Source organism: Enhydra lutris, unplaced genomic scaffold (genome assembly GCF_002288905.1).
Source record: "Enhydra lutris kenyoni isolate GAN:26980312 unplaced genomic scaffold, ASM228890v2 scaffoldscaffold68, whole genome shotgun sequence".
NCBI lineage: Eukaryota > Metazoa > Chordata > Mammalia > Carnivora > Mustelidae > Enhydra > Enhydra lutris.
Window position 1 is genome coordinate 14,203,405 of NW_019154152.1, and position 54,202 is coordinate 14,257,606.

The 54,202-nt window shown below is 48.7% G+C and overlaps 1 protein-coding gene across 1 annotated transcript; it reads left to right on the forward strand.

Moving 5' to 3' along the window:
- The first annotated feature begins 17,995 nt into the window (after positions 1–17,995).
- LOC111159631 (monoacylglycerol O-acyltransferase 2) lies at positions 17,996–32,467 on the forward strand. Its single transcript, XM_022522173.1, has 6 exons — positions 17,996–18,086; positions 22,091–22,269; positions 29,338–29,542; positions 29,868–30,042; positions 30,673–30,872; positions 32,313–32,467. The coding sequence occupies exons 1-6, from the start codon at positions 17,996–17,998 to the stop codon at positions 32,465–32,467; spliced, it is 1,005 nt and encodes a 334-aa protein (XP_022377881.1).
- Positions 32,468–54,202: the final 21,735 nt, after the last annotated feature.

Sequence of the window (54,202 nt, forward strand, 5' to 3'; positions counted from 1 at the left end):
TGATGGTGGTGGTGGTAGAAGTGGTGTTGGTGATGGTGGTGATGGTGGTGGTGGTAGAAGTGGTGTTGGTGATGGTGGTGATGGTGGTGGTGTTGATGATGTTAGTGGTGATGGTGTTGGGGATGGTTGTAGTAGTGGTGATGGTGTTGGGGATGGTGGTGTTGATGATGGGGTGGTGGTGATAGGGTTGAAAGTAGTGATGGTGGTGGTGGTCGTGATGATGATGATGGTGAAAGTAACTGGAAGACAGTTTAGAAAACTTACTTCTTGCTTCTTGAGCAGTATTTGACCTAAATTTCTTGAAACATTGCCCCTGGAATTGAGAAAGCCACATGAAGTTTTGGTGGAGAGTGGAAGGGTGGGCCAAGTTTGTGTTGCCATCTTTTACAGTTTTGATGGAAGCTGGATACCAGCCATCTGCTTTCTGCAAGGAAAATGCATTAGGCACAATCCATTATATTGGTTTGCTGACTCAGAATCTTTCATGATGACTGCTTAAATTAAGTAATTACATTTTTTTTTCTATTTTAAAAGATATGCCTTCATGCTGGCCTTAAATATTAGGGTCAAGTGCAATGGTTAGGGGAAGCAGTGTTTAGTTAGAATCAACATTCTCTTGATGAATATGGGGGACTGTGGCTTGAAACTTGACCAAGAGGAGCCACATTCTGCCTTCTACCTCTCTGCAGAGTGGTGGAGCACTGGGGAAACTGAAAGTGGAGAAGGGGAGCCAGCCTGTCAGGAAAAGATAAAGATTTCTGTCAGGTAGGCCTTAAATAGTGTCACCTGCTTAAAGCACCCAGCACTGTGCCCAACACACATCAACTTTGTGGTAAATAGACCTCTCACCCATTTTTCCCCACCAGATTGGTAACCTGGTGCCCTGGTGTCAAGGACCACCTGAAAAAGGAAGGAAGCCAGGGCACAGGTGGCCAAACTCAGTGCCTGGTCAGATTGTGGGCTCAGAAATGGCTGGAGAGGGGCGCCTGGGTCGCTTAGTCCATTAAGTGTCTGCCTTTGGCTCAGGGTCCTGGGATGGAGACCCACATTGGGTTTCCTGCTCAGCAGGGAGCCTTCTTCTCCCTCTCTCCTTCTGCCTGCTGCTCCCTCTTCTTGTACTCTTTCTCTCTGTCAAATAAATAAAAATCTCTGCCCCTCCCCACTGTTCATGTGTACATGCTCTCTCTCAAATAAATAAATAAAATCTTCAAAAAAAAAAAAAAGAGAGAGAGCGAGAGAAAGAGCTAGATCTGAAACAGAACTCATGGAGTGGGGGCAGGGTAGACAGGAGGTGTAAGATGGAGGCAGCAGATGCTCAGAATTTTCCAGATTTCCTCCCCACCCAAAGCCTCTTTCCCCCTTGTTCTCACTGCTCGGTGCACAACAGGAGTGGCCCTGATGCCTGTATGTGCGTATGTACGTGTGTGTGTGTGTGTGTGTGTGTGTGTGAGCTGCTGGGAGCCCCTGACCCCAGCCACCCAGCTCAGCTGCATGCTCAGCCCTAAGCTCTTTGGAGACCGAGGCCTCTTTGCAGAGATCCAGGGATATTTTAATGGTCTCATGACTTCGTGGCTTAGGGCCCCTGAACCTTTCAAGAGCTTACGCCAATATTTAAGCCTTGGGAAGAAAACTACATTGACTCCAAAATGTGAGCAGAAAAACAGCAACATCAAAATTAACAAATGTTGAATTAAAATGTCTACAAAGGCAGTATTATGCCAACTAGGCATGGGCAACCCAAACCAATTCTTACGTACTTATAATAATTATAGTTAAATTACAAAACAAAATGAATAATTTGCTCTTCACAAAACTCAAAATTACAAAAATTCTTTTCAAAACGTCTACTACAGTACATGGTATTTGATGCAGCAGAAGTTTATAATGCTTGTCATGATGAGGATGGGACTTGAGTCTAGGAACGCCTGAGAAGGACTCGGCTGGCCTCGCAGTGCGGGGTCCCTTCGGGTCACAGAGGTGGCTACAGAGGAAGGAAGCTGCAGCCCATCTCTTGGTAGAACTGGGGAGCACCATTCAGTAGGCGGGGACCTGCGGGGGAGGGAGGTGGTGGGCATCTGCCAAAAGCTGTGGTCTGTCCTTTGCTCTGCCTGGAACAGGATAGTAACACGCTTCCATGCAGCTTCTCACAGCGCCCCCTGGTGGCTACTTGTGGAAAAGGCGCTGGCTCGGGCTTTCCTGGAGGCAAAAAGACGAGGGACGAGGCTGGAACAGGGTCCAGTGAGGAGATGTTGGGGGTCTCTGGGTGTACCAGGGGCAGTGGAGACAGAGGAAGAAGATGGATTTGAGAGATGTGCCTAAAGTCGATATGACAAGACTTTCTAAATAACTGGATGTGGAAAGTAGAAGGAAGAGTTCTGGGTAGCATTAGTGTTGTGGAGGGGAGGTTGGTGGTGCCAGTGGTGGCCGGGGAATGTGGGAGGAGCACCTGCTCAGGAGATGCTGATGTCATTTCACGGCATGCAAACACACTGGGCTTGAAGGGCTCGTGGGATGTCCCGAGGAAACCATCCAGGATGCAGAGTGACATGCTGGCTTCACGAGGGGGGTCCTAGGTGAAGGCACAGATGAGGGCACCTAGCCGGGTCAGACAGAGCATGTTTGTTTCACCAGAGGACCATAAAGCGGTGCCCTTTCACCTGGGGCTTTCCCCTGCTACACCACCGGCTCATTCCATGCACAAGACCTCTGCTGATGTTCAGTCTGGTGGAGAATGAGACATGGATGAGGGGAGCTGTGCTGCGAGGTGGAAGGGCTCCCCATCTCAGGTGATGTGGGTCTCTGCTTCTGCCTGGTGAGTGTGGGGGGTACACAGCAAGCCTCATGGTAGAGGTGGCTTTTGAATTGAGTCTGGAAAGCTGGGTGGGGTACATATGGGAGAGAGTCTTCTAGTACAGACAGGAACAGGCTGGCTCATGGAACCCAGATTATATTTTTTTTAGAGAGAGGAGAAGGGGCAGAGGGAGAAGGAGAAAGAGAATCTTAAGCAGGCTCCATACCCAGAGTGGAGCCAGACCTGAGGCTCGGTCTCACGACCCCAAGATGATGATCTGAGGCAAAATCAAGAGTCAGACACTTAAACTGAGTCACTCAGGTGCCCCTGGAGCCCGGATTATTAGCTAAGTGTTTTGCTATGGCTGTTGGGCACAGCAAGAGAAAAGAAAAAGTTCAGAACCAAGACTTACTGAACCCTGGCAAGGGGCTGTGTTAGTTTCCTATCTCTACTGAAAAAAATTGCCGCAAATTTGGTGGTTTAAAATGACACAAGTGTATTCTCTTCCAGTTCTACACATCAGAGGTCTGAAATCAGTCTCACTAGGCTAAAATCAGGGCATCAATTGGCAAGATGTGTTCCTTCTAGAGGCTCCGAGGCAGGGGGGATCTGCTATCTTTGCTTTTTCAGCTCCTCGTGGCTATCCATGTTCCTTGGCTTGTGGACCTTCCTCTGTGTTCCAAGTTCACTCCAGCCTGCATCTCCATCATTACCTCTCCTTCTCCTGGGACACTCACTCCTGCCTCCCTCCTACAAGGACCTTTGTGGTCATATTGGGTCCACGTGGATAATACAGAATAATCCAGGATAATCAGAAACTCCTTCATAATCACACCTGTACAGTCCTTTAGCCTCATGCACGGTATCTGGGGGTGACATTGTGGTCATCTTTGGGGGCCATTAATCATCCAGTAGTGCCCAGCATGTGTGTCATCACCAGGACATGGGGAACCACACTCAGACCCTGGGAGCCTGTCTGGTCTAAGGCCCCGGTTTTCAGTTCCTATTCCTGGCTGACTGCTGCCTTTCCTGTGCAGATTCTGGCCACTGCCCCTGAGCTCAGAGACTACTTACTTTCTAATTAAATTGTCTTCCATACAATTAGGCAGACAAGGTTGGGGACAGTAGGGATGAACAGACCTAAATGGGCTCTTTACAGCAGGACTTCTCACAGCCTTCACCATGCAGTGTAATCTGACTCTCTAAATTCAATTCATCATGAAACTTTTCTGAGATAGTAATGTTCCGCAGAATACAGTTTGGGCAGGGACACCTGGGTGGCTCAGTGGGTTAAACCTCTGCCTCCGGCTCAGGTCATGATCTCAGGGCCCTGGATCGAGTCCCACAATGGGCTCTCTGCTCGGCGGGGATCCCCTATCTCTCTGCCCATCTCTCTGCCTACTTGTGATCTCTCTCTCTGTCAAATAAATAAATAAATAAAAATCTTAAAAAAAAAAAACAAAACAGAGTTTGGACAATGCTGCATAGACCAGGCCAATTCCTGGGGTGTTCGGCCTGAAGAAAAGAAGCTTCAGGGGTGTAGGTCCTCCTTCAGTTCTCTAAAAACCCAAGGGGGGAGGAGAAAGCCTTAGTTCCATGTTCCTTTATTCAATAAATGTGCCTTGTAAGGGCGAGGTGCTGGGATAGATTGGTGAATTATATAACCATGTTTCCTGCCTGAAGGGAGCTTACCACTATGTAATAGATAGACATAAAAGATTATTGTTTGGGGTTTATTTGTTTTTAATTTTTTTTAAAATTTATTTGACAGAGATCACAAGTAGGCAGAGAGGCAGGCAGAGAGAGAGGAAGGGAAGCAGGCTCCTTGCCAAGTAGAGAGCCGGATGCGGGGCTCGATCCCAGGACTCTGGGATCATGACCTGAGCCGAAAGCAGAGGCTTTAACTCACTGAGCCACCCAAGCGCCCCGGTTTATTTGTTTTTAAAACGTAAAAGATTACTGATCTCAGTACTACCCCTTGAGATCAGGGCTGTGGAGGAAACATCCAGAATGCAAGGAGAGGGAGGAATGTGTGGTGTCATTTAACCAAGACCTGAAGGCGGAGAACACAGGAATACAGAGGCTGGGGAGAGAGCACTCCAGGCCAAGGGACAGCATGAGTAGAGCCCCCAGGTGGCAGGGGATGGCACAGTTAAGGGAGTGAAAGGATGAAAGGAGAGCAGTGTGGCTAAACCATAGGAACCCAGATGGAGAAGAGAAGTTTGGCCGCAGAAGCTTCTGGAGAGACCAGATCATGTAGATACTTGGGGGCCAAGGTGGAGAGTTTGAAAGGCACCTGTAGTTGCTAAGCGGGGAATCTGCATAAGAACAACAACAACATTGAAGATTTGCCTAAGTCCTGCTACTACCTTGTTCCCAGTGATCAGAGGAGTGCCTGGTAAATAGCACAAGCCTACCCAACAACCATGTGCCCAGGGAGGAAACCAAGAAGAGGAGGAGGAACATCAGTCCAGAGGCTGGTGCCGCCGTGCCTGCAGTTGACGGTCTGGGAGATGGAGAACGGAGATGGGACACGGAAGCGGGAGGTGTTTTGGAACGAGACGTGACAAGAGTTGCTGATGGGTGAAGCTGAGTGGCCAGCTAAGGGAGGAATCTAGAATGTATCCTGGGTCTCTGCCTCCAACAACGGGCAGATGATGTGCCGGTTTCTGCCCAGGGGAAGACTGGCAGAGGCGAAGGAGTGCAGCATGGGGACGGGGTGGGCAAGAGAACCGGGAGTCCACACCCGAACGCGCCAGCTGTGAGAGGCCTTCGGGATGCGTGAGTGCAGATGACAGGCAGCCGTCTGAAGCCCAGAGGAGAGGGGAAGGTGGAAGGAGCAACCACGTCCCGAGCTAGGTCAGCCAGAGAGAGTGTGAATGAAGGGAGAAGAGGGCCAGGACCTACGTGCGGCCCAAAAGGTCTGAAAACCCACAAAACCCAAACCAAACCAACCAATTAATCAAGGTCATGTTCGTGTGATGAGCTGGAGAAACCTGTCTAGGCCCTCCGAGTCTGCTTCCTCCCCTGTAAAATGAACTACTAAATCTTCCTCACAGAACAAGACCCCAAAGCCCCAGATACACAAGTAGGGGCTCAACAGATGACAACAACCCTAGGAGGGCTCTGAATTCTCCATCCCGACAAGGCCAGGAAAGGGTTCTCCAGCCCAAGCCAGCAGAAATAGATCCCTCAGCCGTCTCAGTGAGTCAGTCCCCCTCACAGCTCTGCCTGTTCTCCAGGCTTCTCCAGGGCACCGGCAGGCCCTGACCTGGGAGAGAAGCCCACGCTGCATGCTGCTGCTCAGAATGACCACCAGAGGAAGCACCTCTCTTTCTCTTCCTCTTTGCCCCACTCCCCAACTTCCCTTTTCCCTCTTTTCTTTTACCTGTACCTCTAGCCCCATTCTATTGTGTAGATGTAGAAAGTGAGGCCCAGGGAGGTCTCTCCTTCCTTAAAGTCACCTAGGGAATGAGGAGAGAGCAGGGACCACTCCACATCTTTCTTCTGTGCCCAGCATACAGCCCACGGCACAGACAGAAATCCTGGGCTCTGACCAAACTGTCAAAAAAGGTTCCTTCATCATCTGCTAAAGTCAAGAGGCCATTAGAGTAACAGAACAGGCAGGGCCTTGTCCACATGGGTGGGACTCAGCAGCCAGCATCCACAGCATTCTTTTTTTTTTTTTTTTAAAGATTTTATTTATTTATTTGACAGAAATCACAAGTAGGCAGAGAAGTAGGCAGAGAGAGGTGGAAGCAGGGTCCCTGCTGAGCAGAGAGCCCGATGCGGGGCTTGATCCCAGGACCCTGGGATTATGACCTGGACCAAAGGCAGAGGCTTTAACCCACTGAGCCACCCAGGCACCCCCACATCCACAGCATTCTGTAGTCCACCCATAGCACTTAGCTTTGGTCCCAGGTCAGTTCAGTTCTTTCTAGTTAGGCAATTCAGCCTGCTGGGTGAGAGCCCTGGGGCATTCAAGGCCTTTTACCAAATGGTCCTAATTCAACTCCTAATTCCATGCTTGTTCCCCTCCAGTCCCCCAACACTTTATGTTTCATTCATTCAATAAATATATGAATGTCTACTGTGTGCCAAACCAAGGGGATCTTGCCCCTCACAGGCACTACAGAACAAGAGGAGGGAGCTCTCACTAGAGCCTGGGGGAATGGGTATAAGGAGTGGGCTATCTGACAGGAGCTAAGTGGAGGGATGCCACCAACCCATGGAGACCCAGCAGGGAGAGAATGGAAGAAGCACCTTTGTTGATGAGGAACATAGGGGACCAAGAGAGTGTGTGGCTCAAAGATAGGCAGGTTGCTGTGCTGAGATCTTAGTGTTAAAATTAAGAAAGAGGAGGAAACAATAAGAAAAGAGTCAAATGGAAACACTAGGACTCAAAAACAGAGATGAAGAACCTTACTGAGTTCATCAGAAGACTCAACACATCCAAAGAAAGGACCAATGAACTTGAAGATAGGTCAATAAAAGTTACCCAAACTGAAACACAAAGGGAAAAAGGAGTAAAAACAAACAAACAAGAATGAGCTTTCAAGAGCTGTACAGTATCAGTCCAATATCCATGTAATCAAAATCCCAGGAGAAGAAATAACAGAGCAGAACAAATATTTGAATATATACGTTGAACATTTTCCAAAAATAATGAAAGATATGAAACCATAAACTCAAGAACGTAGAGTGAAAAATCTAGACACTTTATATTAAAACTGCTAAAAAACAAAGGTAAAGTGAAAATCTTGGAGGCAGCCAAAGAAAGAGAGACATTATAGACAGAGGAACAAAGATAAGAATTACATCTTTAAAGAGCTGAAAGGGAAAAATTATCAACCCCAAATTCTATTACCAGTGAAAACAGCTTTCAAAATTAAAAAATAAATGCAGATTTTAGCCAAACAAAAGCCAAGGGAATTAATTCCAGCGGACTTGTGTTATAAAAAACATTAAAGGAAGTTCTTCAGGCAGAAAGAATATGATACCAAGTAAAGCTTGGGTTTATACAAAGAAATGAGGAACTCCAGAGGCAGTAAAAATAAAGACAAATACAAAATACTCTCAGGGCTTTCCAGGTACACAATCCTATCATTGGCAAGAGATAGACTTTCTCTATTTCTTCCTAATTTTTGTGCTCTTATTGATTTCTCTTCTCTACTTGCTTTGTCTCCTGCCTCTAGTACAATGCTGACTAGTAGAGGTCCTCTTCAATTTATTGCTGATCTTAGCGGAAATGTCTCTAGTATTTCTCTGTTAAGTAAAATCCTAGCTTTAGGAACGAAGTATATATTTTGTTATACTAAAAAGACACATCACTTTCATTCTATGCCGTGTTTTGTTAAGAGCTTTTTCAGCATCTATGGATATAATCATGTACATTTTCTTTTAAATCTATTAGTGTCAGGAGTCCAAGATGGCAAGGAGTAGGAGACCTAAATTTCGTCTAGTCCCAGGAATTCAGCTAGACAGTTATCAAACCATTCTGAACACTTGCAAACTCAACTGGAGATCGAAGAAAAGAATAGCAGCGACTCTATCCACAGAAAAGCATAGGGATAGAGGAACATACCTCAATATCATAAAAGCCATATATGAAAATCCCATAGGGAATGTCCTTCTCAATGGGGAAAAACTGAGAGCTTTTCTCTTAAAGTCATGAACATGGCAGGGACGTCCACTATCACCGCTGCTTTTCAGCACAATACCAGAGTCCTAGCCTTAGCAATCAGACAACAAAAAGAAATAAAAGGCATCTGAATCAGCAAAGAAGTCATCAAACTCTCACTTTTGCTGATGATATAATACTCTATGTGGAAAACCCAAAAGACACTACCCCAAAACTGCTAGAACTCATACAGGAATTCAGCAAAGTGGCAGGATATAAAATCAGCACACAGCAAGCAGTTGTATTCCTGGACACCAACAATGAGACAGAATAAAGAGAAATTAGGGAGTCAATCCCATTTACATTTGTACCCCAAATGAATATTATTCCCCATAGGAGTAAACCTAATTAAAGAGGCAAAGAATCTGTACTCAGAAAACTATTGAACACTCATGAAAGAAATTGAGGAAGACACAAAGAGATGGAAAAACGCTCCATGCTCATGGATTGAAAGAACAAATATTAAAATGTCTATGCTACCTAGAGCAATCTACACATTCAATAGAATTCCTATCAAAACATCATCAACTTTTTTTTCACAGAAATGGAACAAATAATCCTAAAATTTGTATGGAACCAGAAAAGACCCCAAATAGTCAAAGGAATGTTGAAAAAGAAAACCCAAACTGATGGTATCACAAGGCTGGACTTCAAGCTCTATTACAAAGCTGTAAAAATCAAGACAGCACGGTACTGGCACAAAAGCAGACACATAGATCAATGGAACAGACTAGAGAACCCAGATATGGGCCCTCAACTATATGGTCAACTAATCTTTGACAAAGCAGGAAGGAATATCCAATGGGAAAAAAGTCTCTTCAACAAATGGTGTTGAGAAAATCGGACAGCCACATGCAGAAGAATGAAACTGGACCATTTCCTTACAACATACGCAAAAATAGACTTAAATGGATGAAAGACCTAAATGTGGGATATCTATCAAAATCTATCAAAATCCTATAGGAGAACACAGGCAGCAAACTCTTCAACCTCAGCAACAGCAACTTCTTGCTAGATACGTCTCCAAAGGCAAGGGAAACAAAGGCAGAAAGGAACTATTGGGACTTCATCAAGATCAAAAGCTTCTGCACAGCAAAGGAAACAGTTGACAAAACCAAGAGACAACTGACAGAATGGGAGAAGATACTTGCAAATGACACATCAGATAAAGGGCTAGTATCTAAAATCTATAAAGAACTTATCAAACTCAACACCCAAAGTACAAATAATCCAATGAAGCAACAGGCAGAAGACATGAACAGATATTTCTCCAAAGAAGACATATAAATGGCCAACAGACACATGAAAACATGCTCACCATCACTCAGCATCAGGGAAATACAAATCAAAACCATAGTGAGATACCACCTCACACCAGTCAGAATAGCTAAAGTTAACAAGTCAGGAAACAAAAGATGTTGGCAAGGATATAGAGAGAGGAGAACCCTCTTACACAGTTGGTGGGAATGCAAGCTGGTGCAGCCAGTCTGGAAAACAGCATGGAGGTTCCTCAAAAAGTTAAAAATAGAGCTACCCTACAACCCAGCAATTGCACTACTGGGTATTTACCCCAAAGATACAAATGTAGTGATCTGAAGGGATACCTACATCCCAATGTTTACAGCAGCAAGGTCCACAATAGCCAAACTATGGAAAGAACTTAGATGTCCATCAACAGATGAGTGGATAAAGAAGATGTGGTGTGTATATACATATAGGAATATTATGCAGCCATCAAAAATGAAATCTTGCCATTTGCAATGACATGGATGGAACTAGAGGGTATATGCTAAGCGAAATAAGTCAATCAAGAAAGACAATTATCATATGATCTCACTGATACATGGAATTTAAGAAACAAAACAGAGGATCATAGGGGAAGAGAGTTAAAAAAAAAACAAGATGAAACCAGAGAGGGAGAAAAACCATGAGACTCTTAACCATAAGAAACAGGGTTGCTGGAGGAGAGGCAGGAGGGAGAGAAGGGGTAACTGGGTGATGGTCATTAAGGAGGGCATGTGATGTAATGAGCACTGATTATTATGTAAGACTGATGAATCACAGTCATGTACCTCTGAAACCAATAATACATTATATGTTAATTAATTGAATTAAGTTTTTAAAAATCTATTAATCTCATGTATTATATTAATGACTTCCCTAATCCCACCTGTTCATGATATATGTGATGGAATGTTTTCAAGTATTTTCTAATATAATATTTCTAGTATTTTATTTAAATACTTTGTATTAATATTCATAAGCAATTCAGTAAGTTTATAGTCTCTTTTTCATTTGCTGCTTTCTAAAAAAATTACCTAAATATCCATGTTGTACTTGCTGTATAAGAAAGAATTTGAAAATTTTTGTTCATTTCAAAAGGCTCGAAACAAATTACGGAGCATTGGAGCTATCTAGCCTTTAAAGATTTGGTAAATGTGGAGTGTTTTCTGAGGAAATTCCTTGAGATAATTTTCTCTGTTTCTTCTATGAAAATTAATCTGTTTAAGTTTTCTATCTTTAACTGAGTCATTTTGGTAAATTATATTTTCTAGGAAACTGTCCATTTCATCCAAGCATGCAGATCTATTTGCATTGAAGTTTGCAACATCATTTCTTTTGAATTTTAAAATTTCTTCTGCTTCAATGATTTCTCCACTATCCTTTCTCATTTTGTGTTTGTGTGATGTGCCCCTTTTCTTCTTGATTCATCAGCTGGTAATTTGTTTATTTCATTGATTTCTTTAGAAAATACATTTTTTTAAATTTAATTTTTCTGTGTGTGTTCCAAAATTCGTTGTTTATGCACCACACCCAATGCTCCATGTGCCCTCCTTAATACCCACCACCAGGCTCACCCAACTGTCGCCCCCCCAAACCCTCAGTTTGTTTCTCAGAGTCCACAGTCTCTCATGGTCTGTCTCCCACTCCAATCTCCCCCATCTCACTTCTCTCCATCTCCTGATGTCCTCCGTGTTATTCCTTATGCTCCACAGTAAGTGCAACCATATGATAATTGACTCTCTCTGCTTGACTTATTTCACTCAGCATAATCTCCTCCAGTTCCATCCATGTTGATTCAAAAGTTGGGTATTCATCCTTTCTGATGGAGGCATAATACTCCATTGTATATATGGACCATATCCTTTTTTTTTAAAGATTTTATTTATTTATTTGACAGAGAGATCACAAGTAGACAGAGAGGCAGGCAGAGAGAGGGGAAGAAGCAGGCTCCCCACTGAGCAGAAAGCCTGATGTGGGGCTCGATCCCCGGACCCTGAGATCATGACCTGAGCCGAAGACAGAGGCTTAACCCACTGAGCCACCCAGGTGCCCCTATGGATCATATCTTCTTTATCCATTTGTCTGTTGAAGGGCATCTTGGTTCTTTCCACAGTTTGGTGACTGTGGCTTTTGCTGCTACGAACATCGGGGTACATATGGCCCTTCTTTTCACTACATCTGTATCTTTGGGGTAAATTCCCAGTAGTGCAATTGCAGGGTCATAGGGAAGCTCTATTTTCAATTTCTTAAGGAATCTCCACACTGTAGAAAACAAAATTTTTAATGTATTTATTAGATCTAGTCTTTTTCTAATCTCTATTTCATTAATTTCTGCTTTTACCTTTATTTTCCTCCTTGTGTTTTCTTTTGGGTGTCTCTATTGTTCTTTTGCTCGATGCTATGATCCATGAATTTAACTCATTTTTGCTTTCTTTCATTTTTATTTGTTTGTTTTTTAAAGATTTTATTTATTTATTTGACAGACAGAGATCACAAGTAGGCAGAGAGGCAGGCAGAGAGAGAGGAGGAAGCAGGCCCCCCGCTGAGCAGAGACCCGGATGTGGGGCTCTATCCCAGGACCCTGGAATCATGACCTGAGTGAAGGCAGAGGATTTAACCCACTGAGCCACTCAGGTACCCGTTTCATTTTTATTCGTATATGTGTCTGCTCTAAATGAACTGTGGATTCAACACTTTATGAACTGCAATGTTTTAGGAGAGTTTGGGGGGGAATTTGTTAAGATGATTCAAAAATGATGGTATAATAAAGGGGTGATGTCAGCCTGGACACTTACAGGTTAGAAGAGCAAGGAGAAGGCTTGTGGTCCCAGAGAGGAGAACGAAACAATTAGGATGGTGTGGCACTGGCGGAGGTAGAGAAATTGGCCAATGGAAGAGAAGAAAAGCCCAGAGTCAGACCCGCTACATATGGGATACTGTCGGGTGATGGAAGCGGTACTTTACACCCTTGAGGCGGGGTGGCCGGGGGGTGCTGTTCAACAAATGGAATTGCAAAAGATGGTCATCTGCTTTAAAGGACAAAAGTGGAACCTGACTCATACTTTATAAAATACTCTATTCTTATACTCATATCTATAAAAATCCAGATGAATCAAGAATTTATATATGGTGAGTGCTGTGAAGTGTGTAGCCTGGCGATTCACAGACCTGTACCCCTGGGGCAAATAATACATTATATGTTAATTTAAGAAATTTTAAAGGAGCACCTGGGTGGCTCAGTGGGTTAAAGCCTCTGCCTTCAGCTTAGGTCTTGATCTCGGGGTCATGGGATCCAGCCCCGAGTAGGCTGGCTCTCTGCTCGGAGGGGAGCCTGCTTCCCCCCACCCCTGCCACCACCTGCTTGTGATCTCTGTCTGTCAAATAAATAAATAAAATCTTTTTAAAAATTAAAAAAAAAAAGAATTTATATATGAAAAACAAAACTTGAAATTCTTAATGGAAAATACAGAGGGGAAGAGGCTTCTTAAATCAGACCAAGCAATGTCTATTGACTAAAAGACTTTATAAGCATGATTACTTTATAATTAAGAATGTTTGCTCATCAAATGACACCTGAAAAGACAAACTAAATATTAGGAGATGAGAGTCACAATATATGCAACCAACCAAGAACAAGTAGCATAAGTGCATAGAAAAGCTTCTTTAAATTCAGGCAAAACCCACAAACAACACTGGTAGAAATGGTAAAAATTAAGCATGAGCTTTTCACAGCAAAGGAAATGCCTACAAATAAAGACATGTTTACCATTGATGATCAGGAAATGCAAATCAGGACCACAATGAGATAGTACTTCACACCCTAGCAAAACAATAAGAAGTCTGAGCATACCTCAGGTCAGAGAGGGTAGGCATCTATGGGATTGCTCACATATTCCCCGTCAGAATGTAAACTCATGCCACCATTTTGGAAAACAGTTTGGCACTATTCCCAAGCTTGAGCATTCACACACTCTTTGACCCAGCTGTCCCTCTGACTGTGCTGAGACTGTGGGGGGACCAAGAGGCATTAGCGACAGAAGGACCAATAGAAAAGCTGGTGTCAAGCGGGTCAAAGGGGCTGGATGTGGGGATGGAAAGCAGCTTTCCGAAGCAAGAGTTATTTAAATCAACAAAAGACCAGAACAAGAACTTCAGAGAAAATGAAATCCACCTCAGTTGGCATTAGGAAAATCCTAGAACCACAATGAAGCCCTTCCGCACACTCACTAAAATGTTTAAATTGTCGAGGAGGATATGAAGCAGGCAGAACTCCCATGTTGGGCTGTGGGCGTGTAAATGTGCACCAGCTGCTTTGGAAAACTATATGGCTTTATCCCAGGGACACCAGCATTCTATTCCCAGGCACACATTAGACAGAAATATACACCAATTTGCACCAAAAGACACGGACAAAAATATCCACGCTGCTTTAGGATACATAGCAAAGTCATTAAGAGAGTAGCTCCTAAGAGTTTTCATCACAAACACAAATTCTTTTCCTTTCTTTTCATTGTATCTGCATGAGATGATGGTTCAAAACTAATCCTACTGTGGCAATCCTTTCACAAAACATGTCAATCAAAGCATCGTGCCGTGTACCTGAAACTTATATCATGATGCATGGCAAGTATTTTGCAATAAAATGGGGGGGGGCATCCATAGCAGTGCAGTTCATAATAGCCAGAAACGTGCCAACTTGAATGCCTCGCAGCAATGCAATGGATAAATTGTGACACACTCACACAGTAAATCTCATATGGCCATGAGAACAAATGTACTACAAATACAACTTAGACTGATGTGGGAAACAAAGGCAAAGAATAAAAAACATTCAATTTCCTTACTGCTTACAGCCCGTTGACAAGTCCTTAACATAGAGTGACATTCCTCCAGGAACTCAGCTACCTTCACGTTAAACTTCCCTAAGGGCAAAAGGCAATCTTAGCTTAACATTATCCTGACCCCCAGGATCCTATAAGTCTACCTTATCTTGTAAAAATTCTTTGACAAACTTCCTTTATCTCTACTCCCATATATATATATGGGAGTATATACATATATATATATATATATATATGTATATATTGTATATATGTATATATGTATATATATGTATATATTCCTATATATATATATATATATTTTTTTTTTTTAAGATTTTATTTACTTATTTGACAGCGAGAGAGATAGAACACCAGTGAGGAGTGGAGCAGAGGGAGAGGGACAACCAGACTCCTTGCTGAGCACGGAACCTGATGTGAGGCTCAATCCCAAGATCCTGAGATCATGAGCTGAGCCTAAGTCAAGGGTAGGCTGCCCAACTGACTGAGCTCCCCGAGTGCCCCTCCCCAAGATATATGGTAACAATCATTCTCATCCTCGAAGCATATGGCCCATTGATATACATCTGAAGAGTCTCATGACTATGGTTTTATTAGATAGTAATAAATGACCTTTTCCTAACAATAGCTAGCCCCCTTGAGGTCCTGGAGACCTTGCTTCCAAAATTCCTTAGAGACTTATGTTGGGTTGGTGGCTCCAGGAATGCAGGAGGAACAATAGAAATGACCGCTGGGGCCACCATCTTCCAGGCCCCCCCCCTTCCTTAACCCTTGACTCCCCCGCCAAAAGGATGTATGCCCAGGTCACATCTCCATAGGTAACCCAATACCTAGCAGGAAACAGGAGTATCAGGACCCCCCCCCCCCCATACCCCCCAATCACCAAATACCTTACCATGTATGGATATGAGCCCATGCCCTGCCTTGGCCGGATAAAAGACCCCGCCCACTCCCTCCCAGCGCGACTTCCTCAACTCCCCCTTCCTGAGTTGCAGAACCTCCCCGGACAATGCCAAACTCCTCCCGCCTCTACTTTCCTGGCTCCCCTTCTCCTGAGCCCTGAAACTTCGCTGGAGAGCGCCTTTAATAAATCTTGCCTTGTGCCTACCTCGCCTGGTGTTGTGTTTACCTTGCATGTAAAACTTTACAATTTACGCTGTCCCTAACCCCTCTCACTTGAAAGTATATAATCAATCACAACCTCAGTGCAGCTCTTCCGGCCCAAAGGTCCTATTCCTGTGCTTTAATAAAACCACCTTTTTGCACTAAAGATGTCTCAAGAATTCTTTCTTGGCTGTTGGCTCTGAACTCCACTATTTCCTACATCACAGATGGTTCTCAAAAATACAATCTTGAGCCAAAGTAGCCAGTCCCCAAAGAGTATATCCTGTAAGATTCACTTTTCATGAAGTTCAAAAGCACAGGTAAGGACGGTGATGGCCTACGGGGAGGAGGAGAGTGGCTGACCAGGACATGGGGTGCTGTTCATTTTCTATTCGTTGATCAGGGTGGTAGTTCCATGAGTGTGTTCACTTTGTGAAGGTGTATTCATCTGTACATTCAGGATTTGTGTATTTTACTATATGTTGAACACACTTTAATTCAAGGTTGTAAGGACCTATTTAGCCAGAGTGCTTCCATCCGGTTAAACAATAACTTTGGTGTTTAACCCTTAAAACTGTCACTACTTAAAAACAAGTCCCGGAAACCAGTCCCAGGTAACACAGCCCAAATGCAAGGGTGGGTCAAGCCAAGTGGAGACATCCAATCAGTGGGGGGGTGCATACTGTCTCCCTAGTTACCAAGGATGGTATGGGCCCCGCCCTTTGGGAGCCTTTTGGGCGCCAATTCTCACTAAGGTGATAGGCTAATTCAAATATCTACTAGGGTAAATTGTAATTCAACTGGTCACTTATGTGTGACCTAATATAACTGTACAACTTTCTCTGTGTATTACAATTTCATTGGCCACCTGTATGTGGCCAGGCCCAACCACATGGCCTTTGCCCTTGAAAGCTAGTCTGTGAAGCAGAGAGAGGTATCCCTCTCTGTAAGAGGCACGGCCCCGAATGTTCGTTTTGATTCTTGATGCTTGGCGTGAAGTAAAACTTTGCTTGACCTTCGCTTTGTATCACTCGCTCCTTTAATCACGGACCCATTATTGGGGGACCTTTCAAAGGTGTATTTGTAAAAGGAGAGATTTAGGAGAATCAACCAATAGATGTGGATGAAGGGAGACAGAGTCTAGTGTGACTCTATGGCTTTGGCCAGAGGAGTCAAGTTCATGGAGTTACCCTTCACTGAGATGGCAAAGAGCAGAGGGAAGGTTGGCATGGGCAGGTGAGGGGAAATCAAGTTTGATCTCAGACATTCTATGATGGAGGTGACCATCAGGCTTTCAAGTGAAGATGTCAAGTAGCCACCTAGATATTCAAGCCTGGAGCCCCAGGGGATGTCAGAGCTGGAGATGGAGATTTGAAAATCTTCACTGTGTAGATAGACTACAAGGCCATGAGTGTGGATGAGATCTCTGAGGGAGGGAGTGTGAAGAGAAGAGAGAAGCCCCAAGGCCTGAGGGGGCAGGAGAGTGCTCAAACATTTAATCTGATAAAGGACAGGAGCCACAAAGGAGACCAAGGAGCTGCCAGAGAGATAGGAAGGAAACCAGGAGAGCATGCCGTCCATTGGCCAGGTGGTTTCAAGGTCACGCTGATAGGGTAAGATGAGATCTGAGAACTGATCCTGGATTTAGCAACATGGAGGCTGTTGGTGAACTGGCCAAGGGTAGTTCCATGGACAAGTGGCATCTGAAGTATGGAGTAGGGGAGGACAGAAAGGAAGGTGAAGGCAGGGGTTATAGACAGCTCTTCCAAGCATGTTGCCATGCAGGCACGCTGAGAAATGGCGCAGGAGATGGAGGAGATGCTGGGGCCCAGGAATTTTTAGGTGTGAACTATTACTGCACATTCGTGGAAGGAGGAGCAGTCCACAGGATAGGAGAGACAGGAAATAATTATTGGAGCCAGGTCATTGGACAGATGAAGACAGCATTATATTAATCTACTTGGGGCTTCACCTTCCAAGTGAAGGGCAAGATTCAAGCAAACAGAGAAAGGTCATTGGCAGATAAGACATTGCTTAATACACTTCCTTTCCTCCCTCCTTCCTCCTACGACCAGCGTAAGTGGATTCAAAGGTTTCTCCTAGGAAGCCCATCCCAGCCACCTTAGGGCCAGAGGCCTTGAAGCTGGGTGGGGCTGGGTGGGGCTGGGTGGGGCATGCTCCTCCTCCATTCTCCCCACAAACTCTTATGCAACTTCCAATATCAACAAAAATCAGTTGGTGTTGCGCACCACAGACACACTCGGATAAGCCGCTGGAGCCATTAGAGGAGCCAGCATGGTGAAGTTTGCACCGCTGTTCATGCCATGGGAACGCAGGCTGCAGACCTTCATGGTCCTGCAGTGGGTCTTCTCCTTCCTGGCCCTGGGTAAGGCGAGCTGGGCTGGGGGCTGGGAGATCATGGACACCTGCCACTCCAGGTACACAAGTGTATTGATGGTGGAAAGACATTCGCCATAATGGGGACTTTGCTGCTTTCAGAGCTCTCAGAGCATGGGGATAGCCGGGTGTGGTAGAAGCCATTGTGTGTGGCTTTGGACAGGTTACTGAGTTTCTAGCTTAGTATGAGGACAGAGACCCTGCCTCAGGCTGCCTGGTGGTGGTGTGTGGAAGGACCTAGGTGATTATGGAAAAGTTCCAGGTTCTGTAGGGCTTCTCAGAAGGAACGGATTTCCTGCCTTCCTTTCAGAGAGGAGGAAACAGACTGGTGGGTAGGGAGAGAGAAGGGAACAGGGAAAGAATAGGAGTGTGAGGGAAGGTAGAGACTGCCAGGGGACTGGGGCATGAGGGAGGGTCCGAGGCGAGCCTGGCTCAGAGTCTGGCTGGGCAACTGAGCCCCTGACCTCTGCAAGTCTCTAATTCTAATCCGCTGCAGAGTGGCAATATCACTGCCCAGCTGGTAGAGCTGTTGTGGGATGAAGTGAGGAATGTGCTTGCTTTGCCCAGGGCACACTGAGCTGGACCCCTGGGCGGGGGTCCCATGGGAAGTATGCTTAGGTCCCCCTGCTCACCCCATCCCCACCACAAGCACACTGATGCTGGTCAGGGAGACCACCCTGGCCCAGACTCCACTCTGCTGAAGGGAACTCTTTTTTTTTTTTAATATTTTATTTATTTATTTCAGAGAGAGAGAGAGAGAGATCACAGCAGGCAGGCAGAGAGAGAGGGGAAAGCAGGCTCCCTGCTGAGCAGAGAGCCCGATGCGGGACCCGATCCCAGGACTCTGAGATCATGACCTGAGCCCAAGGCAGAGGCTTAACCCACTGAGCCACCCAGGCACCCTGAAGGGAACTCTTTTGAGGAGGGCGGGGGACAGAGCAGGGGGAGAGAGTGACGGGGGAGGGGTGGGGGGACCGGGGGGCGGGGGTTGGTGTGTGTGTGGGATTCCTTAGTTCCTACACCAGCACCAGACAGTGTAGGTAGGCTGTGCTTCCCTGGGGGCTGGTCTTCAGCCTGTGCACGAATGCCACTATCCAGGTGTTAACAGTCCGGGGATCCTCTGTACCGGCTGGTCACCAGCATCACACACACACACACACACACACACACACACACCCAGGTGCTCCCTCAGAACCCCCTCGTAGTTCTGCCACTGAAGGATTCACTCCCAGCAAAGCGGGCCCCCAGCATCCTGTTTCCCTTACGATTCACCTGTGTCTCTCTCCCAAGGGTTCTTAAACATTTTAAACACCCCTGGCAGAGAAACAACTTAACTGCCCAAGGTTGTAGGTCTGGAGTCCTGGGCTCCTTCTACAGCCAAAGGAAGAAAGGGAAGGAGGGGCAGAGAGAGGAGAAGGGCAGATGGTGTGGGAGATGGTGTGCGTAAGAGGCTAAGAGACTGGTGGAGACAGCCTGGGAAGGAGGCCTAACAGGGTTGACTTCGAGTCTGCAGGCTCCTGGACAAAGGTCGCTTGGGGGCCTAGAGGTAGGCTGTGGCCTGGGGATCCCAGGGGGTAAGGTTCGTCAGGCCCAGCATGCCTTCTGTGATCTTGGGGCCCCGGAGTGTGTTTGAACATCCTGTCCCTGCACCCCACCCGGCCTCGGCCCCCCAGCCCTGCGAGCCTGGGCCATAGGAGCCTGGGATTGTCAGAAGCGGCCCAAAGAGGTCTAGTAGCTCCGGGCCTGGAGGACTAGAAGGAGGAAGGCTGGGAAAAGGGATATGGGCCCCCTGGTCCTGGGAGTAGGAGGTTTTACCCTATCCCTCATCCTGGGAGCAAAGGGAAGCCTCAGAAGGGCTTAAGATAGGGGAGTGACGAGGTCCACTCTGGGTGCTGAAGTTTCCTGTGGCTGCAGGGGTGGTACGTACTGTGTTTTGAGTGTGGGGGGATGGGCTGATGGCAGGGAGCCGTCCCAGTCCCCATCAGAGGCCACCACACTATGGCACATGGCCGAATCCTGCCCACTGACTGCTTTTGTATTTGTACAGTTTATGAGCTAAGTTTACATTTTTTCAAGGGGTTGTATTTTAAATGGTTAGGGACCTATGTAATATTATCCACGTTGGGTCTTGAGCCGCAAAGTCTAAAATATTGACCATCTGGTCCTTTAGGAAAAAGACTGCCAAGTCTGGTCTAGTGAGGCTGGCAGAGGGTGGGGAGATGTGGCCCCATTTGGGAGCTGTTTAGGAGATAGGGGCCACGGGGCAGATTGAAAGGCCCTTGGTCCATTGACAGAGGACTGGACGAACACCACGTGGTCGGCACACACGAGAGAGTAGCGTTCAGCTCCAAAAGGGAAGGGAATTCTGACACATGGGGCAGCACGGATGGCATGAGCGGGCCACTGTGGCATCATGTGAAGTGACACAAGTGAGTCACCAAAAGACCAACACTTGATTCTATGAGCTTCCTAGAACAGTCCCTTTTGTAGAGCCGGAAAAGCAAATGGTGGCCAACAGGGGCTGGGGGAGGGGGCTCGGGGAGTCAGAGGTTCAAATTTGGGAGGGGGAGGGAAGGTAGAGGGGGAGGTGTCCCGGAGATGGTGGTAGTGATGGCTACACAGGGAATGGACTTACTGCCTCTGAACTGTGCTTAAAAATGGTTAAGGTGATAAATTTTATGTTAATGTGCCTTTTATCGCAGTAACAATTTAAAACACAAAGTGCCCCAAACGGGGACCCTCAAACGTTAGCTTTCTGAGGGCAGGACTCTGTGTCTGTCCTTCAAGGCCGCCCACTAGCACCTGCCCCGTCAGAGCTGCTCTGTGTAAAGTGAACACCCGTGAGCTATGTCGTCTGCCTTATGAACTCTACCACTGTTTGGACTGGATCAAGGTCCCCTCCACCAGAAAACCTGCCAGGAATGACACGCCCAACTACCGTCCTTTCCAGTAGAATATACAACTGAAAGCTGACCTTCTTTAAGAGAATGAGTGCAAGGTGTTGAGTGGAGGAAAGAGCCATATTCTCTAGCAGTGTTCTTTCCATCAGCATCAGATTAGAGACGGCCTACAGACCCACTGACCCTGAAATGAAGCTGGGATTACCCTATGGCAAGGGATTCAGACCTGCAGGTCAGAGGGAGAGCTCCTCACTGGGCCTTGTCCTAGCCCAGCCCTGCTACACCCCTGAGCATCGGCCAGCCAGGGGTTTGGCCTCTTTCCCCTTCCCTCCTTCACTGGGAAAGGGCACTGTGGGAAGGAGGAATCAGCATGAGCAAAAGCTAAGGGACTAAAGGAGTTCAGGGAGCTATAAGAACAGCAGTTAGTGTGGCCAGAGCACTGGGGGTGCAAGTGGGCGAGGAGAGGCTGGAGCAGGAGGTGGGTAGGGCCAGCCAGCTCCTCCCAGAGTTACAGGAAAGCCAGGGCAGGGCTTTAAAGAGAGGAAGACCTGACCAGATTGATCCGTGAAAAGATGGGGCAGAGGGTGGGCAGAAAGAGTATCCCCGTTTTCTCTGAGGTCCCCAAAAATCGAAACCAGAAACAGATAATCCAGTCAGTCCTGAAGCAGGCATTTACTGAGCACCTGGGGAGTGCAGACTACAGAGAGAGGGAGGTGGGACAGCGGGGGGGGGGGGGGGGGGGGGGGGGGGGGGGGGGGGGCGGGGGGGGGGGGGGCAATGTCGGGGGGGAGGGGGGGGGGGGGGGTATAGGGGGAAGTGGGAGGTTGGGGAGGGAGGAGGCCAGAGCGAACAAGGGAGACAGGACAGTGGGAACTATGAATTTTGAAGTTGGACCTACCTAGGTTCCAGTCTCCTCCAAGCAAGACACTGGCGGGTGCATTTCCTCCTTGAAGGCGTGGGAAGCTGAGCTCTTCCTCCCGGGGCCGCAGGCTGGAAGGGATGGTGCTGCTAGTGCGGGGCATACGGGCGACTCAGTGTGGACGTCTCACCTCCTTCCTCTCAGACCCCTGATAGCTCTTGCTTCCCTCCCCAGCCCAGATCTGCATTGTGGTCTTCATAGGCCTCCTGTTCACAAGATTCTGGTTAGTCAGTGTCCTGTATGCGATCTGGTGGTACCTGGACTGGGACAAGCCATTGCAAGGGGGCAGGCCCATCCAAGCCGTAAGGCGCTGCTTCCTGTGGAAGTACATGAGGGACTATTTCCCCATCTCGGTGAGTACTGGCACTGGCGGGGATGGGGTTGCGGGGGAAGTGCCACCCAGGCTGCGGGGAGCAGAATGCTGGGCTGGGTGGGAGGGGCCAGAGCTTACACCACTGTGGGGCCTGGGGAAGAGTCCCGCTTCACTCTGGCTGTCATTTTCCAGGGTTGGGAAAATGTCAGGGTTTGGAGGTGCTCTGTGGGCGCACACACATATATCCTACAGGTGTAACCCCTCAGCGGCCAGGGAGGGGATGAAGGTAATAAGCTCAAGGTCCCAAGAGACCATCGAGCCCCGCCCTTTATCAGAGTAGGGAGAATGACACCCCGAGAGGGACAAAGGTGTGACCAACTCCACATGACAAGTTCTGGTTTTGAGGCGTGTGCATGAACTATGGGGGAAGGGGCAGGGGAGAGAGAGCCCTGAACTGGTTCTTGGTTCTGTCCTGCCCCATCTCCAGATTGCTGGGTGTCCTTGAGCAAAACCTCGCCATTCTGGGCCTCAGTTTCCCCAGATATCTAGAAAGCAGACTGACCCCTCCTCCCCTGTGCACGTTTGAATCTCTCACTCTGACTTGGGGCATCTCATTGTGGATACTTGACCCTGGACTCAAACGTCAGTCTTGAGTAAAGCGGACCCTCAGATTTTCGTGAACAGACCCTCTGCCTCCTTTACCAAATGCCAGGCAGACAATCCTGGGACTTGAGTGGCCGGGCAGGGCTGGCATATTGGCTGGATGGGACAGGGTGGGAAGGCAGTGGGGAGCACAGAGAGGTGCCAGGCAGGGAAAGCTGGCCGTCCCCTGGAAACGGGAGAAGAAAGGCACAAGTGCAGCCTCTGGAGCAGGACAGACCTAGGTTCTAATGCCAGCACCGCCTCAGCCTGTGGTGCCCTTGGGGGAGTTTCATAGCCTCTCTTAGCCTCGGTGTCCTCATATGTAATGTGCAGATGACGCCACACGCGTCACTGAGTTGGGCGGATTTGCTGAGTCAGCAGGAACGCACCCTGTAGGTTGGCTGGACACTAGGTGCTAGTATTACATGACCGAGTCAACGAGGCTGTGGTTGGGGGGAGGGCTCTGACAGCCCAGAGCCCAGCTGCTCTGACCTTCACACCTGCCTGGCTTCTCCCATCCTGGAGCTCCACCTCTTCCCACCCCTCCTGGAGCTAGGTCCCTAGCTGGCAAAGGGGGAGGGAGTGGAGGACACAGATTCCTGGGCACTCAGCAGTGGATTCAGGGCTCCTGCCTGACTCCCTTCTGAGAGTCCTGGGGCCTGGCGAGGACTTGGGGAAGCTGGGCAAGAGCTGGGGTACGAAGCCCCGAGCTCCACAGTGAGCAGGCCTCCTGGGCAAAGGGCAAGGGTGGGCCGGGCAGGGCCAAGCAGTAGAGCATCAGGGTGGGGGCTGGGGAGAGGGCAGGAAGTTGAGTGGCAGAGAATTCCACACTCGTGAGGGGTGCTACTTGTGGAAGGGCAGAGTGAATGGGCAGCCGCTGAACTAACCCAGGAGTCCATGTTGGGGGAGGACTTCTCCCCATATTTGCTTCTGGGATCTTGTCCACAAAGACAAACAGGGTCTGCGCCTATCCTATCCACTGCCCTTCCTGATCCTCCCCTAGCCAGGCACTACTGGCCCTGGTGGGACACTGCCCTGGTCTGCCTCAGTCCTTTGTGTAGTGTTTCTGGATTGATGCCCACTGAGGGCCTGTTGGATCACCCCTGCAGAGGGCAGGCAGTACCACCACGTGGCCAGCAGAGGGCGAGATAGCATGCACTTGACTTTGCCAGTCCTAGGCTAGGAGCCTGCAGGGCTGGGGAACCGGCCCACAGATCCCCTTCCCCACCTCTTCCCAGAAGACCCTCCCACTCTTCCACACACTTTTACGGCCCCCGCCCCGCTGAGATCTTGAGAGGGGCGGAAGGTAGGTAACTCTCCCCCACACACTGACAGAATTCTTTTTCCCTTGTCAAATGCATATAGATTTCTGAGATTCTTCTATCAGTTCTTAGGGTGATTTTATGAACTAGCATCTATGGATGGAATTCCAAGCAGAATTAGGAAACTCTCTGGGCCTTGCAGCTTTCTGAACTCATGCTACAGGCTTCTAAAGAGCTGATGGTGAAGAATCAGGCGATGTTTCCCGTAGGAGACTCTGATCCCACCTCATGCTGAAGGCCAGCCCCAGAGCTAGGTTCCCCCGGTGAAGATTTCATCCTCCTGGAATCAACACTGTCTCCAGAGGCCAAGGCCTGAGAAGGGATGGACTGCTGTGGCCTGGTGTCAGGAAATGCTGCAGGCCTGGGGAAGCACAGGATACCTCCCCTCCCACATCTGGGACCTCCCTCTGTTCCTCACAGCCCTCTGGACATCACTGGGGACTTCAGGCCCTCCCTCCCACTCCCCCCCTACCAAGAATACTGGGGGCTCTTAATCTGAGTCAGAAGAAGGTGGGTAGCCAGCAGCCTGCCTAGGACAGATCTCCAGCGTGCACTTGGGCGGAGTAACACTTCATCCTGTGATGGCTCCTTTCATCACGGGAGAGCTCTTGCCTGGAAGAATGTCTTCCTTCACACTGAGCTCTGCCTGTCCTGACCACCCGCCCCGCCCCAGGGGTCCTGCCTCTGCCTTGGGCACAGCTGTTCTCTCAGCCCTCCAGCTTCCCTGCAGGGAGGGGGCCTCCTTCCTGCTCAGTTCTGTCCTTGCTGTCCCTCCCCAGCACAGACATTTGGGGCTAAATGATGGATGTGGGGGTGCCTTCATCCCTGGCCTCTACCCACTAGTATCCCTCCCCTCCATCAGGTGTGACAACCAAAAACGTCTGCAGACATTACATGTACCCTGGTGGGCTCAGGGAACTGACCCTGGTTGAGAACTACTCTGGGGCCCAGAGTCTGACTCCAAAACTCCTCCCCCACTAGCTACCTGAATCCTGACCAGTCACCTCTTTATCTGGACTCTGCTACAGTCCATCCTGTACACAGCAGCCAGGATACTCAATGCCACAACAGCTGTGACTCCCGTGACACCAAAAAATCAAATCTAATTTTTGCCCAGCCTGCAGGTCCCTGGACCCCGGACCCCTGCTCATGCCTCACTTTCCCCCTTTGCCTTTCAAGTTCTCCAGGCATGAGCTGTGCTCCCTGGGCTGGCACCCTTACTGGAAGTGCACCCTTTCACCCCATTAACCCTCCCCCCCACTTTTCACCTGGGGACTCCTGCAAGGTGGCAGAGCCTGCAGGAGCCAGGCCACCTGTGTTAAAGTGTTGCTTCTGCCACTTTACTAGCTATGTGACCTAGAAGCAGTTAATTAACCTCATGCCTCAGTTTCCTCATCTGTAAAATAGGGATGTTGTCACCACTACATCCCTGGCAGCATGAACAGAAGATGGCTCAAGTCAGTATACTGACGGGAGGTGCTGGGAATGGGCACCACCTGGGGCAGTCTTTCCAGCTATCCATGCTTAGCACATCCTGTATTAAACTCTAAGACATTTTTTTTTTCTTAAAGTAGTCTCCACGCCCAGTGTGGAGCCCAACACAGGGCATGAACTCGTGTCCCTGAGATCAAGACCCAAGCTGATATCAAGAGTTGGGGGACTGTGGGGCGCCTGGGTGGCTCGGTGGGTTAAGCCGCTGCCTTCGGCTCAGGTCATGATCCCAGGTCCTGGGTTCAAGCCCCGCATCGGGCTTTCTGCTCAGCGGGGAGCCTGCTTCCTCCTCTCTCTCTGCCTGCCTCTCTGCCTGCTTGTGATTTCTCTCTGTCAAATAAATAAATAAAATCTTTAAAAAAAAAAAAGAGTTGGGGGACTGAGCCACCCAGGCACCCCTCTAAGATATCCTTCATGGTAAAGCAGCAGTATTTTATGTACCACTAAGAAAAAAATCCCTCCAGAGGAATCATCAAATGCATTTTGAGAACATAATGTTAAGATGCAAAGGAATGATGTATCTTAGAATTGAGGGGATACAGCTGCAGATGTCAGTGTGTGTCTGTTCTGTGAGCCCGTGAGTGCAAGGGGGAGAGGGCAGGGGCGAGGGGGTCTGAAGCCCATCTTGATGGCATACCGAGGCTGCCAGGGCCAGGGAGAATAAATAGCCAAGCCTTTCTTTCCATCTGGCTGTGATGGGAGGAGACAGGAAAGGACTCGAGTACCTACACACACACACACACACACACACACACACACACACACACACACGCACGCGCGGCCAAAGGCCTGAAGCTGGAAAGGATTCCTTTGTTGTAAAGGGGGTGACTCTAAAACTTTGATATATCATAATCCTATGGGAAATCTTCCACAAATCAGATGCCCCAAGGCCCGAGCCAGAATACTGAATCAGACCTTGCTTGCCCTGCATTTTTAAACTGCCAAGTAACCGAGGTATATAAAAGGTCATGAACAGGTTCTCCAGGGCCAGGTCTTGGAGCCGGGAGGGGCAGGCTGCTGGTGCAGGAAGCGCCTTCTCCTGAGAGCCCTGGACATTCCAAGTTTGACTAGAAAGGAAATGGCCCCTGAGACAGTCCTGAGTCTCGGGATGTCTCTCTGGTTCTGGAATAAAGGCTCTCTCAGGTGCTCTCAGCGGGAGACAGTAGAACTGAGTTCAGGTCATCTGTGTGGCTTTGGGCAGGTTGCTTACACCCCTCTGCACCTCAGTTTGCTCAGCTGTCAAATGGGGGCTCTCGCGCTGCAGCCCCCCTCCTTAGGGCCACGGTTACACAAGCCGGCGGCGTGGGTGCTTTGTGAGCCATAAAGGAGCCATCAGGACAGTGGCCATCACCACCAAGGGTGTGAGAGGGCACAGGGGCATTTGTTGAGAGATGGGCCTGGGGAAACTGCGGGACAGTGATGGCCCCATCAGTGCACACACTTGCACACGCACAAATCAGTGCCCTGGCAGATACTGGCACACGTGCCTAGACACTGGCCCTCTCATTCACCAGGGTATTTCTCTATATGCAAAGGCTTCTTTATTAAGGATAGTCATTCTTTCATTCATTTGTTCATTTATACGTTCATTGTTCATTCAAAATAGGTAATATGTTCTTGTTCAAAATTCCAAAGGGACGAGGGGGTACGTGGGTGAAAAGTCCCCCCGCCCAGAGGCCACTAGGACCACTAGTGTTTGGTGTGTCTGCAAATGAACAAGTGCGTGTCCCCTTTCCCAGCACAGTCAGTGACACTCTGCCCACCTTGACTTGCCCTTTGCTTTGTCCTAACCAGTGACTGGGGCCGTCTTCCCTGCCAGGCCAGGGAGATCTTGCTCCTACCTCCCTAGAGCTGCCCTGTGCCCCACTGTGTGGATGTTGTGAGAATTTGCCTCAATGGGCCCTGTTGATGGGCATTGGAGGGGGTGCTGAGGTTTGGATAGTACCAAAAAAATGATGCTTCGGTTAGTAATCTCATCCACAGGTCATTTTACAAAACGACACAGCCAAAATGAAATACAGTGCTGAAATTCCTCAGCAGTGGAGTTGCTAGGGTAAAAGGTCAGTCCTGCTTTTAGGTATTCAGCTATTGCGCAATCGCCTTTCCAGGGCTTGTGCAAAATTGCCTTCCTGCTGACCGAGGAAGAATTCGTGTGCCTGTGCGTCAGTGTGGGGAGCCAGGTGTGTTTGTAGAGGAACACGCTGGATGGGTTCCCAAGCAAGCGCCTTTCCCACTGAGGATAACCAGAGGTTTCTCTCTTGCTTTAGCTTCACCTCTAATAAGCTTCCCCTGCGGGAGCAGAGACCTTTGTCTTTGTGTGGGAGGCAGTGGTCTCTCCAACTGTGGTCCCTGTAGGTTTCTGCAAAGGATCAGTGGGTAACTGGGGGCCATACTGGGCAGGGTTGGGGGGATTGCAGAAACCAAGTCCAGGTGAAGTGCTGGAGAATCTGGGGTTAGTCGGCCTGGATGGAGGCAGTTGTCTCATATCCCTGTCGCTGCCCCCAGGTCCCTCCAGGCTGCTCTGAGGACAGGCAGCCAGGCCTCTGGGACCCCAAAGGTGGCAGCAAGAATTCTCAGGGAGCCACCCGCTGCAAGTTTTAGCTTGATGACAGGACGAACTTTCACCGTGGCAAAGCTGAGCCGGGGGCAGAAAGGGCTGCCCTGTGCCGGGGAGTGCAGACTGCTGTGGGAACTGGACAGTTCCATCAGGGGCTTGAAGCATGGCCCAGGGGCCTCTGGGGCCTTCAGACTCTTGATGGCTGTGGCTCCTGAAGTGCAGGGCAGTGTAAAAGGTGGGCCTGCGGTTTTTGGCAGGGTGGCGGAGGGATTGTCCCCTACCATCACCTAGTCACCGCCCACAGCTATAGTCTGCACCTTGGATCACGGAGCAGCCTGTCCAGGAATGGGCAGGCCAAGAGCAGCATTTGTTAGCTCAGTTCCTGCCCTTCCACCCTCATCCTGCTATACCTGGGAGCTGCTAAAGGAGCAGCTCTCCTCTCCCAGGCCATCTGTGATGGCGGGTGGTCTCTACCTCCCGCTCCATGCTGCAGACATGACCAGACCTTGGCAAGTTGCTTGCCAGCAGAAGACAATGGTTGAGGGGCAATGAGGGTCAGCGTAGGGGGAGCAGGGAGCCCCAGGGAGACACTTGCATTGTACAGAAGGGTAGTTAAGCCTTCTGGCTGCGTGCTCTTCCAACCACTACTGCTAAGATAGCAAGATTGCAACGCTCATTCCCAGGTCTTAAGTGCCCATTTTTCTTACATTGAGTTTTGTTAAACTGGGGCTCTTCCAGCATGGTGGCACCCCCGTGTGTCCCTTCAATGCCTTCAAATGATACCTGGTCCTGTAGTAATCTTGGTAGTTTCAGGGTACTGCACACCAGGGCTTCTTAGCAGCCCTGGGAGGTAGGCAGGTCAGGGCTAAATGTCCCCATTTTACAGATGGAGAGCCTGAGAGGGAAACAGTTTGTCCAGAGTCAGCCATGAATACGAGAGGGTGTCCCTGGATGCATTCACACACCATATCTCAGTATTCTTAAGAAACTGAGGCTCAGAGATGGAGAGCGGCTTGCCCAAGGTCACCCTGATGAGTGGCATGGTCAGGGTTGGCGCACAGGTCCCGTCCAGCTCACCGGGTTGCTGTCCTTGCAGCTGGTCAAGACTGCTGAGTTGGACCCCTCCCGGAACTACCTTGCGGGCTTCCACCCCCACGGGGTCCTGGCGGCCGGAGCCTTTGTCAACCTGTGCACGGACAGCACGGGCTTCCCTTCACTCTTCCCGGGCATCCGCCCCCATCTGATGATGCTGACCCTGTGGTTCCGGGCCCCTTTCTTCAGGGATTACATCATGTCGGGGGGTGAGTCTTTACACCCATGGGTAGCCCAGGAGGATGAGGCTGGAGGCAAGGGATGAGGCATCTTAGGGAGGGGAGGGCTGCCAGCACTTCCATACTTCTTGCAAGTGCGCGTGCAATGGGAGAAGTAGCTAGACCCAAAGGAGTACTCCGCACAACCGCGAGCTGGGAGAGGACTCAGTTCCAGTCCTCAGGGGACGCCCAACTGGAGGCAGTGGGGTGGGGACCCGGGCCTCTGCGGCCACTTTCGGTGGTCTCTCTCTCTAGTCTCACCCACACCACCATCCCTGCCCACTCCCCGTACCTGAGCACCTTCCTCTCTCCCCAGGGCTGGTTACGTCGGACAAGGAGAGCGCTGCTCACATTCTGAGCAGGAAGGAAGGTGGCAATCTGCTGGCCATCGTTGTAGGGGGTGCCCAGGAGGCCCTGAACGCCAGGCCGGGAGCCTTCACGCTGTTGCTCCGGAACCGCAAGGGCTTCGTCAGGCTCGCCTTGATGCATGGGTATCTGGGGAGAGGGCTCTTGGCTCCAGGGGAGATTTGCAAGGGTTAGATTTTGGTGGAAGACAGCAGAGACAAAGTGGCTTGTATTTTGGCAGGGAGATTCTCAGTCTGTTTACAACAAAGATTAAATTCTGGTGAGAGATGTACTATGGCATGCCCACATACCAGAGAAGATTTCAGAAGGGAGGCTTGGTGATCAAAGGCACTAAGTGGGAAGGGACATGTCTGCCCAAAGCTGGTAAAAGATCTGACATCTGTGGGATCTGGGAGGATGGAGTGTGGGGCATATCACAGAACTCTTCTACTTAGAAGCATCTTTAAAAAACACAAGCTAGCTGGGGCCGGAGAGATTTCTCTGCAAAGCTCACGGATGTTTTCTATCTGGGAGGGCTCTGAAACATTCTGGTCTGTCTGTCCCTTACAACTGGGAGATTGTGGCCCTGAGAGGCACTAGGACCTGCCCAAGGTCAGAAAGCAAAGCTATGGCAGGGCTGGGAAGCAACCCAGGCCTCTGACAGCTGACCCAGGGCTCCATCCTCTGCTCTAATTCCTGGTCGCTGGGTCCCTGCAGGAAGCTAGCGGGGCCTTCTATGAGACCTTCCACGCATATCCTGTCCTGTCTCTCTCCAGGGCAGCTCTGGTGCCAATCTTCTCTTTCGGGGAGAATGAACTCTTTGACCAGGTTGAGAACTCCCCTGGCTCCTGGTTGCGCTGGATCCAGAACCGGCTGCAGAAGATCATGGGCATCTCCCTCCCGCTCTTCCATGGCCGTGGTGTCTTCCAATACAGCTTTGGTCTCATACCCTACCGCCAGCCCATCACCACTGTGGGTGAGCCATGAGCCAGCCTGGCCGGGCGGTGGAGGGGGGCGCTGCCTACAGGGAAAGAGGCCTGGGCTCTGGGCTGCAAGGGGACATGGAGACAGGTCAGACACATCCTTGCCCTCCTGGAGCTCACATTCTAGACTGGGAAACACACGAGACCAGGAAACAGACACTGCTTATCAAGCAGGTAAGCCTGATAGAAGGCACTCTGGGATGGGAACTGAAACAGGCACAAGAAACAATAGTCACCACGGATTACAGAGTGGCTGCTGTGTGCCAGGCAGGGTCCCTAATGTGCAGCAGCTCGATCTGCCCTAACGACCTTTAAGACAGGGACTACCATCCCCCTTTCACTAACGGTAAACTGAGGCTCTGAGAAGTTAAGTAACTTCTAAAAGAACACTCTGCCTTTGAGTAACAAGGTTCAGGATTGGATCAGGATTTATTTGACTTTTTACGTTTCTAGAGAAGGAGGTTTAATTCTGACCCAAAGGATCTCATAAGGCTTACTGGAGAGGATGGGGACAAGGAAAGGGCATTCCAAGTCTATTAGAATTGTGTATAGAGTAGGAAATGCTACGCTTGGTATTAGAGCCTGAGGGATTTTCCCGTAAATAATGGGCATGAGCTCTTGTCCATGGACTCAGCACTGTCTTTTTCAGCTCTTGGGAATCCTCATTTGCTTTCTTGTTAGATCCCAGCTAGATCCCTCTGACGAAGCCTATAGAGGAAGGTTCGTCTTTTTCCATCTGTTTATTTGCTAGTTGAGCACGACTTGGTGTACCCCTACACCATGACTTTTGCTGTGTATTGTGGCAATATTTTCAAGAGTGTTCGTTCATACTCCTGCTGCCCCCAGACCTATTGCCAAGAGAAGGCTGGGGAGCGATCACCCCAACCAGGCAGGAGTAGAGGAAGGAGGTCACTTAGGGCTTCCCTAGAACAGGCCAGATGGAGAGAGGAGGAGGAGGAAGAGCTGTGTGGGCTGTGGGCCCACCTCATCCTAGATCTACAGGTACCTCTGTTGATGACATGTTGGGCTCCCAGAACCCTGTGGTCTGGAAATTACGAGCATATCCCCAGGATTTGAAAACTGGAATGGGATTCTTCCTCCATGTGTGACTTGAACAAGTTGCTTAGCCTCTCTGAGCCTCATTGCGCCACCTGTCAACAGGGGATAAGAGCTTCTGTCCCCATAGGAGTATTACAGGGATTAAAGGAGATGATGCGTGGCAAGGGCCTGGTGCATTCCATGGCACATGGCAATGCCCACAGGTGTTACTATATCAGAATCTTGGAGTTACCATAACATCTTAGAAGCCATCACCCAACACAGGGTTGAAAGGGATGGCAGTAAGAGCACTTTGTGCAGGGATGCCGTGGGGTAGGGCTCCTGCAGCCCCATGGTTCCTGCTCCGGACCAACACCCACACTTGTGCCTTGCAGTGGGAAAGCCCATTGAGGTGCAGAAGACACCGTACCCCTCGCAGGAGGAGGTGGACAAGCTGCACCAGCGCTATATCAGGGAGCTGTGCGACCTCTTCGAAGCCCACAAGCTGAAGTACAACATCCCCGCGGACCAACACTTGGAGTTCTGCTGAGCGCCTCCCCAGAGGGCAGGATTGGCGTTAGGGAGCCCAGTGGAAGGTGCTATGATCTAAGAAGGCTTCCTGGAGACATCTATTGAACATACCTTCACAGCCTTCCCAGACCTCTGCAAATCCAGCCACACCAGGCCCCAAGTCCCAGCCGGTGAGCGGGAGGGGACACCCAGCTCTGGCGTTGGTGATTTTCACCCCTGCTGCGAAACCCCTGCCAGCCTCCCTCTCCTTGGCCTGCTCCTCTGTGAATGGAGAGACTGCTGGAAGAGAGGGATTTCTAAGGTCTTGGTCCCCTGTTGTCATGTTACTCCAGGGACAGAGAAAGAGAGGGGCCACTGTCACCTGGTTTTTCTTCCTTGACCTTGAGTTTCCTTGACCTTGAGTTTCCTTGACCTTGTGTAATGGCACAAAAGAAGCGTCTGCTCCAGCCCCATCTCCTACAAGCTCCCTCATCCCGCACCCTGGATGTCTCCGCCCCTCCCTCCCTGTGCCAGAGAGGAGGGATGGCTTTGCAGTCTCTGTGCTCATGCTAAGCACCTGTGCATTTCTGGTTCCTCCGAGCTGTAGACTAGCAGCCACAGGGGCTGGAAAGGTGGAGGAGGAGAACTGTGCTCTGTCACTGCTGTATGGTGCTGGGCAGCCCTCTTCGCCCTCCTTCTGAGCCTCAGTTTCCCTGACTGACTAAGATGAACCCTGAGCCTCAGCTCTGACATTACAGAGGTGGAGAGCTCATCCATTGTAATTTCAGCCCTGACCTTGGCAGAGAAAGGTGGGGGGAGGGTCTCATAAACATCAGTTCAACAAATGAAAGGATTTTGTTTTAGCCGCCTTCTGTTCCTCCTGATTCCTCAACAAAGAGGGCTCATCAAAGCCTCTCTTTGGACCCCCACCCTGGCCCTGTGGCCCTACAGCCACACCTCTACTTCCCAGAAGGTGGGTCGGACAGGACCAGAGAACACCATGTTGACTCATCCTTCCTGATCCGTCAGCCCCAACCTTACCAGCCCTGGTCCTGATCTGCTGGGCAAGGAAGTTGAGAGACTGTGTTAAGACGCAGGGAAAACCGACACAGAGAAGGAAGACCAGCTGCCGGGAGTGTATGTTTCTGTGTGTCTGCAGGGTGGGTGACATGGGGACAGATGCCCCGATGAGAAGATTCTGGATTCCTAGGTTTGGGACATATGTCAGTAGTGAAGGTCAGGATGGCCAGTGGGGACCGTCCTAGTGACTTCCCCTCCCCTTCCAGCAGGGAAGCAGCATCCTTTCCCTCCAGGAGCAAATCATACCCATAAATACAACAGCAGGGACATCTGCGAGTTGCAAACTTGGGTTTAAATCCTGGCCCATCCCTTCTTCAGCGAGTCATGTCATTTCCGAACCTCAATTTTGCCATCTGAGGAATAAAGACTACCATACCCATCTCTGGTCGTGTGAGCATAGTAAGATAATATTTTAAATGTGTAAGCCACCCCACATCGTGTCTGGAATGGTGTGGAATATGGGTAAATTAGGACTCAGGTGATAAAGGTACCCCGTGTCTCGGAAGGTGCCTGGTAGCTGATGAGGCAGTATGCTAGAAGGGTCACAAGGGAAGTGGGAACAGAGAGTGTGCGGTTCAGGGGAGGGAGTGATGATTTCAGAGGAGGAAGTGGAGGAGGTGACAGGTGGTCAGGGCTGTGAAGGATGGGCAATATTTGTAAAGGAGAGAAGTACTTGCCCATCAGAGTTCTCTATTGCTGTCTAGCCAGCCATGCCAAAGCTGAATGGTTGAAGAAGCAAGGAGTTGGTATTTCTCGCAATTCTGTGGGCTGGCCAGGTGGCTCTTCTCGGTCTGCCCTGGGCTCCTTGCAGCTGCATACAACTGGGGCTGGGCCTCTCTTGACAGGTGAGTCTGATGGGTCTTTGGCATTCGGTGGTGGCTGGATTTGGTAAGAATGGGAGCAAGGCTGGCTGCAAGCTCTTAAATCCTGGCCTGAGCAACTTGCCCAGCATCTTTTCATTCCATTCCGTGGATCAAAGCCACTCCTGAGCATCCCCCCCCCCACCATTTTAAGCGTTAGGAATAGGCACCGCCTCTGCCTGGAAGCAGCATCAGTGTCAGAATACAGTGGGCTGGAAGACCATGAAGAGATTCTGTGGCGATGTTGGCCAACAATCTACAAAACAGCGGTAAATGGGGGTGCCTGGGTGGTTCGGTGGGTTAAAGCCTCTGCCTTCGGCTCAGGTCATGATCCCCGGGTCCTGGGATCCAGCCCCGCATCTGGCTCTCTGCTCGGCGGGGAGCCTGCTTCCCTTCCTCCCTCTGCCTGCCTCTCTGCCTACTTGTGATCTCTGTTTGTCAAATAAATTAAAAAAAACAAACAGTGGTAAATGAAAGCCTGCTGTGGGACACCCCCCACCCCACCCTCAAGTGTAGCGGAATTCCCTGTGTGACCATGATAAAAGCTGTAGTTTATCCACAGGGCACCAGCTCCTTTTCAGCTGCTGCCCCATCCCCATCTCGCGCTCCCTAGTCCATCCTCTGTGACCAGCCAGGGTGTAGGAGCCATCGCTGGTCGGAGAACACAGGCCATGCAGGGGACCCTGCAGGGAAGGAGCCAGGAATGGGCATTCCCGCTTCCCTCTCTCCGCTCTCTCTTCTGCCAAGGTTCCCCTCTGCCTGAGCCCCTTTGTGAGCTGGAGGGCACAAGGGCCTGAGGCTGCAGTGCACACAGGTAGGCCTCCAGGAAGGAATGGGGTGCAGACAGGTGGACAGTGGTTCTGCAGAGGTCCATGGAAGACAGATGTCCACCTTCAAGTCCAAGCTTCTTAGTGCCTTTCGCCACTCTTCCATCATCTGGCCCAGTTTTCTCAGTCCTCATTTGTCCTCCTCCTTTAATCATGGGCTCCCATCACACTGAACCATTTGTATGTAGTTCTTTGTATCAGAATTACTCTCTTTCTCCCCTCTAGGCTTTGCCCATGCTGTTCCCTCTGCCTGGAATGGCATCTCCCCTGCCCCACCTCCCCCTTTGTCTGGGAAATTCCCATTCGTCCTTCAGTACTGGTTTTCTTTATTCGGGAAGGCCTTTCCTAATGCCCCTGGTTGAGGTAGGGGTCTCACGGGGTGCCCCGACTTCCCCTTCTTCTGCCATGGCACTCATACCTGGGTGGCTGCTGGGTGGTCCCAGTCCCATGCATGATACCTCTGCCTCCAGTGAGCCCCCTCCAGCCTATCGACGTGTAGCACCTGCCTCCACTCTCCAAACAAAACCCAACACCCTAAAATGGTCTCCAATGCCTCAGGATAATGCCCAAACTCCTCAGCCTCCAGAGCCTTCCTCATCTGCCCCTAGACCTCACCAGCCTCCCGCTGGATCTTCTCCCCTGCGCCCCATCACCCTGGCACCCCTCGCTGCTTGTTGAGTGCACACTGCTCTCGCATCCGCTGTGTCCCAGGGCATGCTGTTCCCTTGCCTTGAAACATGCTTCCTTCTAGACTGGTTGATGTCACCCATCCCCAAAGGGCGCCTCCTTTGTCGGCCATTAGCACACCCACCTGCTCTCCTACCCTGCCTCCCACCTCACTGCCCTGAAGCAGAGTTAGTTACCTCTCTTTTGGGCTCGTTTTAGGGGTGACAGGGCCATGGTCCACGGTCATTAATGGGTGAGTGGACTCCTGTGTCTGCCAATAGACTGGGAAAGCCCTGAGGGCCAAGACCAGATCCTGGCCACCCTCAGCCCCACCCCAGCACCCTGCTTGGACTCAAGGCACCTCAGCGCCACACTGGGTGAGAACTGGTTGGATAAATGAATCCTTGCATGGCACTTCCTCTTGGGAGGCCTGGGGCAGGGACAAGGCCGAGAAGACCGAGGCCTTGCTTTTGGAGGTCACTAAATAAGTTCTCCATGGCTATGTGACTTCAAAACTGAGAAGCTTTAAACCACAAATAGTCATTGTCTCACAGTTTCTGAGGTCAGGAATCTGGAAGCAGCTTCCATGAGGGATACTGGCTCAGGCGTCTCCTGAGCTGCAGCCACGCCATCATTGGCAGTTCCTGAGGACTTGAGTCAGCCAGAGGAACCACTCCCAAGCTCCCCCATGTGGTTGTCGGCAGGAGGCTCTGTCCGCCTCTGTGCGGGCCTCTCCACAGGGCTGCCAGTGGTGTGCCTTCTCCCAGAGCAAGTAAAGAGAAGGGCCACACTACCTTTTATGACCTCGCCTCTGTGTCACACACCATCAATTCTGCCCTATCATATTCGTGAGATGTGAGTCACTAAGTCCCGCTCACACTGTACAAGGGTGTGAATCCCTGGATGGGAGGTCCCTGGGGGCCGGCTTGGAGCTATCTCAGGGACGGCAGATGAACCCTCAGAGGCTGCACGAGGTAACTCGCCCTTCTGGCCTCAAAGAGGGTCCCCAAATGGGTGGGGCACAGAATGAGCAGGGATGGGGAGCAGAGGGAATGCTGGCCACAGCCACCTGGCCTGGCTGGGATGGAGGAGGAGGTGACCATGAGATTTGAGGGGGTTTGGATGGGGGAGGGGAGTGATGAGAGACTTGGGAGGGCCAGAGGGCAGAGAATTCTTCCCTTTTCATCGTGACCCAGGAGGCCTCACGTGGAGGACCAGGGCAGCAAAAGAAAGGAGGCTAGGGCCTGATCTCAGAGGAGGGCTGCCCCAGAGAGCTGCCCGGCTGGGAACAGGCACACTGGACTTTGAACAAAACATGTCCTTTTCCTGAGCGATTGCAGGTGTTTGTCTAGGGGTTGGTCTCCCCAACTGACGCAGTGTGCCAGAGCTGCACATGAAAGGGGCCAGTAATTAAATTAGTCCCTCCTGACTGACACTCCTCAGGGCCCCCAGAGCCTGCCTCAGGGGCCTGGGCATTGTCTCCGCGGGAGAACAGCTCCCCGACCCCAGCGCATACACACGGATTCAGATAGCCAGAGGATGACAGGTTTTGCCAGACGTGGTGGACAGGGTAAGAGGCCCTCGAGTGTGGGGTGCGCTGGAGTCTTCCAGAAATCATGCTGCCCTTTGGCCTCGGCAGAAGTTCTCAGAAGGCATTACCCACAGGGAGCAAAGGGCCCACTGGGACCCAGCCTGCGTGACATGGCTTTATGGTGCCGGGTGGGACAGGGGTCAGCCAGCACAGCACTGCCAGCAGCCACGTGGCATGGGCCACGCGGTGGCCTCACAAGGGAGCTGACCGTGCTCAGCGAGGGTTCAGGAGGAGGCTAACGCAGGGAGGATGGAAGCTGCTGAGCAAGCAAAGATAGGGAGGGGAGACGGGGCAGGGCACAGGCTGATGATGGCCATTCCTGTGAGTCAGCGGGCAGGAGGGAGCTTTAGGGAATGCGAAGCTGGAAGACCAGGCCTTTGTTCAGTCAACTTGGAGACAGAGTGGTGACCAAGGCATCCAGGGTCCTGACTTTTTGCCTTGCCTACCATCTGGGAGAACTCAAATGTCTAGTCAAGGAGTCAGGAATTTCGCCCCCGGGTAGGGAGGAGCCCCGGAAGGTCCTTGAGCTGGAGTGGGTGGGGGGCAGGACCAGATGGGCAGTGGCTGCCTTGGGCTGGACTGGGCATCTGTCTTAATGACCCCATGGAAGGGCGGAGCCAGCACTGATCCATTTACGGAGAACCTAGGCCATGCTAGGCTCTGGGTGGGACACTCTTCATCCATTATCTCAACGACACTGGCAATGACACCCACTCTTTGGAGTAAATGAGGTTCCTGTGTCGGAGAGGGGTAAGGACTTTCTGGAATCCTGGTCTCAGTAGGAAGACTGCCTGCCCAGACAGCTATTCTGTTCTACTCCCACTCTGCCTAGTTCTAGCCTCCAATTGGGCTGAAGGGCACAATGGAAGAGGCTGGGCCTGAGAACCCTTGAGGTGTGCACGACCCCCCACCCGCCTGCTTGGCCCCACCGCACACCTCCCTGCACTGCATACCACCCCCCCATCCCTCTCCCTGTGCCACATGCCTCCTTGAGGCTTGGTTCCGTCACCTATTATTATTTCACCCATAAGGGAGTATTTAATAAATGCCTGCTCCTCCTCTCCCCTTCCCTTTGGAAATGCCAGGAAATGGATTTTGAAAGACCCGGGAGAGTTTATGGATCGCAAATGAGGTTTGGGGTTTTCTTAGACTCTAACTCACCACTCACTCCTTGCTAGAAAACCTTTAACCAGTGCAAGGTGTGCCCTGGACCCCCAGTTGTATCTTTAGTGAGTGAATGGATGGAACTAGATGGGCAGGCAGACTCTTTCTAGTAGCCCCTTTCAAAGGGGCCCTGAAAAGAACAAAACCAGCAATGAACCCTGGTCCTATGAATACAATGCCAATGATTTGGATCAAAAGGGACCTCCCCCTTGAAAAAGGGCAAAAATTGTCAGACCTGGCATTTGGGCATGGGCTAGATCAATGCCTCTCAAAATGTCTGTGGTATAGGACCAGGTTCTTGTGTGGGGGGGGGGGGGGGAGGAGTGCCTAATTCATCTTGGACCTATTCATTTGTAAAATACAATATAAATTACCTGAAAAATGAAATATGAAAACAACAACAAACATAGTCCAAGTTTTTATTCTTACTTTCAACAGACATACAATTCCTCTGCCACCTTGCTCAAAAGTTTCAGAGCAGGTACTCTCAAATTCTGTACCTAACTTGGTCAGGAACCAGGAACAAGTGGTTAATGGACCCATTCCAGCCCTCAGACCACACTAGAGCCACATGGCCTTAGAGCTCATGGGAGGCTAATTACTGGGATTGTCAGATCACTGTGGTTAAGCTACATGAAGGTACTTGGTGAACTGCAAAGAGCTCTAAAAGATTGGTGAGGCTGTGGTCTTGGCCACTTATACATGAGTAAGCTGAGGGGCCTCTGGGAAGGGAAGGACTTGCCTGGAGGTGCAGAGCTAGAAAGACTCCAACGTGCAATGGCTCTTCGGTCTCATGCAATGCTCTTTCCACCCTGCCAGGGCACTGGGCCAATGACTAGTCCAGATGGGGAAGAAAGGCTTGGCCTCTTCAGCCCAGATCAGGACAGCTCTGATGGGCCACTTCTGTTCAGCTTCTCCCTCTACCCAATTCCATTGCCTTCCCTCCCTTCTGTAGGTGTTGACCCCAAGAACTCTCCCTAATAGACATCCCACAGGCAAAACGTGCTTTCAGAATCCACTTCCTGGAGAACTTAACCCATGACCTCATGCATATATGAAGAGTTAAGTCTCAATATATGACTAGAGAGATTAACTAACCTGTCCAAAGTTGCACAATTTTTAAATGGGCTTTATGTTTTTGGAGTCAGGATTTCAACTCAGATTGGATGGCAAAGCCAGTGGTTTTTGCCTTATGAGTGAGATCTTCTGACTACCAGCTTGGAAAACAAAGGAAAGGATCAGAAAAATTGTATTTAAGTTGTGAAACTTAAAGTAACTGTATTCAAAATGGCACACCGCTTTGGAAGACATTTTGGCATTTCTTAAATAAAGTTGAATATAGGCTTACTGTACAGCACAACAATCATGGTCCTAGCTATTTACCCAACTGATTTGAAAATAAGTCCACACAAAAACCTGCACACCAGTGTTTATGGCAGCTTTCTTCATAATCAGCAGAAACTGGAAGCAACCAAGATTATCCTTCAGTAGGTGAATAGACAAACACACCATGGTACCTTGAGGACAGTGGAATACTACTCAGAAATAAAGGGAAGGAGCTATTAATTCACACAACAATGTGGATAAATCTTAGATGTGTTTCGTTAAGTGAAAGAAGCTAGACTAAAAGCTTTTTTATTCCACTCATATGATATTCTGAAAAACGATAAGATATAGGCATGGAAGCAGATCAGCCATTGCCAGGGATTTAGAAAGGGCGAACCGTCGACTAAGAGAGGCATAGGAAATTCTTTAGGTAGGTGGAATGAACCTGTATGGTATGGGACTGGTATATGATCGATACCATGCATTTGTCAAGACCTACAAAGAATGAACTTTAATGTATAGAAATTAAATTGTAAAAGACCAACCAAGAAGCCTGGGGATTCCAAGATAGAATGTGGACTTGTGACAAAAGAATCTTTTTTTTTTTTAAGGAAGTTAGGTTTTATTTACTTATTTGATAGATAGAGAGAGCATAAGCAGGCAGAGCAGCAGGCAGAGGGAGAGGGAGAAGCAGGCTCCCCACTGAGCAGAGAGCCTGATGTAGGGCTTGATCTCAGGACCCTGAGATCATGATCTGGGCCAAAGGCAGACACTTGACTGACTGAGGCTCCCAGGTGCCCTGTGACGAAAGAATCTTAAAACTGTATTACAAATACAGGTGGAGGGGAAGAACTGCCCTAAGGAGCTTTGGAAAATAGGGTTTTGACTGGAAACTCTAAGACTAACATTAAAATAAATTGTACATAAATACCACAGTGTAGTTAAATTTGAATCCTCATGGGGGTGTGCATCAACAATTTGGAAACGGCTGCACTGTATACTGAGAGTGCACAAGTAGGTAAGTTGATGGTGGGAGCTGGTTTTCTCGCTGTTGGGGAGGGAAGTTACAGAAGAGCAAGGGAGGAAGGCTAGAATGAACAGTGGGAGACATCAATACGAATTGATGTTTAGTTTGACAGACAGAGGGGTAGATACAGAAATCATCATAAGTATGTATGTGTGCATGGGTTAGCTTACATATGTGTATTTCCTACGTCCTAGTTCTGTCTACCGAAGGAACCTAGAAGAATATCACCCCAGTAGCCTTCTTGGGCAGGGAAAATAGACCCTGAAGCATCTTTGAGTGTCAGAAAATAAAGAAGTACTCAAAAAACAAAACGATGAGAGCATCTCAAAGGAACCTAGGAGGCAAAATGAAAAAACTCCCAATGGCCATGGCTGGAACAAAACAAAACAAATGCCAGTATTTGGATTATAATCCAAAATATGAAATACACGCCCATGAGTACATACTGATAAAAACAAATGATTGAATGATAATAAAGAAGTGGGGGAGAAGAGCCAAATCTCTCTTACAGAAGAATCCCAGATCCTTGGATGGAGATAGTCTGCCCTCGAGGACGTGGAGCTTAACCCACCCCACTTGAATTGGGGGATACTTAGTGGCTTGCTTCCAAGAGTGTGGGAAGAGTTGGGGTCAGCAGAGGGAAGGTGAGTAACTATACCGTGGAACCATCACAACTGCCAGGTGATCGGGGCCAACAGCAGTGATTAGTCACCTTGACACTATGTGCCTTTGATACGATGTGATGAGAATGACACCTCACTTCTGTGGTCTTCCTGTCCAAACCCCATGACCCCAAGCTGACTAGGAGAAAAACATCAGCTATATCTGAATGCAGTGACCTTCTTTTCTGTAAGATACTTGGCTAGTAGTCCTCCAAAGGGAAAGCCATCAAACAACGAAGGAAAGTCCGAGAAACAGTCACAGACCAGAGGAAGCTAAGAACACAGGATGACTACATGTATTGTAGTAACTTTTGAAAGATTTTATTTATTTATTTGACAGAGAGAGAGAGAGAGAGAGAGAGAGAGACAGAGAGAGTGCCCACAAGCAGGGGGAGAAGCAGGTAGAGGGAAAGGGAAAGGGAGGCTCCCTACTGAGCTGAGAGCCTGACGAGGGGTTGGATCCCCTGATGCAGGGCTCAATCCCAGGACCGTGAAATCATGACCTGAGCCAAAGGCAGATGCTTAACCCACTGAACCACACAGGTGCCCCCAAACCAGTGAAATTTAAATAAAGTTGTGGATTTTTAACTAATGTTGGCTCTTTAGTTGTGACAAATGTACCTCAGTAAAGAAAGATGCTAACAGTGGCGGAACCTGGGGAAGGAGTATTTAAGCACTCTTTACACTGTCTTTGCAGCTATTCTGTAAATCTAAAATTATTCTAAGATTTAAAAGTTTATTTTAATTTAAATAATTAATTCAGAAAAATCACTGTGGGATGTCTTGTTAGTTTCCTGAGGCTGCTGTAACAAATTACCACAAACTTGGTCACTTGAGACAACAGAAATATCCTCGCTCACAGTTCTGGAAGCCAGACAGCCGAAACAGGCTACACTGGTATCAGTTTTAGAAGGGGTTCACAGGGCTATGCTCCCTCTGGAGACTCTAGGGAAGAATCTGTTTCCTTGTCTTTTCCAGCTTCTAGAACTGGATAATAGATTCTTTGGGTCCTGGGCTCTTCCTACATGTCCAAACCCGGTAAAGGAGCATCTTCTAACCTTCCTCTATTCATTGTCACATCATCTTCTGCCTCTGTATCTAGTAGGGTCTCTCCGCATCTCTATTACAAGGATACATGTGATTATATGTAGGGCCCCTCCAGATAATCTAGGATAATCCTCTCATCTGAGGAAATACAATTTCATCACACCTACAAAGACCCTTTTTTATCCAGGTAAGGTAATATTCATAGGTTCTAGGGACTAGGACCAGGATATCTTTCATGGGGTCATAGTTTAGCTTATTCGAGATGCCAAGCAAATTATGTGTTCTCTCCAAGCCTCAGGTTCCTCATCCAGAAGTGAGGTACAAATGTATGTGAATGAGGAGGCCTGATCTGCCACCAGACTTCTTCCTGCAGGAAACAGGAGCCTGAAGAGCTTCCTGTCCTGGGCAGAGGAATCCGGACGTTCCTCCTTCCCCATGGGCCCTGCTCCTCCAAGTTAGTGGGGTCCATGGCCAGGACGTGGTGGTATAGGGAAAGAAAACTCAGCTGGGAATCCTAAGACTTGGGTCCAAATTTCAACTGTCGGCAACTTGTAATGTGACTGCAAAAAGTCACTTTCCATAGCCAGGGTATAGTGCGACTCGATGAAACACGTGGACATTAGTCTTGCCCTGGGAGAGGGCTAGAGTGGCACATTGGGTCCCTCCTGCCCTGAGATGTTATGATTACGGACGTTCATACTGCCCGTTGGCTCCTAGTAACAAGGGAACCTTTTAACTGGAAGCCAGGGCCCCCTCTCACAGGAGCAGCAGTCATGGGGAAGTTGGGCGGATCACAACTTGTTTCTTTCTTGCTTCTACCTGGGCCCCATGAGTCTAGATCAGGGGTCAACAAACTTCGACATGTGTTTAAACAACCCAGGAGCTAGGAGTGACTTCTATAAATGAACATTTGCAATCCATTTGATGGAAAGAAACACTAACTTTGAGCCCCACTTAGAAATGTCATTCTCCAAAAAAATTCCATTCTTCTCATTAGTAGACCTGCATTACAAAAAAATTGTGCTCTATTATTTACTTTGAATTCTGGCTATTAAAATTTTGTGGAAATTTGTTTCCTCTCGTGTCTCCTGTCTTTGTTTCCTACATAATTTCCTTGATTTGCCTCTTGACCTTCAGAGCTTCTACCAGCCCCCACTTAATCAGTTGCCCTATGTTCCTTCTCAAATCTGTCTTAAGCCGACCCCAGATCCACTTTGCCCTTTGGAGCCCGAAAGATCTTTGTGGTGTAGCTCTGACACAATCATTGTTCCTGGCTGAAATTCCCAATGGCTTCTCCATGCCCTCTGGATGCCTTCTTGGGCTGGCTTATAGCAGGAGCCTGCCTCCCTTCTGACCTACTCATACCCTCCTCCAGCCTTGCTGAATGTCTCCCAGCTCCCTAGGGCACCTTGCTTCCCCTAGAGCCAGCATTTTGCACAAGCCTTTGCCTCTGTCTAAAACGCCTTTTACCCTACTCCCTTCCACCCACATCTAATTCCTCTTGATCTCTTAAGAGTCGTTTTTAGACATCCCCTCCTTCTGAAAGCCTTCCCTGATCGCACCCCCTCCAGGCTAGTAGGTATCTCCTCTCTGGGCTTCCTCAGTCCCCTGTTTCCTTCCAGCCCAGCATGGATCACACTTTTTAAATGCCTGTGACCTCCACCAAACCAGGAGCCACTCAGAGCTGGGGTCAGTCTGATTCTGCGCTGATGGCCTTGCTTTCCAATGGCAATGCCCCTGTTCATTGCTGCCACTTGACGGGGAAGGGGGCTACACGTCAGGAGCCCCGGGTGTTTCCCTTCCCCCAACCGCAGATCACCACCCACACAACAAGGGCAGAAGGCCTCTGACCTGCTGATGGACAAAGGCCTGGGTCAAAGGTGGGAGTGAAAACTTGGGGGACGAGGAGGGCAGGGGAGATAGCAGTTAAGCTTCCAGACACTTCTATCAGTCCTCTACAAGTAACCCAGACAGACACGAGCCTGGGTTCTGGGGCTGGTGTGATGCAGGCCATTGTAGCCAAAGGTCAGTCTCAGCGGCCAGCTGCAAGGGGCCTGGCTCTGGACCTTCCCCCTCCCTCACCCTCCCCTGAAAGCCAGGAATAGAAAGGACCTGGTCGGCGGTACTTCTAGTGCAAGCTCAGGCATATGTGTGCACAAGTGAATGTGAATGTCCATGGATATGTCTCTGCAAGCATACCCACACATGTACGTGGGCTGGTGTGTACATACCTGTGTGTGAGCCTGTGTGCACATGTCCGTGTGCCTCAGTGCCTTTGCTCGCTGGCACAGTCACGCAGGTGCGTTCCCGGGCCCCATCTGTCTGAGAGGGACTATGTGCATGGGTAAAGGCGGGAGTTGAGAGGGTCGTCAAGCTCCCTGAGCCCCCTGAGCCCGGACATCTGGCTCTTTGAGGCTCCCCGGTCCCCTCCACCCTCACGCCAAAGCGCCACTCGAGTGACAGTCTTCAGGCTCTCAGTCTGCTGGCGCCCTCACTCCTCCTCTCATCCATCCAGTGCTGTTGGGAAAGACCCAGAATCTGAAATGTTAGGATGCATCCCGAAAGTGGAGCCGGGACACTGTCCGTGCTCTGCCAGAGTCTCTTTGATCATTGCCCTGGGCTCTAGTCCTTGTTCTTGTCAACTTCTTCTAACACCTGCCCCGAAACTCTCTGGGCCTCACCTGGAACTCCTTTTGCCCCACATGCAGAGGATGGTAAACACCTGGGCACTCAGACTGCCCCCACTGCCCCGCCCCACCCCAGGTGACCCTTGGCCTGGACCAATCAGTGAAAGCCCAGCTGCCTGGTTCTAAGCTGGAGCACCCTGGGGCAGTGGCGGGAAGGGAGGGTTGCATTTCTGCAGGATCCAGCCACGCTTGCTCTGAGTTTGGAATCGTACCCTGTTTAGCTTCCTTGTCTTCTTTGGCCTACTGCCCCAACTCCCTCTCCAGTCTCCCCAGCGGGCATTTCCTCAAAAAACCAGTCTCACAGGGGCTCCTCTTCTCAAGCTCGGCTTCTCAAGAGCCTGACCTGAAACAGGGAGAGGGGCTTAGAAACCACTTCGCCCAACTCTCTCCCACCACCCCACCGAACAAAGGGTGTTGAGGCCCTGAGAGGAGAGGGAGTGTCTCCAGAGGCTCCCCCTTCGGCAGGCTGTACTCCAGCCCTTCTCCGCAGCGCCCCCGGCCGGCACCTTCCCCACCTCCCCTGTGGGCCCTGGGCCCTCTCTGGAACACCGCCAACAGCTTTGGGTTGGTTTCTTTGGCCTGCTTGGGTACACCATTCCTGAGAGTGTCCCCTTAAACCATCTTCTCTTCTTGGAAAAGAAAGTACCCAGACTCAGAAAGCAGGAAAAAAGAAATTTTCCAAGGTGGAAGCCAGCCAGGCAGACGGCTCAGCCAACACCGCTCACCAAGAGCGCATGGCTTGGAGGCAGATGGGTTCCCGGTGGACAGAACCTAGACCTCCTCATGCTCACATGAGGCACCATTCTGGGTATTGGAAGACCTGGGTCCCAATGGCAGCTCTGTCAATGCCTGACTGCGTGACTTTAAGGTGGTCCCCTGACTCTTAAGGGACCCCATTTCCCCATCTGTGGAAGGCCTGCTCAGGACATGGTGAATCATGGCATTCAGAGCACAGGATTCAAGCCTCAAACCTGCTTCTTAGGCTCCTTACACTCTGAATGAGCCAGCGGCTTACCCCGTCTGGGCCTCAGTTTCCTCATTTGTCACTGGGGAGGACAGCAAGACTGGCCTCATTGTTTGTTGTGAGATTTAAAGAGGTTCACTCACAGGGAGCGCTTGGTGGGTCCCCAGCACACAGCGAGCTTTGGGAGGCTGAGGGTTGTTTGTGTTCCTGTTATGTGCCATCCCAGGGTTGTAGAACTGCCTGGACCCTGTGGCCACACCAACTTGAGACAATTCACGCCCTTTGTCAAAGCCAGAGGACAAGGCACCAAGGAGACACCATCTGGTGAAGGGAGAGTTTCAAGGGCTTCCCTCTTTCCTGTCCCGCCTGCCTGAACTCTAATGCCTCCCCTGGCTTCAGAAAGAAGACACAGTGCCCCCTGGGAGCTCCAGACCAGGGTTGGGTACCCAGTGGGTATGCACAGTGGGTGGGCTAATAATCCAGGATGAGTGTGTGTCTGTGTGTCTGACAGGATCTGCTGAAGGGCATAGACCACCTGCATTTCCTTTCCATGTGGTGAAATGGATAGAAATAATGCAGGCTCACTCTTGTTTTGTTTCTTCAGGTTAGAAAATGTGTTTTTGTCAACTTTCTTTTCAATTTTTTTTAAATGATAGTAAAACACAAGTAACATAAAAGTTACCATCTTAAATTTGTTTTTGTTTGTTTGTTTTTTTACTTAAAACAGACATTTATTCTCTCACAGCTCTGGAAGCCAGAAGTCCCAAGTCAAGTTGTCCATAGTGTTGGTTCCTCCTGGAAGCTCTGAGGGAGCCATCTTAACCATTTTAAAGTATATGGTTCAACAGCACTAAATATGTTCCCATTGTTGCAATGATCACCAACATCCATTCCCAGAACTCTTTCATCTTCTAAAACAGAAATTCTATATCCATTAAACAGTAACTTCCCATTTCCCCCTCCCCCCTTGTCTCTATTTGTTTGTTTGAGTCTGTGCAAGATGAGGGTTTGGTGGTATGAGCCCTTTAACAAATATTTATTAGTGATTTCCGGTGTTCCTGTCCCTGTGCTGGGCCTAAAACATGGGAGGGACTCAAGGCTCATCCCTGGTCTTGAAGGGTTAGGATTCCATAAGCCTGAACAAAAATGGAAGAGAATTTTTTTCATGTCTCCATTCTACAGAACTCTTGTGACCTGGTCAGGCCCATGGGGTGAGGAAGCTGCAAGGGAAGACATCCAGTCCCTGGCCTGGAGATGCTGTTGTCTGGACCAGGGACAAAGAGCAGCTCCAACTATCGACCTTCCAGACTTCCCTACTCAGGCCTCTCTGCTTTGATGGATCCTACCTGCCATCCCACAGAGGGAGGCACACCTGCTGGGAAAACACAAGGGAGCAGGCCCTATGCTGCCTGGAGTTCACGGGAAAGCGCCAAGTCTGGTTCCTGGATTCTGGCTCAGCTCTATCTTGATCTTCGTGGGTGACCTTGGCCTAATCACTCTTTGGATCTCACTCTACTAACTCTCAAGTTGGGATCAACAATCCTTGACACACACCTTCAAAGCAGCTCTTGTCACAGCTAAATGAGATCATGAATATGAGTGAATTTTGATAATTCAAGTGCTCTGTGAACATGAGGGTTCTGATTGCCCATCTTCTCCGATTTTTAATTTAGAGGAATAGGCATCATGAGGTCTGTGGGTTGACAGCTCCAAAGTTATCCTTCTCTCCCCTGCTCCCTGACACAGATTCAACTAGTCCCAGCCTGTCAGTTCAATCTGCACTCTACGGAAGGACTCTCATGTCCAGAGTTGGCCAGGGTCTGAGCAAAGGTCACATAGCAAATGGAGTCCTGCCCTCCCCTTGCCCAGGGAGACTTTTTTTTTTTTTTAACCTGGCCTACCTGGCAGATCCTCTTACCAAAATAAATGAATAAATACTTCATATATCACAAATAGTCAGTAGTAGAAGGAACCTTGGAGATTATCAAGAGGAATAGTAATATTAAAAATGTTGCTATTCTTAGTATGGTACTATTACTGCTACTACTATTACTACTACTGGTACTACTAATAACGAGAGTACTTAATGTGATATGCCAGACATCACAGAGATAGGTTTTATTATTATCCACATTGGATAGATAAGGTAACTGAGGCAGAGAGAGGTTGAGTACCCCGCCTGGGGTTACTCTGCTCTATGGTGTGAGGCTGGGATTCAACTCCAGGCACTCTGGTGTGCAGCCCCCACCCTTACCCCTCTTCTGTGGGACTGCATTGCAAAGCTGGGGAGACTGAAGGGATTTGCTCAAGGTCACACCTGAGGGGTAGTTGCCCCTCAGGCCCTGACATACAGTCCCTGTAGATGGCAAGAATGAGTCCTCCTGAAGCATTGTTCTACTTCTACTCCAGTTCATGCCTGGAGCTCTTTGGCTTGGCACTCACATAGCAAGTCCTCCAAAACAGCACTTATAAATGCTGTTACCTTTGGCAGGACACAGAAGAAAGCTGGCTGCCTGCTATACAAGTAGGTAAGAAGAAATCAGATAAACTCATAATGAGTCTTAAAGGTCTAGTATGGCCTGCATGTCAGTTGGAAAGGGCAGTTCAGACTGGGCTTGTAAGTTCTTCTCTGCAGGTTTCTACCTAACACTTGCAAGAAAGATTTGGTGAAGCACTAGAGAGAACTGTGCCCATGTGCCCATGTGCCCATGGCTTTGGGCAGTTAAATAATACCTTAATCCCTTGTTCTGACTCCCTTCTGACCAAGCAAAAGCCTAAAACACTAGGGAAGGGACAGAAATCATTTTGCTCCCAGGGTCTAGGTAAAAATACATTGCCTCTGGACAAAGAGTAGAATCGAAATTCATCTAACTCTTCTTTCTGTCCCTAGAACACAGGCCAAGATCCACTGGTGTTATAGAAAAGATAGAAAAACTCAGGGAGACAGACAGGAAATGTCTCTAGCCTAGGATCCTGCAATGATACCAAGCAGAGGTGGGCTACCAGTGGTCTTTCTCCTACAAGACCAACTGCAGATAGAAGGCAACTGATAGTTGTCATGGGGATGAGGCTCAGGAATGCTGAGATAACCCTCCCCTCCCCGCAAGACCAAGGTGTACAGGGCCTGCTCAAGACCCAGCTGAACCTGCATGAGAGAGAACTCACTGAACCCACCATGACCCTAGCACAGAGTAACAAGGCAACAGTAGTGTACCACTCAGGGGCACAAGGGTGTGGAGAGAGTTGTCCGCCATGGCACAGGACTATGAAAACTGGGAAAGCCTTCATTCACATTTTAAAATTTGCTTGAAAGATCACTGTAAAGAAACTGAATAGTCAACCCACAGAATGGGAGATAATATTCACAGAGCATGTATATGATGAGATTGGTATCCATAATATATAATATCTATAAAGAACTCTTAGAGCTCAATAAGAAGACAACCCAATTAAAGGACTAAGGGCAAAGGATGTGAATAGACATTTCTCCAGAGAAGATTAGAAGTGGCCAACAAGCATGTGAAAAGATGCTCGATATCTCCAGTCATCAGGGAAATGCAAATCAAAACCAGGTGAGGTACCCCCTCACACCCCCTTGAAGGACTAAAATCAAATAGTCAGAAAACAACAAGAGTTTGTGAGGATGTAGAGAGATTGGGGCCATCAAATACTCCTGGTGGGGGTGGAAGATGGAGCAGACATTCTGCAAAACAGTCTGGTGGTTCTTCAAAAAGTTAAACAGATTTATCCTTGGACTCAGCAGTTCCACTCCTGGGTCTCGACCAAGAGAAAGGAAAACATGTTTATGAAAAATCTGTACATGAATGCTGATGGCGATAGCAGCATTATCCATAATAGCCAAAGGGTGGAAATAACCCATACGCCCATATCAACTACTGAGGGGAAAAACAAAGTACACTGCTCATGCAATGGGATATCATTTGACCATAAAAAATATTCTTGCACAAGGACTGTCTTAATCCATTCAGGTTGCTACAACAAAACACTACAGACTGGCTAACTTATAAACAGCAAGTTTCTTTCTCACAGTTCTGGACACTGGTTCAAGATTAGGGTGCCAGTGTTGATTGGGTTCCGGTGAGAGCCCCCTTCCAGGTTGCAGACCAATGGCTTCTCGCGGTGTCCTCACAAGGGAGAAGGGAGCAGCTAGTTCTGTGGGGTCTCTTTTATAAGGACATTAATCCCAATGAGGGCTCCTCATAACTTACTCACCTCCCCCAAACTCTACCTACTATGATCACCTTGGGCATTAGGTTTTTAATGTAAGAGTTTTGGAAGAACACAAACACTTAATCTATGGCAAGGATGAACCTTGAAAACGTGTTAAGTGAAAGAAGCCAAACACAAAGGATCCCATGTTACAACATTCCATTTATATGTAATGTCAAGAAGAGGCAAATATACAGAGATAGAAAATAGAGGAGTGGTTGCTTAGGGTTGGGAGGGATGGGGGACTGGGGAGTGAGAGCTGAAGCATGGAGGTTTCTTTTTTAAAAAATTAATTGTGATAAAATACATATAACATAAAATTTACCATTGTAACCATGTTATTTGTTTATTATTATTATTATTATTATTATTATTATTATTATTATTATTATTTTAGAGAGGGGCTGGCAAAGGGGGAGGAAGAGAGAATCTTAAGTGGGCTCCAGACCCAGCATGGAGCCCAATGTGTGATGACCCTGAGGTCATGACCTGAGCCAAAATCAAGAGTCAGATGCTTAACTGACTGAGCCACGCATGTGGCCTGCATTGTCACCATTTTAAAGTCTACTATTCAGTGGCATTAAGTACATTCACAGTATTGCATAACCAACACCACTATCTAGTTCCCAGAAATTTTTCATCCCCCAAACAAACTCTGTGCCTCTTCTCCCTTCCCTCCAGTTGCCCTGGCAACTACAGGGTTTTTGTCCCTTTTTATATGATATTTCTTTTTTCTCTGGCTGCTTTGACATTGACTTTCTATTTTTGGTTTTCGGTGGTTGATCGGTGCATCTAGGTGTGTATGTGCTTTGTGTTTGTCCTACTCCAGAGTCTCTGGAATTCCTACATCTGTGATTTGTTATCTTTCATTATTGCAAGACTCATTGTCTCTCTGAATATTTTCTCTTCCTTCCTCTCTCTCTTTTAAACTACTGAGACTCCAATTATATGCATCTTTTGACCATCTGATATTGTCCCAGAGCTCTTGGATGCTGTGTTCTCCCCTCCCCACCTACATTATTTTTTCTCTTTATATTTCATTTTGGATAATTTTCACTGCCCTAGATTCAAGTTCACTGGTTATTTCCTGGTTGTTTCCAGTTTGCTGGGAGTTCTTTATCTCTCATATATATTTTTTAAAATTTCTAACATTTCATTTTATTCTTCTTTTTTCTTTTAAAGATTTATTTATTTTAGAGACACAAAGAGAGAAAGGTGGAGTGTAGCCAGGTGGAGGGACAGAGGGAGAGGGAGAGAAGCAGACTCTGTGCTGAGCCTGGAGCCCAACATGGGGCTCGATCCCATGACCCAGAGATCATGACTTGAGCAGAAACCAAAAGTCCAACACTCAACTGACTGAGCCATGCAGGTGCTCCTGAGTCTTCTTTTTTATAGTGTTGTCTCTATGCTAACCGCCCCCCATCTGTTTCTACAGGCTGTCTATGATCTCCTCTTGATCCTTCACTTAGTAATCATAGTTATTTTAAAGTCTCTGAGAGACAACATTGTCTGTAGACCTACACAACAAGCAATGTTGAAGGAAATTCTTTAGGTGGAGTGCACTCGACAGCAGATGGAAACCTGGATTTACACAATGAAGACTGAAAGAAATTATAAAAGAAAGAAACAAACAAACACAGCAACATGGGGTGCCTGGGTAGCCCAGTCGGTTAAGCTTCTGCCTTTGGCTCAAGTCATGGTCTCAGGGCCCTGGGATCCAGCCCTGTATCTGGCTCTCTGCTCAGTGAAGAGCGGGCTTCTCCTTCTGCCACTCCCCCTGCTTGTGCTCTCTCTGTCAAATAAATAAATCTTAAACAACAACAAAAAGAAGGTAAATACACAAACCTTTATTCTTATTTTTAATCACTTTAAAAGATAATTGATTATCCAAAGCAAAAATAGTCATAACATAGAGGGTTTTTTAACGATTTTATTTACTTGACAGACAGAGATCACAAGTAGGTAGAGAGGCAGGCAGAGAGAGAGGAGGAAGCAGGCTCCCTGCTGAGCAGAGAGCCCAATGCAGGACTCGATCCAGGACCCTGAGATCATGACCCGAGCCAAAGGCAGAGGCTACCCACTGAACCACCCAGGCGCCCAACATATAGAATTTTATAACATCTGTGGAAATAAAATATATAACAAAAAAAAGCACACAGAATAGGCACGAGGAAATGGAAGTATACTATTAATAAGGCTCGTTCACCTGTACACGAAATGGTACACTATTCTTCAAAGGTAGACCCTGATTGAGTTCAAGATGTATATTGTTAACCCCAAGTCGACCACTAAAAACTTTTTAAAGTGGTGTAATCAATAACTCAGTAATGGAATCTAATGGAATTACAATAAAATACTGAATTTATCCAAAGTAAACTTTGTCTTGAAAAGAGAAAAAAGGATATAGGATCATATCTCAAAAATAGAGAACTAGTGAGATAGTACATTTAAATCCCACCATATCAGTAATTATATAGATGGTGAATGATCTTGTTAAACACCCAGTTGAAAGGAAGAGATTGTCAAACAGACTTTTTTTTTAAAGACTCAATTATATGCTGTGTGTAAGAACCACACTTTTATTTATTTATTATTTTAAGAACCCCACTTCATGTGTTTATTTTTGAGGGTAGCTGACTTACACTGTTACAGGTGTTTCAGGCATCCACATAGTGATTGGACAAGTTCATACACCAGGCTGTGATCATCACAAGTGTAGCTACCATCTATCACCATATAACACTATTACAATGTCACTGACTATATTCCTCATGCTGTGCCTTTTATTGCCATGACTTATTCATCCCATAACTGGAAGCCTGCATCTCCCCCTGCTCTTCACCCATTTTGCCCATTTTCCCACCCCTCTGCAACCATGTTTGTTCTTTAAATTTATGGCTCTGATTCTGCTTTTTGTTTATTCATTTTTTTAGATTCCACATATGAGTAAAATCATATGGCATTTGGCTTTCTCAGTCTGACTTATTTTACCTAGTATAATACCTTTTAGTTCCATCCATGTTGCTGAAGATGACACAGTCTCATCCTTTTTTATGGCTGGGTAATAGTACATTGTTTATACACACACCATGTTTTCCTTACCCATTTGTTTATCAATGGACACTTAGGTTGCTTCTGTATCTTGGCCACTGTTAATGCTGCAATAAACATAGGGCTGCATCTATCTTTTCAGATTAGTGTTTTCATATTCTTTGGGTAAATACCCAGTAGTGCTATGATTGGATCACATAGTATTTTTTTTTAAAAATCTTATTTATTTATTTGACAGACAGAGATCACAAGTAGGCAGAGAGGCAGGCAGAGAGAGAGGAGGAAGCAGGCTCCCCGCTGAGCAGAGAGCCCGATGCAGTGCTCTATCCCAGGACCCCGGGATCATGACCTGAGCCGAAGGCAGAGGCCTTAAACCATTGAGCCACCCAGGCGCCCCTGGATCACACAGTATTTTTATTTTTAATTTTTTGATGAACCTCTATAGTGTTTTCCACAGTGGTCATATCAATTTACATTCCCACCAATAGTACACATGAGTTCCTTTTCCCCCACATCCTCACCAACACTTGTTATTTCTTGTCTTTTTTATTTTAACCATTCTGACAGGGGGAAGGTGATATCTTATTGTGGTT

What these genes read in the sequence shown, in the direction of transcription:
- LOC111159631 (XM_022522173.1), top strand. Translation starts at nt 17,996, where the DNA reads ATGGTGAAGTTTGCACCGCTGTTCATGCCATGGGAACGCAGGCTGCAG. An exon ending in AGGCTCGCCTTGATGCATGG is followed by an intron (nt 30,043 to 30,672) that starts GTATCTGGGGAG and finishes GTCTCTCTCCAG; the next exon opens with GGCAGCTCTGGTGCCAATCT. An exon ending in CCAGCCCATCACCACTGTGG is followed by an intron (nt 30,873 to 32,312) that starts GTGAGCCATGAG and finishes TGTGCCTTGCAG; the next exon opens with TGGGAAAGCCCATTGAGGTG.